The sequence below is a fragment of the Gastrolobium bilobum genome, unplaced genomic scaffold (assembly GCF_033153095.1).
Source record: "Gastrolobium bilobum isolate Gb01-03AN ecotype WA unplaced genomic scaffold, APGP_CSIRO_Gbil_v1 utg33563, whole genome shotgun sequence".
In the NCBI taxonomy this organism is placed as follows: Eukaryota; Viridiplantae; Streptophyta; class Magnoliopsida; order Fabales; family Fabaceae; genus Gastrolobium; species Gastrolobium bilobum.
Window position 1 is genome coordinate 85,806 of NW_026896599.1, and position 72,089 is coordinate 157,894.

The window sequence follows — 72,089 nt, forward strand, 5'->3', positions numbered from 1 at the left end:
AAAAAAGATAAAACGAAAACTCATTCTTATTCTTATTCTCATGGTTCAAGCAAAGGATAACGCAACCCTTCCTTGTTGTAAATTCATCTGATCGACCTTTGGATTCCGATTTCGATGGCAACCCAAGAAGGAACTGTGATTGATCCGAAGCAGAAGAAGGAGTGGTATTCGGTGTGGGCGATTCCACCTGAAGACGAGCGTGCCAGATTCACCAAATTGATGAGCGCCCTCCGATCGGAGTTCGATGGGCCCCAGTTCGAACCCCACATCACCGTCGTCGGAGCGATCAGCTTGACCGCCGATGAAGCCCTCACCAAACTCCGATCGTCCTGTGAAGGCCTCAAGGCTTATAATGTAACCGTTGATGGCGTCGCTACTGGCACTTTCTTTTTTCAGTGTGTTTATCTCCTCCTTAATCCTACCCCTCAGGTTTTCTTTTTTTCTTTCTCTAAATTTTTCTGTTATTTATTTATTTATTAATTAATTAATTAATTATTATTTGTGATTATTAATAGATTTATTTGTGATGTGAAACTTATTGCCAGGTAGTGGAAACCAGTACACACTGCTGCAGCCATTTTGGTTATAAGAATTCGACTCGTAAGTTACACATCTTGTTTCTAGCAAAAAAAAATTATTTTTTTTTCCGTTTGTTGGTGAAAAGTGGTTTATATAAAATGATAGAGCTTTTTGGGACATTATTGGATTTTATTACGGGGGGAATGATCTATTTACAAATTTTTTTGACAAATTTTTATAAATTACACTATCATCTCTCTAGAGAAAAACATAGTGAAACCTAGCCGAAGACAGTGTAGTTTATAAGAGTTTGTAGATAAAAAAATTTGTAAATATAACCAGCCATTTTTACTATTGATACATAAAATGCTAGTAAATCAGTTAGTTTGCTTTATAAGCAAAAATCATATTACTGCTTTGGTAAATCAATCAGAAAATTTTCACTGAAATAAAGTATTTACTATGAGTAGTTACATATCAGTTTAAAAAAAATAAAAATGTGTTAGAGAAATATATTATTAAACCATTAATGGATACTCACCTAATTTAGTTGAATTGATTCCTTTACAAATTGAGTTAAAACTTTGTACTCTGATGAGGAACATATACCGTCAAGGGTGAAAGCTATTTTGAAGAGAGAAGATGTATTGTATCCATTGTCTACCCAGAAGTGACATTCACCTCTTGCAAGTGTTTGAAAATTAGAGAGCCTCTTTAGTTTACAAGTTATAGTGATTTGAGTAGCAGTAGCATAGTGTAAAAGATAAGTAGGTGTAAGTGTGGGTGGTGGATTCATAAATATGGTTTTTGCCTCTTCTTCTTTACCAGTGGATATCTTGTTTAATTGTGCAGCTTACATGCCACACTTAAGCCTTCTGTATGGAGATTTGACTGATGAAGAGAAGCAAAAGGCTCGAGAGAGAGCTAATATACTTGATGATAGTCTCAGTGGCTTGAGCTTTCAGATAAGTCGGCTTGCATTATACAAAACAGACACTGAAGACAAAACACTGAAATCTTGGGAGAAAATTGGTGAATGTACTCTTAGTCCAAATTAGCTTGTCACCTTCAATACTAATTTCAAGCTGTTGTGTACAGCAATAAAAGAACTTTGTTGACCTCTAATATTATCTTTATAAACTGTTTGTTTTGTACCTTTGCATTTTATTTTTTAATACTCTAGCTGTTCGCTTGGTCTTTCTACTGTGTGACAATGAGGAAGAAGACACTAATACCTTTATTTGTCTCTCTGCTGCTCATATGGAGCTATGGACAAATTTAAAATAAGATAACAAAGCTGTCTGCAACCTATATATGTGGTAAATTTTCTACTTTTTGGCCACTTATCCGATGGTAAGAATTTGCGAAGACATTTATCTGCATCAATTTTGCAAATTGACTAATATGTTCGAGTGGAGCAGGACCACAAGGGAAACAAAACTCTCCCTATCAAGTTTTTAACACAACTATGTATCCACTATCCAGGTGATCCAAATGCTTAGTGGTACAATAAGAGTTGTGTTAGTTACACATGTATAATAAGTTTTGCTGTAATAATATACACGCAAAGTGCAGTTATTTGTAGTTTTGCTGTAATAATAAAATCAGAGGTGCATCTTATAGGATAAAGTGCTTAATTATAATCATTGATTGAAAGATTTGTAGTTGAGATTGTGATAAAATACATGCACATCTGGAATAAATTATGAAGTTGTTAAAATCAAAACGGTTATAACTTCACAATATATTACTAATGTGCACCCTTCACTGTAGAGTTGCCAAATCTAACTAAGAAATGTGCACTAATCCTTGTGCATGAACCAAAGCAGAGTAACGCTGATAAGATCTCAGTGCACATACTAGCACTACTCATGTTTTAGTGAAACGTATGGCCAGTCATGCTTTTCATAGCATATTAGCATTCAGAAGTCTTTTATTCTAGGAGATGAGAATTTTGAATGAATCTGTCAAATTATTGGCTGCAGCCGCATGGCAGAGTTATTGCTAGCTGCCATAATACAGCAGTTAAACATCTCACGGTATTGGGAGATTATTGGGTTTCTACGTTTAAGCATAGTAAGAGGATCTTGCATTAGAGAATTAACGCATGCACCTTACAGATTTGGACTTACTTGGGCAAATCTGTCTTCTAGAAAGCCCATCATAAGATTGACTTAGCCATTGAGTTTTATATGGATAGAAGTGGCTTTTGAGTAGTTAGACATTCTTTGGGGCCATGTAACTTTCTGTCTTAAACCACCATGCTTGGTATCAAAGGGAAACGGAGAGAAACTGTGAGCATTGGAAATATCATTTATTATGATCCCTCGGGTGACATACAAATGTGCCAGGACAAGCATAATGGTTTATGTAAGCAAAACAATACTTGTTAAACATTTCCAATCTGTTCCCAGGTTAATGTTTCAACATCAACATGGGATTTCTTTCGGGGGTGGGGTCCCCGTTCCAGCTACAGATGACTCTATTAGCAAAATGGTAGATTTTCTGCATTCCAAATCCAAAAGAGAAATCAGTATTACATAAGCATCAGTCTTCTACTCTTCTTTGTTTTATTATTTCTTTCTTCTTCTTTTTTGAATGTCTGTTTCCATCTATAATTAAGGTGATAAAATCATTGATCCTCAGATGCCCTTTTATACAACTGAATTAAACTACTTCTGTTAATTCTCTGAACCACTAGTGAAACCTTACACTACAGAAAAACATCATAGGTAAATATCACATTACAAATACGGGCATAAACTTTCTATCATAAGATAAAGAAGCACTCAATTTTTTCCAGTTCTGTGATCCAACAAAGGAGTGGTCACAGAGGACCCTCAGTTTATCGTCCACATCCTTTTGGGTCAATGAATTTGGACCCATCAAAAGCAAAAGGCGAAAGGTAACAAAGAAATATGACGTAGACAATGGACAGCAGAATTGTACTTCAAATGGGAATTAAAAGCGTCTACCAGTTACCATTGTGGTTTTCTTTAGAAAAAGGATGGGTAGGGACAGAACATGAATCACCCTAGAGTAGAGTGGGATAAGGACATAAAGATGTTACCTAGTATAGCTGGAGTTCTTTATGTTGATCTTCAATATTATCAGGCTTTACTTGGAAAAAAATAAATAAAAAAAAGGACTAGTGACTTTTGAGGATAAAATGTCTCACAAGCTGCATAATTTTTTTGGTTACAAGGAGGGCATGGAGGTTTTTTTTAATTTATGGCCACCTCCAAACTATCTAAGTGTATAGGCTCAACATTGTATGCTTATTTGACTATGGTGTTTGGAGGATTTTAGTGATATCTTAAAATGTATTCAATAAGTTATCAAGTCCGAGAATTAGTTCTGATAGAGAGTGCTTAAACAAGAGCAAGTTTCTTGCAGTCTTCCCATTCCTTGAATTCAATTCAGTTCCCATTTGAGCTAAACTTTATATTTAAGCATGTGGGAATGAAAGCTACCACTTGAATCTGTTGAAATCATACAATTGCTTGACGACAAAAAAAGGTGAGATTGTAATTTGTAACAACCTATATACAATGCATTTATGAGATTAGGTCTTGCATTGAAGAACTGCAACAAGTAGCATCATATGAAAGCCCATTAGAGAAAAATGTAATTGTTTTGTGGTCCCCTTCTGCAGAGAATATATTATCGTCCACAATGATCAAAGTCTAGTTGTGGAGGAAGGGACGGGGCAATTAGGTAATAGTACTATTAACAAAGTGCAATTTCTCATATCCTTTCAAAACAAAAACTGAAATTGCAAGGTTTCAATAAGTCATATTTATTTGACTACCGTTACGTCTATCTCGAAACTTTATTGGATCTGATCATCAAACACACATGAGAAAACTCTTGAGACTTTGCTTTATTCCTCAAGATAGCATGGTGTGCACTTTATATACGCATTGTAAACAACAATGATCAAATAAAACATATAATATGCACTAAATATTCAAAATAATTCACCAAAAACTATCAGACTCCGCCACTCGTCTTGAGGTGGGAGTGGGCATCTCCCCCGTACTAGAGAGTCACTTCTTCCCGACAGACCGGTCAACTAACCCATTTCACAACCCGACGCATACATTTGCATTTTGGCACCAGTATCAATAATCACATATACGAATTTGACCATAATATTGAGTAATCTGGACACTTCTAATGCGAGATTGAGGCTCAATATTCCAAGTAAGGCCCAAAATCATTGCTTAACCTAGAAACAAACGCGTTGCATACAATTGAACATCTCCAACGAGCACTGAGCAGATGACCTGGAACATAGCGTGATCAGCTGCTCAAAGCAAATAGGCCATCGCGTGATTCAATAATCACACGTCAGCACCTACTTGCCACAAACATATTCGAAGACGTAACCTAATATACTAGGCTACCCCTCTCCACTAGAGGTGGCAAAACAGACTCGATTCAACGGGCCAACCCGTCCCACCTGTCTAATGGGGCGGGGCGGGCTGAATTTTCAACCCATTTCAAATGCGGGGACGTGACGGAGCAGGCTCATTTTTTGGCGGGTTGATGATGGATATAGGCGGATTGAGGCTGGCAGGCCAACCCGCCCAACCACCAAAACGGACGGGACAAACTGATTCATTTTTTGACGAATTAATGGCAGAGTGGAGCGGGCCGCCCACTTTGCCACCTCTACTCTCCACCAATGAGGTTGGTCACCATGACACAAAGGCAACATAAAAGGAGGTACCCTTCTACTATAAATACCGCAATATTCAGCCTTAGCATGATCATCTCTGTTTGACTAGAGAAGCTAGTAAAGACACTGAATCATAGCGAACCTCTGATCCCTTGAATCTCTCCTCCTCCAATCTAGAATCGTCTAAATAATCTCCAAATCATCTCGCGTAAACTCTCCTGATCTCGCCAAAACTCTCTTCATTACGATAGACACCTTTTTCCACCTCTCTCCGTCAACTTTGCCGCACTCAACTGTGTGTAATACAACCCAATAGTTATTGAATAGATCACTAAGAAATTTTGAGTTCTATAATCAGTTAATCACATATACTAACGTATACGTATAATTTCTCAATTTAAGTTCCAAAAAAAAAAAAAAATCCCAATGCGATTACTGCCCAATAGTTTGAAAAACAAGTATATATTTTAAGGGGAAAATGTGTATTATTTTAAAGGATGTAAAGTTGTGTCATGTTAAAAGAAAGAAAAAGATAGATAAAGGAGGAGAGAGTTGACAAAAAAATAAAGGTATGGGTCTCATCTCTTTATGAGAGTGAAAAGATATAAGTTGTGACATTTAAAATGATAAACTTTTTCCCCAAATTTCTATGAAATAATTGTTGAAATTAAAATAATAAATCATGCACATGATTATAAAATACCAAATAACAATAAATTAGAGTTATAATTATGTGTACCTTGTTGGGCCATCACAAAGTGGGAGAAGAACCGTAGGAAATGAGGGAACAAGATGCTAGAATCTTTCTCTCTATTGCCTATTCAGAGATTAGCATCCTTCAGCGATGGGATCATGGGGCTTAATCCCAATATAAATAGGTTAGAGAGAGGACCTAGTCAATAATCCAGAAAAGAGTCTGGGTCCACCCATCATAGAAAACCAGGGTCACACTAAAGCCTACACTGCTGCCCAACTAGGCTCAATAACAACATATGCTAGAAGCTCAATTCAATATGATCACTATGGGCTAGTTACAATAATAATATTAAAATATTTATTAACCTGATTAATTTTAAAATACAAAACTAATTAATTAATATGACCTACAAATAAATAAAATTTCTAACAATAATAACCTCAGTTATCAGTTATGACATGAATACAAAGTCTACATGCATGCCATTTATGACAAAATTCATATACATAATTCAGTTCTAAATCATTTATGTATTTAAGCGCAGGTACCAAATATTTGAATATTTTCATTAATATATTTTATTGGGATAGGAGTGACACCCAAGTTATGTTACACCCCATGTGACATCCAGTCAATCTCACCGTTAGATCGCTTATGTTGATCCAACGGTTATATTTATTTCCATCTTTGTATGGTCATGATTTCCCAAATTTAATATTTTATATTTATTTCTACCTTTGTATGGTTATGATTTCCCATATTTAATGCTTTCACTTTAAATTTGGGAAATCATGACCATACAAAGATGGAAATAAATATAACCGTTGGATCAACATAAGCGATCTAACGGTGAGATTGGCTGGGTGTCACATAGGTGTAACATAACTTGGGTGTCACAATATCCTATCCCTATTTTATTTCCTAAAGTTTTTAAACATGATATTAAATTATTTATCCATAACCGGTTGAATCAATGATACATTGAATGAACCAATAATTTATTGACCCAGTACTCTAACCAAGTCAATAACCTATCTGGTTCAATAATATTGATATTCCTAACCCAATAACCTAGGCTTGATGAAGGTTATAATTTGAAAAAAAATTGTTTCATGTATTCATTCAGTACTTTTGCATAATTGAAAATCATGCATAAGGAATGATTTAGAAGAAATTATTAGATATCTCAACCATGCACGCCACTATAATCTTGCACTCTAACTACGTACATTGATATTGCTATGTGAGGTGGTATACACTCAGTAATAGAGAGTAAGAGAAAGTAGATATACAAAAAAAAAAAAAAAGAGTAAGAGAAAGTTTTATTGTGGGAGCACATAAAAAATTCTGATAATTGACAGCTCCATATATGTTGTATATATGATGATGACACATTTCTTAACTTTAGCATTTGGATGGCTGAAGCAGGAGGCATGTGATACCACTTACCCTCAACTTGTGGTCCTCAGTGATAGATGTGGATAGAATTGAAGCTATGAGTATAAGGTGGTGAGTTGGAAGCTTCAGAGAATGGCTAAGCACTTCGTTACTTAAAAGATATATAATATAAAATTATTTGCAAATTTGAGCTGTTCGCTGAAATGATTATTTATCTTAATATCAGAGTCTCCGTGACCATAGGTTTACAAGTTTGATCTTCACAGCCTCACAGCAAAGTAGAATCAGAAAAATTGATTTGTATAATATTCACACTTCAAACTCAAAAGGTCATTATATAAAAGGATATATTAGAGAAATATTATATAAAAGGAAAACATTTATGCAGTTATTGCAGATAAGTTATCTGCATTTATTTTCAAAACGACGTCGTATTAGTATTAAAATCTTAAAAAAATTATAAATATAAAGACTATTATAAATCTGAAATAAATTAAAATTACAAAAACCCCATAATTTCCATTCCAAAACGACTTCGTATTAGACTTACTGCAAATAACTTATTTGGAGTAACTGCAGAAAAAATGAACCCTATATAAAATCATTAAATACTCATCACTTACAAGCTTGAACTTTTAGATGAAAATCACCTGTCCTGAGCTATACTATAATTTTGTTGGGACAGAAATGTTTACAAGGATTTGCCGTTAGAAGGGTACCTTCGAATTTCCAAAGCAATTAATGGAACTTTCATGAGCTATATTGGTGCACATTTTAAGTCTTATGTTCTAATTAAGGCATCAATACGAGAAGATAAGGTAACATTAGAGCACGTAATTAAACTCTGTAAATATTTAGTTTTTCAGCTCGCACATTATGCGAAGATTTGCATATTTATCTTCTAGCTAACAATTTATAAATTTTAATGTAATAATAGACTTAAGTAACAAAATAAAATATTAATAAATTAAAATTTTAATTTTTAAATTAAAATTTTAAAGTTTATATATATATATATATATATATATATATATATATATATATATTCACATTATTTTTTATCAATATTTCATAATTTGAATTGATATATATATATATATATATATATATATATATATATGATATTTTTTTATTACAATTATATATCGTAAGACACTATATATGTCAATGTTTTATACAGGAATTTGTTTAAATATTGGTAACGAAAAAATCAAAAAAGAGTTTGCGTAAATACCAGTGTTAATTATTTTGTATCATTGTGTAGCATATTAAAATTGTTAATTATTTTGATCAAGGCACAAAAATCTGTGAAATTCAAATGCTTAATCAATATACATAGATTCAACTAGTAAATTGATTTGAAGCTTAAGAATTTTTCAAAACAATTACTTAGAAGAAGGCTCTCATCCCATAAGTCAACCTTAGAGTTGCTACAATTTTGCAATTAATGCTATATATTTAGCAAAGTTACATACTTTTTTTTTAGTACATGCAAAGTTACATACTTACATTTGTACGCATGATTTCATTTAATTTAACTTTATTTTAAATTTATATAAAACAAATTTCTCATACGTTACATCAAGAACGTAAGCCTCGTGGTCATTAAAATATATGAAAATTAAAACTATCATTTTGTATTTATCTTTTGGCACCCAACTGCCATTTTCTTTTGGAGCCAAGGTAAAAAATCTTAACCTTTTGGAAATCGTCAGCAGAACTTAGCATTGGTGATTGAAATGAATAAGAAAATAGTGTATAAATTCTTGGTTTAGTATCAAGATTTTCCAAATTAACGTGAAGAATATTTTCACGTGTCCAAAAATTTTACCCCGCTAATTTTATGGGCTAATGTCAATATTTTTACGTGTTCAAAGTCTATGTAAGGTGCTCTTTATTTCTTTTTTCCTGTGCACGTTGATCATATTACTATGTTGTCTTTTCGTAGGTAATCTTTGACACATCTAGCAATATATACTTATTTTTCCTTTCTCCATTTTCGGGAGCTGCTCTTAGATGTATTATTTTATTTTTTCCTAAATTTTTTAGTACAATAACGGTACTGAAATTTAAGCATGTTACTTCGTACAGACTTCTCAAGTTCTTCACCATTAATTCAATCCTGATAGCATCTAGAATGTGTTACCTTATTATATCGAATATGTTGTGAGAATCATGGGTTTTTCCATGGGTGATTGATGAGACAAAATTAAGTGGGTCAGTTATTCAGTTATTCTAGAATATTTTGTGAGTAGGATAAAAGGTAGGCAACGTGTGTAGTGTGGAGAGACATGTATTCAGTATTGGTTTAGTGGAGAAATTGGGAGAACTATTGGAGCCTAGGTATGCTGGCTTTGAGAGGGAGTTGAGATTTTGTAAGTTTATTTTCTGCCATTTATGTTGTAAGGAGCTTGTCTCCATTTATGTTTTCTTCAATTACATATCAATAAAAGTAGATTCCATCAATTTGGTATCAAAGCACTCTAATCCTGGGAGTGCTTCTGGTCCAAATCTTAAAAAAAAATATGGAATACATATTTACAATGGTTCCAAAATTATGGAGACAGAAGAGATAATGAAGCTTGGGGATGGCTAATCTATTTGAAACAATTTTTTCAAATAAAAGGAATCAATGAAGATCAGAAGTTGATGGAAGCTGTGAGAGGGCTTAGAGGGAGTGTGTTCAACTGGTATCAAGGTTGGAGATGGTTCAATTGTAACGCAAGTTGGAGGAATTTTTAGAAGGAGTTCATAGAGAAATATTTATCTGAAATTTACTTGGTAGATGATGTAGAATCAGAGACAACAGACGCCTTGGAAGAAGAAGAAGAAGCAAACAAAGAAACAACAACATCAGCCAAAGAAAAAAAAAAGAAATCGAAGAAGAGGCTGAAATCGCAACGTACAAGGTCAACAATGACGACAGAAAAGAAACAAAGGAAAAAGAAGAAGAAGAAAAAAGAGATCACAGGAGAAGCAGGAGATAGTGAAGATCCAGAAGAAGGTGCAGAGGGAGAAGAAACAAAAGAAGAGAAAAAAAAAAAGAAATGAAGAAGAGAAAGAACAAGAAGGAATCGAACAAGATAAAGAAGACGAAGATACAGAGGAAGGTGCTAATGTAGTGGCAGACGAAAATGAGAAAAAAAAATTCAAAAAAGGAAAAGAAAAAAGAAGAAAAAGACAAAGAATGTTTGAGAAACAACAAGAAATGTTTGAGGAAGAGATGAAGGAGGAAATTCTAGCATAAGTGAGGTTACATCCTGTGGCAACCATTGAAGAGATGTTTTCATTAGCGCAGAGGGTAGAAAAACATGAGACGATGCTAGGAAGGGGGAGCATAAATTTGGGTCAAAATAGTAATGGCTTGTTAATAGAAGTGGGTTTATGGGAAGGCCCACACTAACTAACAGAAACAACAGGGTTAATGGATCAAATGGGATGGGATTAGGTACAGTTGGGCCTGCTACTACGGTGGGAAAACCTACAAATTATTCGTTGAAAATCGGGGAAAGGTTGGAGGACATAAGGTGATTGTGTTGGTTGATACTTATAATGACCCTAACTGGTAAATCTTAGTTAGAGATTTAATTTAAGGATTTAAATGCCATAATTAGATTCAGTGAGCGATTTCGAGTATTTTGACTGTAATCATGACTATGTTATGAACAGTGCGTTCTGCCGGAGAATTTACAGTTTTGTGAATTAACCGGTAGAGCTTAAAATGAGCAAAATAATTTTAGGAACATAATTTGAAAATTCTGATGACAAATATGAGTTCAGAACGAAAAATTGTATAGTCTGGCACTTTCCGTGAAAATCTCGTGAATAGTGTTTCTACCGGGTATTTTGTACTGCTGTTTAAGCAATCGGTAGAGTCCAGAAATAAAAAATTGATGAAATAAGAATAAGAAAGTCCAATATATGCCAAACAAGTCAATATAGGCCCAAGAAAATGATAAGTTTATAAGTTTTAAGTTTCGTAAGTAAATGAAGTACAATTAGTGATGCAAAGTGCATTTCGTCAAAAACGGTGCAAAAACCATACTGTGAATTATGAATATTGTTCCTTAGGAAATAAAAATTAATGTAAATGATTTTAGGAAATAAAAATATGTTTGTAGCTTTGAGTTAGTTCCGGGTCAATTTAAGTTAAAATACGCGATAGAAAAACATCTGTTAAAAAAGGCCACATGTGCTAGCCTTATAAGTGACTTAGTCTCATTATCCCAAATCAGTTTCTCTCTCCTCTCACCCTCTCAAAACCGAGCTGCACCATTGGAGAAGGGGGGTAGGGTTTTGAATTTCTTCTCCTTGATTCTCCATCATTTCTACTCCAAATTCAAAGACCCACCACATGAAATTGCTTGTAAAACACCCAATGAACCCATTCCAACCATCAATTTGAGGTTTTGTTGAGTGTGTGAAGAGTTATTCCTCCTCTCATTTTCGAGTTACTATTCATTGGAGGAGAAAAGGTGAGTTTTTGGATGGAGCTTGGCTTGGAGATTGCTCTCTAGGCTTTGTACAAGTGTTTAGAGGTAAGAAACCTCTATTTCCATGATATTATTTTGATGATTTAAGTTATGAAATTGATGAGCATATTTTGTTGGGAAATAATTGATGTTAGAATGTGAAATTTATGATGGATTATTGTTGTTTAGGAAGTTATAGTGTTGAGTAAGCATCCACATGTGATATAAAAATTTAAAAGTCCTATTGCATCTTCCTCCTAGGTTTCGGCCATCATGGAGTGAGTAGGAGTTATTGTGGAAAAAATTATATTATGTATTGTGAAGGTATAGTGTGTTGGAAATGAGTGAAAATGGATGAGTTAGTAAGAATGCCTAAGTAAAAAGGACTTGGTGTCTAAACTCAAAATAGGAATTTAGTGGAAGCATTCCTAGGTGTTTGCAAGTTGTAATGAAGTAACGAAAATGCATTGTAAAGAGAAGAATCTTTGGAAATTCCCCTTGTAGGATTCGACCTATAGGGTATTTAGGGATATATTTTGTACATTTCATTTTAAATAAAATGTGTTGTAATAAATTGTATAAAGGTGATGAGTTTTGAAGAAAAATAGCATGATTTATGTTGAAAATTCCTAAGGGAATGGTTGATTAAATTAAAGAACACCAACGGTTATAAAGAGGTCTAGACTTGTGTATTGGCATAGGATTGGCAAAAATGCAAAGAAAGGAAAATAAGCGATAAAATGTATGCTTATGAAATAATTATGGTATTGCATCATTTTACTGATGCATTGTAAATTATTCTCTAGGATTGCCTAGGGATTGAGAAGGATCGGAAATCTCTTGAAGCGATAAAAGTAACTTGTTCCACAAGTAAGCGTATTGGTAAAGCTTCAAGAGGTAAGCTCTATGTTTAAGGAGTCTTTTCCTGCTTGAGTGCTCCACCATGGTTAGTGAACTATGGTTGGACTGTATGACTGTGATCTAGATGCTTTGTATAGATGCATTCATATAGAGTTATTTGATAACATGATATGTTTTGCTCTGATATGACTTCTGTAATATGATTTCTGTAACAATCTCTGGCCATTGATTGTATAGTACCCGGATGTCCGCTTTGGGGTCCTCCCTCGGGACTGATGGTGTACGCCTTTGATATGTCTGGTTCCGCTTTGGGGTCCTCCCTCGGGAACACGTGCGTTGATTTCCGCTTGGGGTCCTCCCTTGGGAATGACGGCGCACATCTCTGATATGATATGGATATATGCTCTGTTCTGTTATGATATCTGTTATATGTTGTATTTGTATACTCTGTATCTGACTTTCATGCAGGAGTGAGCCAGGGGTATGGAGAATTCTCTATAAACCTGGAGCTTATTGAGATTTGTAATCTCACCCCTCTTTGGGGACATATTTTCAGGTGCCCAGATTCCCGGTGAGTCCTCACTAGGCAGGGACACGACACGTGGCTGAGGCAGTTGACAGATTGGATTTTGAGTGGCTGTAGGCTACTACCTTTTTGGAGTGTTTGATGTATTTTAGTATTTTCGCATTTGATGGATCATGATATTGATCCTTTATTGTGTATATGGCCTGTATATGTTTTGTACATGTCTGTCGCTTTGATGCATGTACATTTGGGTATTCAGGCACGTTATATGATGAGGTAGTATTCAGATATGTTTACGTGTTGGATTGCATGCTGTTAGATATAGTGGCACTGAGCCAAGTTATGCATGCGCCCATGGATGGGCATTTGATTATATTTGTATAAACTGTTTATCAGGAAATGCTTCTGTGAGGGATTGGAAAATCCCCAGTTGTCCGATTTATAGAGGAAACTCTGCCCGATTTTCGTTTACGACGAATGAGAATTTAAAAAGGAAAAAGAAAAAGTTAGCTCGTATTTTCAGAAGTTAAGTCTTCCGCTGTTTCTGTTTATATCATGTGTATGTTAATTGAACCGGCTCGAGACGGGGATGTTACAATACTAGAGCCTCCCACAACTTCCTGGCCATGCGAATAGTAGATGCGTTGAAGTTACCTGTAGAATCAACGAAGAAGTTTTCCATAGTGGGAAATGGCCATCGTGTGCAAGGAACTGGTGTGTGCAAGATGGGTCATCTTAGCGTTGCATACTTTGTCAGTGGTACAAGAGGTTGACGTGATCCTCGATTATGAATGGCTACAGGGGTTGGGTGAGTTTCATGAAAACGAAATGGAATTAAAACTTCCAAAGTGGTCTACGTGCTTTAAGCAATGGGATCCGGGTGGAAGTTATAATGACCTTCACATTTATTATGGATTTAATATTGAAGGATAATTAAAAGGAAAAAGAAATAAATTCACATTTGGTGAAAAAGGAGTTAAAATGACAGTTAAGGGGTAAAAATGAGAGTAAGCAAAGTTACCCGAAAAGTGAAAGTAAAGTTAGTAATATGACTAGAAAAATATTCTTGCCTAGTGGATAAAGTTTGGTAATGAATGGAGGTGTATAGATAGATAAGTTTATACCCGCTAGTATAGTGAACTCACTTAAGTAACTCAAGTGAGTTACTATTCATCATTCATTTCTTCAATTCCCGCGGATGAACGAAAGAGAAGGAGAGAAGAGAAAGAGACTTTGAAGTCAAATCTTTCAAGGCTCATAACTTGAGTTAGAGACCTCCAAATCACTTCATTCCAAATCCAAACTTGTGAGAAATTTTGAGAGGAATCCATTGGTACCAGTATTTCTGGATGGGCTTCACTATAGAGAGATCTTCTTCCTCTAAAATTCGGATTTCTTTGAAAGGGGGGATTTTGATGGAGCTTGAAGCCATGGGAGCTTGAAGTAAGCTTTCCCATTCGTTTTAAGTAAGTTTATGTTGAGAAATCCTAATTTTCTTTGAGTTTTGAGGAAGATTTGATTTAGTTTTCCATTTTGAAAGTTTGATCTGATTGAGCATGTTAGAGCTTGATTGAGGCTTGACTCATGTTGAGAAAAGTGTTCAGATGAAGATTTTAACGGTGAAAATGTATTTGGAAAATTTGAGATACCGTATTTTTGAATAGTGACGTATATGAATAGTACCATATACGTAAATAGTGACATATACATGAATAGTACTGTAGAGATGAACAATACCGTATGTATGAATAGTTAAGAAATATTTGATAAGTAAAAGATGAAATCAATAAATAGTGTGTCTGGTTAACTACTTGGCTTTGAACCATTTTATTGATATTTGTATTGATTCCCTATTCTAGGTGCGCCTAAGAGTCTTGTTGAGGATCCTACATTAGAGGAGGCTTGGTAACTCGGTTGTTGGGTAGGTCATCTATACAGCTTTGAGAGGTAAGCTCTATGTTTATGGGATTCGTTCTTACTTTGTGTTCCGCCATAGTGTACGGACTGTGGTCAGGTTTTATGATATGTATGAGATATATGATATAGATGCATTCATATAGAACTTTATGATGATGTGATGTTATATGTTTTGATGTGTTTAATTTGATATGTTTTGGTGTGTTTACTTTGATATGTTTTGATGTGTTTAATTTGATATGTTTTGATGTATTTACTTTGATATGTTTTGATGTGATTTCTGTAATGATCTCTGGCTGTTGATTCTATATGCACTGATGTCCGCTTGGGGTGTGTATATATCTGTTATATGTTGAGTTCCGCTTGGGGTCCTCCCTTAGGAACATGTGCACTAATTTTCGCTTGGGGTCCTCCCTTGGGATTGACTGTGTACACCTCTGTTATGTGATGATCTCTGGCCATTGATCCTATGTGCACTGATGTCTGCTTGGGGTCATCCCTCGGGACTGATGGTGTACACCTCTAATATGTTCTGGTTCCGCTTGGGGTCCTCCCTTGGGAACACGTACGTTGATTTCCGCTTGGGGTCATCCCTTGGGAATGACTGCCTACGTCTCTGATAAGATATGTTTTGTTATGATGTGATTATTGTGATGATTTTGTATATGATATTTGTTACGTACGTTGATTTTCGCTTGGGGTCATCCCTTGAGAATGACTACATACGTCTCTGATATGATATGTTTTGTCTGAAGTGATTATTGTAATGCTTTAGTTATGATATTTGTTACGTGCGTTGATTTTTGCTTGGGGTCTTTCCTTGGGAAATACTACGTGAATCTCTGATAAGATATGTATTTATGCTCAGTTTAGTTATGATATTTGTTACGTGCGTTGATTTTCGCTTTGGGTCCTCCTTTGGGAAATACTGTGTGCATCTTTGATAAGATATGTGTATATGTTTGTTCAGTTATGATAATTGCTTATATGATGTTTTGTATATTAGTATCTGACTGTCATGCAGGAAGTGAGCCCAGGGTATGGAGAGTTTTCCATAAACCTGGAGTTTACTAGAGATTTGTCTCTAACCCCGTTTCGGGATATGATTATAGGAACACAATTAATTGAAGAGCCCTTACGGGACAAGGACACTACCCGTGACTAGAGTACTAGTATGAGGATATGGAGTTCTGGGTGGCCGGAGGCTACTATTTATTTTAGATGTATTTTTGGAGAATATGTATTGTTGTATAGTGTTCTATTCATTTTGTGATCATGATGTTTGATCCATTATACAGTATATGGTCCGTATATGTTTTGTACATGTTTTCATATTTGATGCATGTACATTTGTGTATTCAAATATATGCATGTTCTGAAATATGTATGTTGTTAGACATAGTGGCACAGAGCCAGTTATGCATGCACACATAGGTGTGTATTAGATCTGTTGTTGGACCATATATGATTATATGATATGTTTAAGATGATATGTCTATCAGGATACCTTGAGAGTTCGCAAATCCCCGTTGGTCCGATTTACAGACGTTACTCTGTCTGATTTTCGTCTCCGTCGAATAAAAATTAAACTAGAAGAAGTATGCAATACGATATATCATGTGAAAAAAGATTAAAGAAAAAGAAAAAGTTAGTTCGTATTTTCGTAAGTTAAGTCTTTCGCTGTTTCTGTTTGTATCATATGTATATTAATTAACCGGCTCGAGACAGGGATGTTACAGAAGTTCTATCACATCCCTTATCCTTTTTATTCACCTTAAAGACAAGGTGAGTTATAGAGGGGGAATATTGATTGGCCTAAAATTAGGTGGGTCAGTTAGTTAGTTATTCTAGAATATTCTGTGAGTAGGATAAATGGTAGGCAGTGTGTGTAGTGTGGAGAGACATGTATTCAATATTGGTTTAGTGGGGAAATTGGGGGATCTCTAGGAAACTCTTAGAGCCTAGGTATGTTGGCTTTGAGGGGGAGTTGAGGTTTTCTGAGTTTATTTTCTGTCATTTATGTTGTAAGGAACTTGTTTCCATTTATGTTTTCTTCAATTACAGATAAATAAAAGTAGGTTCCATTATGATGAATAAGAAGCTGCAAATGGAAGAAATGAAAGCAAGGAACAAAGTGGGATTTTCACACATAGAAAGGAGAGGGGGGAGCATAAGGCTTAGTCTCAGTCCCTTTGATTATCCCTTGGGGCATCTTATTTTTGTGAAATGGGAATGACGTAGGTGATGTGTAATTCACCACACATGTGTGCCACCATCCAGCATAGCCGCCACGAGAGAAATAATTTTTTATTTATAATTATTTTATTTTTATCCTAAATTACTCTTCCTTGTTTGAAAATCTCCACAATTATCCTCAACAATTTCCCTCAAATCGTCGCAAGTTTTTTATTTTTCTGCTAAAATTTTTTCTACACCATTCATACTGTTGATCATTTCCGAGCATTTGATTGTGTCTATTGGAGCTCCTAATCAGTAGTGTCACCATTCTTGAGATGATTATGTTTTGCCCTATAATATGATTATCCATTGTTCTTCGGCATCAGTGGAGAGGCAAATTTGCATTATGAGAACAATTTCGTTTGGGCTCAAAATTTCTATATATACGTATGCATCTACATTATTATTTGTTTCTCTGTTACAGATTCATATTTTTTGTTATTTCTATTTTTGAATTTTTCAATACAGGTTCTTAGTTTCTTCAAGTTTCATTTATTACTTTTCATACACTAGTACTAATATATGTTGGCAAAAAAATTAATATATTATTATTTTAATAAAAATTACGAAAACATAATCATTTGAAATCAAATTATGAATCTATAGGACTTTGTCGCGTCCCACGAGAACGCATCAAGTCGCGCCCCTGTGAGGCGCAACTGGTGCAAAGATTGGATCTATTCCTATATTTTTATAATTTTCATATGTTTGGTATATATCTAATTTTAACATGACCATGTCATATACATGTGATGAATCTCATTCGTTCAAAAAAGTCAAATCAACGGTCATAACAAAACTAAAAGCTAGGAAAAAAAGGATAAATAAATAAAATTTACAATATGTGCTATAATTGAGGAACGTTGATGGTGCTTTCCGCATTCATGGCTAATATCTAACATGAACTTGCTATGTAACGGCCTGTCAAAGCTATGCTTAACATGTTTTGTCAACGTAGGCATGGATATATAGGTGACATGTCCTATGCCATAATAGGTCATGAGGCACAATCCAATAGTATATAAACCAAAATGTACGCACTGGACAATTTTCCTTGCTATGTCCAATCAAATGAAATAAGTGGGAGTAACGTAGCTGGGATATGGATGGTAATAAACTGAGGGTGGATAACTAATAAGCACACAAAAAGGAAGTGAATCTAGTAGCCTAAGATCAAATCAACATTTGTTAGACGAAAAATTATCGCTAACTAGTTTACCGAATGATAATAAATGATATAATAGAAGTGAAATCGCATGTATCGTCTCCTAAAATTTTAAATCAAACACATGAATTTACAATTTGGAAATGAAGGGAGTTCTATAAACTACTACTTTGTAACTAATAACAAATTAAGCTTATTTAGGTTTTTCGGTTAGTTTGCAAATTCATGAAAAAGTAAATGAGAATTAACATGTTAGGTATTGAGTTATTCAAGTGTGATGAGTCTCATATGGTAATGGGCGTGGATATAAGTGGAAGGACCCATAAATCCAATGCTTTAAGGTTTTGGGTTGTGATAATGTGTAAGAGACGGATTGAATACTTTGTCCTAGGGTACTCGGAGAGAAAGGAACCATAGCAATGATGGGTTTGATTTCACGTAACTTTTCCTTCATGCAACCAAATATTCATTAAGTTCTACTTCTTGAATTAAAGACTAAATTCTGTTAGAATAACTAAAACTCAATTCCGTTAGACTTTAACATTTTTCTTGATATTGAAGATCCAATTCCTTAGATCTTCTATAAACTGAGAATATCTATTGGGAATTGAAATTTTAATGGTGAAATTCTATATTGGTTACAAATGGACTAAAAAAGAATCATATAAGTGAAAATATCCATAAACTCAAAATTTTGGGCCAAGATATGTTATTGGGTGCACTTATCTTGGCTTGATTTTTAGCCTATTGTTGAAGGTCTGGCTCCCGTGTGCTTGGGGTCATATTGAGTTGATTAATGTTGGGATTATGTGGCAAATTGGAGTCCATGATAGCTATTTATGTTGAACGATGCATAAACATTGAGATGATCAAGATCATTAGATTTGAAAATACACATTAAGCCACTAGAATTGGTCTAGTGGTGAGAAATTTGACTAGTTTGCATGAGCTCATAAATTCAAACCTCGGTGGCCATTGTATCCAAAAAAAGACACATTAACTATTTGCCCATCAAGCCACCCAAGAGTAATATTTTAAGCATGATGATAAACCTCAATGGATTGCGAGTTACAGTCCATAACCAAACACTCGCAATCCATCTAATTTCACATTGATAACTCTCTCTCACCTCTACATTCAATTCATTAGAGGGTAAAAGGAGGTGTTGGTTCCCTCTAAGGATGAAGTATATCAATGTAATAATGATCGAGTGAAGAAATAGTATGAACTAGAGCACAAATGAAAGATTTGTCATTCTGGGTCTCAAATGAAGGTTGAGAATCACGAGGGGAGATGTAATGGGCACAATTTGACTATGTATAGTTGAATTCCAATAGAGTAACAAGAATGGTGAAGGTGTGGTCAAGAAGATGACTCCTTAATGAAGGAGTGAGGTGTATCTAGCTTGACAAGATTCCCCTAGCATATGGAAAAGGCAAGTCAAAATCGTTTTGCTCAATAAATCCCACAATAATGTGAGGGAACATGACTCTTCATGTATGCAAGGGAGTAAAGAAACACTAGGTGTAAACATGTTTATTTATTCTCTTGCTGAGTGTGTGAGACTATGTCTGTCGGGCGGCCCAATATACTAGTCCATAACATATCCAATATTGTACTTGTTGTCAAAATTAGATTTATTTTAAATCTAATTTTGACCATCTAAAATTAACTAAATTTATTATTATTTTTAAACTATAGATATCCTCCTCGGGCGACAATCTTGTTCGAGCTGGGAACATCCACATATAACAGTGATGCTAAATCTCCCAAAGATGATTTTTTGCATTCTTCAAGTCCTTGTTTAAGCAAAATCAAGCATATTTAATTACTTGATAAGCTCATTTATATATACAAGTTATTACATAAATAAGTATGGAATAAAATTAGCATTATAAGAACCAAAAGTGACCTACCTTGCATGTTAGTATGGCCTTCAACTTATTATGGTTCATGCCTAGAGGTACAATTATATGCTGTCAATGATGCAAAAAGTCCCATAGTAATACAACTCCAAGATTAAACACAAAAGAATAGATGAACGGTTTAATGGTCTTCTTTGTAAATACGAGAAGTTAGAACCTTAAAATACTGAATAAAAAGAACAAAACTACATTGTTTATTATTGTCAGTTTGTTAGGAAAGTTAATAGAATACTTGGAAGAATGGGATTTGTTTGACGCATTTGCAGCATACCCAAAGTGGAAAATTAAGAACATGATGAATTAAATATGAATTGAAGCTAAAGGAAAATTCTTCTTTCACTACTTTTTCTTTGTCAAATATGGGTTTCTTTCTATTAAATATGAATTGTAGCTTAATTATTTATGTTACTTTTTTTAAAGAAATATAGGGAAATGTTATAATTACTATTTTTTTTTACTACCTCTTACTACCAAATCTTAACCGTTGATTTCCGTCAATCTAATGGTTATAATTTATTGAAAATTAATAATTAATTAATAAGTGTGATCCAATAAATTATAACCGTTAGATTGACGAAAATCAACGGTTAAAATTTGATAGTAAGAAGTTGTAAGAAAAAAGATGTAGTAACTATAACCTCTCCCTATATATATATATGTGTGTGTGTGTGTGATCCAATAAATTATAACCGTTAGATTGACGGAAATCAACGATTAAGATTTGATAGTAAGAGATAGTAAGAAAAAGAGGTAGTAAGTATAACATCTATAACATCTCTCTCTCATATATATATATATATATATATATATATATATATATATATATATATATATATATATATTTGAATGTCAGATTCAAGTTTTTTAAATTTAATTATATATTCTTGTAATGTATCATCTTAAATTTATATTTTTAAAGTTAAACTAAGTTAAAAAAAGAGGAATGTAGTACTCATGATACTCACTAGTTATGATTATTAGCTAGTTCTAGAAAGAAATATGCTCATCTACACAGGAGAAAAAGAGGTTCCTCTGAATTATATTGTGGAATACAACCTGCACTATGTTTGCAATTCCGCTCAATGTCCTTTTCACCCCATTAATAATCGTTTTCAGATCTCTCTCTCTCTCTCTCATGCCCTACTTCATTTGCTTATAATGAATTTTAGAAAAAATGTTTAAGGAAGGTTAATTCTATAGGTTATTCCAGCTTTATCCTTCTCTTTTAACACATATCACTCAATCAATGAGGGTAGAGGGGAAAGAAAAAAAAATGACAAAGGAAAGTAAACAAAATATATAGAGATGCAGATGAGAGTATAGTTTCAGATGCATAGACCATCATGGATGAAAGTTCGTTTTCCACTTTATAAATTACCCATCTTTGGCCACTTTGCTTTCATTTTCTGATATCTCCTTCCTGTTCTGCTAAGTTGAAAATAAGAGGGGGAAAAAAATACGTATACACATATATATACATCAAGAGCTGAAACCTGTGCTCCTGTCCTTAATATTATTTCTCAATTTGTTATTCCTCACCAGGTTAGTGAGCAAAATATATTGAAACATCATTTGAAATCCTTTCTCAGTGCTTCACCTCTTTTGGGGGTCAATCAAACTTTTTCACTTGAAAACCTGTTTTGGCAACTCAGGTTCTACTAGATTGTAATCTATCACAAGCAAATTAAAATTTGACGCTAAATAGCTAATGATTTAAATTTTGGGTTGGGGTTTTGAGGGGTGAAGAGGCTGTTCCAAGTTTCCATTTCTTTTTCTTTCCTTTTCAGATTCTTCCTAACAGAAAAAGGCCATAATTTACTCATGGTTTTTGTAAAGATATGCTCTTTTTGTGTGAGGGAAAAGGAAATTTATGATCTTTTACTTGATTCAGGTTGCAATTACCATGGCTTTTCCAAACCAATCCATGTCAGATTCTGCCCAGAGGAAGATGGGAAGAGGGAAGATTGAGATCAAGCGGATTGAGAACACCACAAATCGCCAAGTTACCTTCTGCAAGCGCAGAAATGGCTTGCTCAAGAAGGCATATGAGTTATCTGTGCTTTGTGATGCAGAAGTTGCTCTAATAGTCTTCTCAAGCCGTGGACGCCTCTATGAATATGCTAATAACAGGTACTTGCTTTCTCCTCTTTCAAGCTTTCTGTGTTTTCCCCAATTTTTATATTCCTTTTTCTCTTTGTTTCACAGTTTTTGGTTAGTTAGAATGGAAATGTTTCTGCTGCTTCTTTTTGGGAAATTGGGTTTATATTTTTTTGCTCAAGCAATTAGATCTTTTGGAGAAGTTTAGCACAAAGAACTAAATCACTTTTTTGATGCACTTAAGATAGAGTTTTTTTTTTCCCCTTTTTCTCTGTCTGTTTTCTCTAACCAAAATTCATTCCTTCTATTTTTCCCCTTTTCCCTTCTATATAAGAATTTTGATGTTCATTCTCCTCCCCTTTTTCTTTTTCTGTTTATGACAATTTTCCTAGTTCTTGGTCTGGTGGGCACATAGATCTAGTGTAACAGATAGATATAGAAGCACTATGCTGTTGTTAGTAGCAATAGGTAAGGATTTGGGAAGTTATGCAAGCCTGTGAGATCATCCAACCCCTAATTCCCTTTACATTGTTCCTAAACTTTGTTTCCTTTTTTTTTTCTCCCCCCCCCCTCTCTCTCTCTCTCTCTATGTCTCTCTCTTTCCCATCTAAAAGACTAAGGTAAGAAGGCCTAAAGCAAAGTTGTCAGGATTCCATTAGCCAATTCCTCCCAACTCCTTGACAGTTTCTTAATAACACGTCAGTTAGACATAAAAACACACTACAGTTTCAAGTGTCAATAAGTTAAATTCAAATAAATAAAAAATCCAGAAAAAAGAAGAAGGGTTTTTTAGGGTTTGTAAAAGTCTAAAACTATGTTATGCAGAAAAATATCTATTTTCCTAACCCATCATAAAAAAATCTTCTCCATAACACATGACACCCAGATAAAGATTTTTCATGCCAAACTTGAACCAAGTTTTCCCCCAAATCTCACTTGATTCATGTCAAGATCACAGCCTGGGTCAAAAAGTAACCCTAGAAATTAGGGTTTTATCAGCATCTAATACATTAGTTAATCTGGGGCGGGGGGGGGAAACATTTTTTATATCTGTCAAACAAAACTTTTCAAAATAGTCAAAAGGGTACAAAAAGCTCATATATTCTCGTTTATTTTCCCCGTTTTAGGAAATGGGGTTTGGTAATTCTGGTTAGGGCTTTAAGGACTAGTTACACCAGGATTTGTTTGTCTTGGTTGAAAGAATCTTTGTCACGTCACACATGAATTTTCAGTTCATGACTATTGTTTTGACAAGAGAATTTATGTCACGATTCCCATACTTGGATATCTTTTTTTTTTAATTCTTGCATCTAAACCCTAAAGTTAATCTTCTATATCTCTTATACCCCTAAACTTTTTTCTTTGTTTTGCCCTTGTTTCCCTTCTCTCCCTCTTTATCATAGAGTAAAAATTCTTTTACATATAGCTTAAAATGAGCAAAAGACAGCGAAAGACAGTGTGATGAAACAATGAGAGTGTCCAAACTGGCTTATCATGATTTCACTGTTGTTGGTATCCCACACTGGTATTTGCATTTGCTCAAGATCTTTCACATACTTATTTATGAAAGTTGTAGACTGAGAAAGAAAAAGAAAAGGGTTTTCTAGGCTCAATGGAAGAGAGAGAGAGAGTGAGGTAAATGGGGACAGAGACAACGTACGACAATTCGAGAGAGCCAATGAGAGAGTTCTGATTCTGAGCATTTTGGCTTCTTCCATGCAACGGGAAGTGTACAACTATTACTACTGCAACAACTGCAGTAGTTGAAATGGACGCCTCTTATATATTACATAATATTTTAAAGTATGTTTGTATTTGTACTACCATTAAGATTTACAAAAAAATATTTTTATTTATTTTAAAATACAAATTTACTTTTGAGAAATTCTGATAGAAAAGACAGAAAAGAAAATGAAATTGAAAGAATCATATTATATTCAGTAAATCACTTAAGATTTTAGAAAGCTGGCACCAAATGGATTTTTTGGGTAAATCGAGGTGGACAATGAAGTGTGGTTGAGAGCATTATCCACCGTGAAATGGGTTTCCTCCAAGTGGCAGATACAAAAAATAGCCCTAAAAATGGTTGAACCAATCATATTGTGGGAACCTGGTGCCAGCGTGGCAGGAGCAGCCAATCAGTGGCTCGAGGAAATTAAGGTATCAGTAGATTACAAATGGCGCATAGGTTTCTTATTCTTAAAAAGCAAAATGAGTTTGCTATTTTAACATTTTATTTTTATCACATCCCATCATACTTTGACGTCGAGTTTTTCTTTTGAAGAGTTGCGTTTAAGGTTCAGTTTGATGATTTGACCATCAACCATAGGCCAGCTCTACGATGGTTAATCCCAAATTAATTGAACACCATCATACCTTCATCCTTCTCATTGTGTTTCTTTCTATTTAGGGACAAAACAAGAAACCAAGTTAGGAATTAAAAGATTTGGATAAAGAGGTTCAAAAGAGTGTAGGGAATTTTTTTGAAACTAGTGGTTTGCATTTTTACAGAATACAATCATATTGATAAAGGGAAAAAATATCTAATGTTACTTTAGATAACTTTGTCTAATGTTCATTGAAACTACGTCATTTTGAGGTTAAAAAATTAAAAAATTAAAATAATAAAGACTATTATAACCATGAAATAAATTAAAATTACAAAAACACTATAATTTATATCCCAAAACGACGTCATTTTGGTGAACATTAGATAAAGTTATCTAAAGTAACTTTTAGAAAAGAAAAAAAAAACACATTAATAAAACATGAATTGTTTAGAATTTAGTTTTCAAATTTTTATTATTAATTAATTATCATTTATTATTCTATAAATACACCATTTACTTAATTACTTTAAAGGATGTAAATCAATAAATTAAGATAGCAGCTTCATGACTAGACAAAGAATGAAAGTCAATAAAAAAAATGAAAAAACAATATCTATTTATTGGTAATTTTTTTTGCCTATAATGTATAATTTCATTAATAATATTATCTTAGCAATTATATATATATATATACTCAATCCATGGTAGTTTTCGTAAGCACTATTTAATTAAAGAAGTTAAATACGTTGGCTCTATTCTGGTGTATACTGTTTGATTTAGCAATCATATAAATTATTTTCTAATAAATTAAGATCGATGCAATGGTTAAAAATCACTACAAGCCCTTTATTATATGCCATTGCCAAATCACTTAGCTTACCAGTAGTACACAACAAACATGAATTGTAAATGGTACTATTACTATTTCAGCGTCAAAGCATCTATTGAGAGGTACAAGAAAGCATGTTCAGATTCGTCTAGTGGCGGATCCGCTTCAGAGACTAATGCTCAGGTATTCATTATTGCCTCTCTATGTTTCTTCATGTGACATAATTAAATTGAGTCCATCAATTTGGAACTAATTAAACAATGGTATAGCAAAAAACGAAATTGCTGAATGTAACTTTGATAAATCAACTAACCCTTTTAACCATATCATTACATAATCTCAGTTTTACCAGCAAGAAGCTGCCAAACTGCGTGTTCAAATCAGTAATCTGCAGAATCACAACAGGCAAGTTGAATTAGTCTTTTTTGTATTAGAACAAGAAGAGTTTTCGCAATGAAGAAAGAAGAATTGAAAAACAAAAAAATTACATGAAGGGATCTCAAGCTTTTTAAATGTTTGTAATTAGTATTATTAATTCAGCATCCTTGGTTCAAATATTTTGAATTGCAGGCAAATGATGGGTGAGGCTTTGAGCTCTATGAATTCCAAGGATCTCAGAAACCTTGAGACTAAATTGGAAAAAGGGATTAGCAAAATTCGTTCCAAGAAGGTATTTCTTGTAATATAAAGATTCTCACTATAATTTTTGAAATAATAGATGACTTTATCTATTGAGAAGGTTATATTTATAAATTTTCTTGTTTACAAACTCTTACAAACTACACTATGTCTGACCGGTCATACTTCAATCAAGAGTGTATGACCGGTCAGACTTAATGTAATTTGTAAAAAAAAATTGTAGACGGATTATTCTCCTTATTTAGCTATTAGCTTATAAATACTGCTTTTTTCTGAATTTTTTTTTTCTTTCCCTTTCTTCCTTTTTTGTGCTACTTCCCAATCACCTACATCAGAACGAGCTGCTATTTTCAGAAATCGAATACATGCAGAAAAGGGTAAATGTTTCCCTTGTATCCATCTTTTAATTTTTCAACATAGATTTTTGCATTTGTTTGTCTTTGTCAGCACTCTGGAACTTAATTCATTGATTTTGAAAGGTGAATAATATATCATTTAGCTTGTGATTGTGTTCTAAGTGGCTATAAATTACAATTTAACTGAGTGTCTGATTATTTATAGGTTTAGCCCAATGGCCTCTGTTAGGGTTTCATAAAGCATTGGGCTTCTTCGATTGTTTTTCGTTCTATTTTTTTATCTGTTTCCTTTTGGTTGGTCATGTTTGGAGGTTTCCAAACTAGGTATTTTTGTGATCTTTATTTCAGAAAATAATTTTACTTCTCACCGATAGAAATTTGATCAGCACTTTACACAATGTATTTTACAAATATTCATGAAAGAAATACTTTGTACTGCTTAAATTGACCCTTTATATTATTTATATATGTAAAAGATACTGAATAATATTAATTTGATTATATCATTTTAGCAAAGAAGTTCAAATATTTAATCGGTAATCTCTGACTGACTATTGTTAATTTTATGCATATGATTTATATCCTTTGGGAGTGATGACCTCCAAGCGTAACTACTAGTTCATGGGAGATTAAATTTCATGTGCGTGAAATGCAGAGTCTTAGTTTCATTACTTTAACTAGTTGAGTCAAACACAATAGCAAGGAGAAATTTATTCTACATCATATATAGTATGGGACAAGATCAATTTATAACGGTATAAGAATTATAAGTCTTATACTCAATCTTAGCCATTGATTTTTATGCATCAAACAATTGTAATTTATTATGTTATACTCATTAATTATTAATTTTTAATAAATTATCTTCGTCAAATGTAGAGAATCCATTTTTAGGATTTAATGTCAGATTTATTATTCTTATATTAATGTAAGAATATTTTGCCACATGTAATAATATTTATATAAATATATATATAATTAGGGGCAGGATATATTTACAAACTTTTTTGTTTACAAATTCTTACAAACTACACTATCTTCTCCCTGAAATTTTTACAATACTTTGTAAAAATTTGTAAACGGATCATTCCCCGTCTAATTATATTCATATATCCTGCACTCTTTCTTGGTCGCTTTTTGGGTATGAACATATCTCTATAGTCTTTCACCACTTAGCTTTAATTTGTTCTAATTACTAGTAATCATGTGTATGATTTGCTTAATTTGCTTGCAAAACTATCTAAATATAGTGAGCAGTGAAAAGACTTATACTACACGGTACATATACCAGTTGCAATTTTGCCAAGTAGTGGAAGCATTATGTTTTCTGCCGTATGGGGAGGGTAGAAGAGATTAAGATAATTAACATCTTTACAAAAACATGTTTTCAGTCCTTATCCTATATGATGGGCTTAAAGTAAAGGAAAGGGGGAAAAAGTTGAATTACCTTTACTTTGTTTAAATATTCAAAATAAAAAGCAGGGAAAGAAAAAGGATAATTAAAATGAAAGAAAAATGTTTAAATATATTCCTAAACTACATAAGCAAAATTGCATTGAGATATAATAAATAACATTATTAATCATTATATGAAATACAAAATTGCATTATGAGAAATAATTAATAGGAAAATAGTTATATCATGTTGTAGGAAATTGAATGTGTCATGTTATAGAGCCAACCAATGTGAACCCCACCACTTTTAAAATGGCGGGGTTCACATTGGTTGGCTCTATAACATTACACAATCAATTTCCTACAAATACAATTATTTTCCTAATTAATAACATTATAATCTAGATTTATTATAAAAATTAAAAACCAAAATGGAGAAAATATAATATATATTATATGACTCTACTTAAAATTAAAGAGAATTGTTATCAAAATACAGTTAAAAGTTAAAAGAAAAAAGCCAAAGATAAGAGTGAAAATGTATATAGGTTTTTCATGTTATAAAAAAAATATTTAACATGTATTTAGACCCACCTTACATGCATGATTCAAACATATGATTTTCGAGTCACATGAGTACAATACCAACCATTTTAACAAGGCTCCTTTCAAGAGAACTGATAAAATGGGACAAAGATTTTTGGTGCCTACATTAATTTTTTGGTATGTTTACAAGGCTAGTTCTTCTACAATGGCTTTTAAAGTATGATAACTAAAATGTACATTACAGGAGATAGACTTGCATAATAATAACCAGCTTCTTAGAGCAAAGGTCTGTCACTGTCTCTCCGTCCTTTTTTACATGCTTTCTATATGCGTGAGTTTTGTAGTTTCATTACTAATTATGGCTTTTTTTTCTTTATGGGGTTGCAGATAGCCGAAAGTGAGACAAGCCACCATAACGTTAACATGTTGCCTGGAGGCACAAACTATGATTCTATGCAATCTCAGGCGCAGCAGTTTGACTCTCGCAGCTACTTCCAAGTGTCTGGATTACAACCCAGTAATCAGTATGCAAGGCAAGACCATATGTCCCTTCAATTTGTGTAAGCTTCTCCCTTGCTTGCTAGGCTTCATATTCATTCTATATAACTTTATAATAATTGTTTTTAGTTCCCTAATGTGTTTAAATCAATAGCTATTATACCAATTAACAAATCTCATATCGCTTATATTCATACGTCCATGTAAAAGGCAGATATAGAATGAAGCCATTAACGTTAGGTTAATCTTTAATTTAAATAAAGAAAATAGAAATACGGAGGGTTTTGGTGTGTCCCTAGTCATATGTTAGTGGACATTTAATATGTTTAGATTTCCTATGTTAGTCATTATTATTCTTAAACATTTGTTGTTGCTTATAAAAAGCATATTGTAACTCTTGAATAGTGGTTTGATAGAATCAGTAATACAATAGAAGTATATTTAGAGAATTGTGTGTGTATCTTGTGTGTGAGAAAAACACGATTAGATCACCTGTGAAATATCAATTAATTGGTTTTATACATAGATACTAACTTGTCCCAATTCACAGTTTCATTAAGAAAAAGAAAAGAAAAAAAGACCACATTGTAACAAAGAAGTCTTTCAAGATACAAAAGAGCATGTTCTTGACATAATTGTTCTACATATACAAGTGAGTCAATTACAATTATGATTTCATTACTTCCCCAAATTTTCATAACATTTAAATTAAAATAGGTAACAATGGGAGATTTCACCCTTTAGTAAAGATGGTACAAAAAAAAAAAAAAAAAGAACAATAATATGACTAATTTTGGATTGCAAAAATAGTGCTTTAATATTCAAGTCATTTACGTTGACGTTCTTGAGGTTTACGAGTTGACATGTGCATCTATATATTCCGTCTACAGGATAAAATCTATTGACACTTGACTCACTGTATATTCGGAATAAACAGACATGAAATCTAATTAGTGTTGTACTTGTTGTGCAGTTGATGAGTTTGCGCTTGAGAAGGGTAAAGACTTCGATTTTCAGCTATGTGTATTTTGGCATCTAGTGTGTTAGCAGATGAATGCTAAAAAGCCAAAAGGAAATATAAGCAGAACTATGCTGAGAGCATTCATTTAAGTTTTCCTCTCAGTACTATATATGTTGTGGCTTTGCAGACTTCCATAAGCTACCCTGTATCTATAACGAAAGGTTCTATAGTCTGTTTAATATGTGTACGTACCTAAGACTCTGATTACGGAGATTACATAGACATGTTTGTCAACCTTTGTTTACTTTTTATATTTTTCCTGTAAGATAGGCTTCTATATATATATGTCTATTTCACATACTAAGGAATCCACGGTCTCACTTATACGTGCAACCGTTCCTGTTTGTTTGCTTAGAACTATGAGAAAGATGGAATCTTACTTCCATGCCGTCGTAAATATTTCAAAGCTTACATATTGGATTTCAATCAAAGAAAACACTGTAGGGCAAGTTGAGAAGCAATACAACAGTCATAAACTGTTTTCTTTTACTTCTTGTGCAGTATATCCCTGCTCAGTATATATATATATATATATATATATATTTTGTAATCCAATCTTGACCCTGAATATAGTGAGAGCTTTACAGCAACAATATGATTGATAGCAGAACCCTTCTCAATTATGCAAACTAAAATAAAGAAGTTATTGCCTATTAGCAGCAGCAATATGTGCAATTGTACATTGCAAATGAAATTGTATAGTAATAGACTGCATTCTCGGTGGCTCACTAGAGAAATTTGAAACTTGTGTTTGAGTTTCCATTTTGTTTACAACTTAACAAGATGACTGATATCCATGGGATATGCGAAGGATGGAATGGGAGCATTATAAGCACTTATTGCAGTGACTCGGTTGACCATCTCAGTGGGATGAAATGCATCAAAAAATGCAAATAGGTTCCTGTCCTTGCATGGTTCCTTATCACGGATGCACTGCCCATTCGACCCCACTTCACAGCAACTAGCATCTGAAATCCATATACAATGCCACCAACCAAATTTAGCAATATCTCTATTTACTTTCCAACCTACTTACATTATCATATATATTATATACGGGGTTTACATTTGTCATGTAACATGACACAACAAACTTTCCTACACACACAACATTTTATAGGGCCCACACTTCTTGAAAAAAGAAAAAAAAAATTATGGCACGCAAAACGAATCTCTATAACATTACACAGTCATTTCTCCTACAACATAACTCTTATAAAACCCATTATATATTATATATATTAAAAGATACGATCTGCTGGCTAGGAGATGTCAAATATGTTAAAACCATATTAGATGAATTAAATTGTTTGAATATGGTAACACAGGAAATTATATAAAGCCCATATAACTGTAATTTGGCAATATATAAGAAGAAAAAATTGTTTACCTGGTAATTGAGGGTTATCGTATTTGATCACAGCACTGTTAACTAAGATAAAAGTGGCACCAGATAACTCTTTATTGTAACGATCAACTACAGCTTTAAGCTTGTCATTAAAAATGAGTGCTGTATTACTCTCCTCATCAACACACATTGACCCATTTTTTCCATGAACAGAAATTTCATGTGGAACGCAGCCTAGACGGCTCAAGCCAATCAAAGCAAACTTTCTTGCTCCCAGTTTGTGCAAATCCTGCACACACCAAAACATACCAATTGGGTAATGAAAGACAAACTTTCTTGCTCCCAGTTTCTTATATATTATAAGAAACTTCCTAGCTAGAAATTAAGGTAAATACCTTTAATTGCTTTGAATATTCTTTGGCAAGAACCCTAGCATACTTGTCAGGAGTATACTTTCGGCTTGATGGGTAATGATCTGGCAAGAAGTAATTGTTTAAGTAATCATTGCTCCCTACATTCACATAATACAAACACTTATTTAGGTATTTCTGTGCTTTGTCTTCATTTCCAAGTTTCTTAGCTATCTGGGAAACTATGTCTTTGTGATTTTGTAGCTGCAATCCCAAACTGATATCCTCACCCTGCAGTGGCAGAGTAACTAAATTTGTCATGTGATTTTACAAAGGCACGTACGTATGCATGAATGAAACAAATGACACATAAGCAAAATACTATTTTTTTACTTAAAAGTGTTTTTTAAATATTACATCCTAATGCGAAAAATAATTTTGGATTTTGAAAAAGCAAAATATGTTATAGTACACTTGTTATCTTATATCATAGACATAAAACATATTTGGCCTACTCTTTTAAAATAAATAAATAAATATTGACACAACTTTTGATGTGTGAATAGGAGAGATATGTTATCTCAAGTACCTGAGAAAAACATACCCCTTTGAAAAAAAGTCATATATAATTTTTTTTTTTCAAAAATATTTTTAAACAATTAAATTTCCAAACATAAAAGTAAAAAGAGTTTGACTAGTACCAAATGTGTGCCGGTCTCATTGCGAATCCCTGCTGAACCGGATGCATAATTCACACCTAGAAGTATGTCTGAACCCTTGGTATTTGCATACGGTGGGATAAATTTGTCTATTCCCAAAAGTTGAGCTGCAATCACATACATTTAGGTTGGAAAAAAAATTAAAAAAATAAAAACCCTGAAAAATGACACATCAAAAACAAAACAGAAGCAAAAAGGAAAAATCATATGAATCTATAGAGTTTATTCTTTTCAAGTTATCAAAATTTTAGGTGACATATCTCATGACCATGTGATAGAGAGAAAGGTATTGAAATTAATTGTGGCAAACTATTACTGATTATGTCAACTGAAGTTCGGCCATTGGTAAATCTTCCAGTTGGGCCATCTGGAAAGTCAATCCCATAAGGCAAATAATTAACTTTTGCATCTGTTGATAATTTGTTGTTGTTTCCACTATCAGATAAAGAGTCTCCAAAAATGAAAAGACAAGGAACTTGAGGCTCTCCAACAACACAATGTTGCATGTATGTTGCAGTACTGAAGAAAAAAAGCACCACCGACCATAACCTAGTTTCACAAACCATATCGAAAAAATGTGTAAGAGGCAAAAGTTGGTTCTAATCCAAAATATTTGTAGTCCAAACACAACATGGGAAGGGTTACAAGTTTACACTGAATATATAGAGAGAGAGAGAGAGGAGAGAGAGAATAAAGGAAAGTATGACCAAGTTTTGTGGTGAAATTAAATTTGTTGAAACAAATTATCTTTGTGAGACATTGGAAGACCATATGTTGATTCTAGTGAGTGAATTTCATCCATATACTATCAGATAAATGATTGGAACCTACAAAAGAGAATATATTTTAACTAGAAGTTCTACTTGGCCATGAGAGTGTAAGTACCTAAAAATTCTCTTCAAAAACCAACAGTTGAAGGACAAATGTGTTCATTCTTTCTCTCACACTCTTCTTCTGAGCATTTTTGCTTATTATAGATACTGACTTGGCATTATGATTGAGACCATATTGAAAAGGAAAATAGTCAGCCACAAAAGACTTTCATGTATTCATTGAAATTAGCATGAATCAAGCCTCGTGTAAGAATCCTATCCAAGCAAGTACTGCATTGAAGGAAAGACCAAATCAGACTTCAAGACATTTTGCACTATGTAAGGAAGTCCCATAAGGCCTAATTGCCAATTCAAGAATTGGATATTAATTCTTTTTCTGCTAAAATTACTATTCTGCCCATGGTAGATTTATTATTTTGATTCTAATAATTTCTTTTCTTACAATCTCTTGTTTACATATATAAACATTTCTTTATTTTTACTTTTTTTTCTCAAGTGGAATGAGATTATATTTTTGTTTGTTTGTTTTGATCTATTGGACTGTTCTTTTTTTTCTTTTTTTAGTAAAGTTCATTTTGGGTCCCTAACAAAAAAACATAATTCTTACTTTAGTTTCTTACAAAAAAAATTAGTCCCTACGAAATTAAAAGCGGACCCATTTATTTGAAATCGTGGTTCCTCATAAATTCATAAAAGACCCATATTAGTCCCTCAAAAGGACTAAAATGAATCTACTTTGAATTTCATAAGAACCGAAAGACTAATATTTTTATAAGAGATTAAAGTGAGGATCATATTTTGTTGTTAGGGAACCAAAATAACTTTACTTTTTTTTTGTATGTCTTGCAAATCACCTTGCTCCTTATCATGTGCAGTGGTTGCGTGAGATTATACCCTTAGGGGGTGTTTGTTTCAAGTTTTTGAAGAGGATTACCGGTAATCCTTCTTTGGTAAATGTAATTATCACGTTTGGTAGAAGGAATAAATTACGATTCCCGGATATCCAAGGATTACCGGTAATTTGATTTATAAAGAAAAGTCACTATTCAGATTACCAAAAATAATATGGTAATTCGGAATACCAATCAGAATACCAAGTAAAGGGAAAGCACAACAATAAATTTTAAGACAAAAATACCCCAATACACATAAAAATCTAGACCCAATCTATCAATTACAAAAGTAAAAATAGTTTGGGGTTATTTTTGTAAAATAACCTCATATTCCAAGTCATATTTCGTTCTAAACCAAATATGGAATCAGTAATTTTTACCCAATATTCCCGGTAATATTTTGGCGAACCAAACACCTCTTTCGTAAGATTCCAAGTAAACTCAATTTCTATTGTATCCCATTAATCATGATTCCCGGTCACCAAAACATTTCTCTTGTACCAAACACACCCTTAATATCCGAAATATGATGAATCTCGATTTTATCCGGGAATATTATGGGATGTGACATTGGACATGAATGATGCAAATTATGATTATATAATTGACTGGTTCCAGAGAAATCTGAACTTAGACACATTCTCCTTGTGCTAAATTGAGACCGTACTTTTGATTTTTGATTTATTGCTGCCTTTAATTTTCAGCAATTTTTAGTCTTATCATTTCATCGATCTTATGCTTTTGTCAATGATTTAATCATGTTGAATTCATACTCTTGCTGGTTAGGGACACTTATGGACAAGTTTTGTATTGTCTGATCGCTTCAAGAATTAACGACTATCCTCACTCATTAACACACAAGACTTTTCAAGTATTTTATCCTCATTCACACATTTTTTGAGAAAACTTCTCACGAAGTCACCCATCGCATAATTGCTCCAAATCAAGCACGCTTAACAATGGAGTTCTTCTATTCTGGGTTGTCGAAAAGTAGATGCATCTTGTTAGTATGTACCAAGTAATTCTTGTGAGCTATCCCCAACTATGAAATCTCATACCTACACAGTCTTTGGAATTTCTCTCTTTCGGATATCAATTCGATTCATTCATGCATGTACCTCGCTGGAAGCCTGTTAGAAGTCGCTCATTGTTTGTGCCTCTCGCACCGACAATCACTTCCCGCCCTCGTTAACGCCCGAAATGTTACAAGTTTTAAATTACCTAAAACACACCAAAGGATTTTCTCGTAGTATATTAAAATATTTATTTTCAAATTAATTTTACATTCTCTTAAATTAATCATGCATATCTTAAACATTTTTTCTTTTAAATTTTACGTGAAATTTGAATTAAAGTAAAATCTTTTTATTAAAAGATGTATCTTTGTCATCAAATATTTGTATTTGATATATATCTTCTTTTCAGAAATTTGATAGGAAAAAGTTTATTGTAAATGTTCTCAAACTAATTTCGGATAAAACTTTCATAAGGAGCATCAATCAACCCACAGCGTATCATTCATAATCAATATATATATATATATATATATATGCAGTCTTCCAAATTACACTTGTACTTGAGAACCCATGAACATGTAGCACATTAAAAGTAACAAAAACAAACAAAATTAAAAACTCTTATGTCTTTAAAGAAATAACACATTCCAAGAACATTAAATGTGGTTGTCACATAGTTTCTTATAGCCACTAGCTAGATCATGTTCAGATCTGAGCTAAGCGACGGATATCAATAGGGTAAGCATCAGATGCAGATTGAGCATTGTAAGCTCTCTGAGCAACAACCACATTACCAGCTTCAGTGGGATGAAAAGCATCCCAAAACAGATACTCCCTCCTGTTTTGGCATGGAGTTTGCATTGGCAGACATGTGATTTGACCATTGTTCCTTCCTACCCCACAGCACCCAGTATTTGTAACACTGAAACCTGAAAAAAAATTAATGTCCAATGAGTTATTTGATTCCAAAGAAAGTGACACAAATCATAACACTAATAACTAGAAAATTCTTTAGGTAGAAAATAATTACCATATGCTGAAGGGTTGCTTATAATATCTTGAAATATACCATAAGAGTTTATGTAAATGACTTTTGCATCAGGAAGCTGATTGTTGAATTGATCAACAACAGATTTCAATTTGGTGTTGAACAATTGGTTTGCAGTATTGATTTTTTCCACACATGTTTTACCATCTGGGCTGTTTTGGGCCAATTCATTAGGGCTGCAACCTATTTGACCAATCCCAAACAGCACCATTTTCCTTGCTCCATAGTTATATAGAGTCTGAAATATGACAAACACAAAAACAGTCAAACTTCAAACCATAATCATTTAATTTTTCTTTTTAATTACTTTAAAATATTTTTTTATACCTGACTTTATAATTGAAAATGGCTAGTTAAAACTTTGGATATTAAAATAAACTGATTGAAGATGATAATATAAAAGGAAGTGGTAAAAGACAAATAAAGAGAGCTATAGAGAGACTAACTCTAAGTTGTTCAGTGTATGCTTCTATAAGAGCATCAGCATACTCCTCTGTTGTGTACTGCCTGCTGCTGGAATAGAATTGAGGCATAAAATAGTTGTTTAGGTAATCATTGCTACCCAATCCAATTGAATAAATGCACTTGCTCAAGTAAGTTGCAGCTGAATCCTCATTTCCCAGTATATTCACAACCTGGGACACTGTGTTTTGGTAATTTTGCACTTGCCCACTAAAACTAATGCGCCCTCCCTACAAACAGAAGAACAATTTTATAACATAACCCAATGGTTAATAAATGAAGATTAAAAAAGTCATATAAAAAATCATTTCAACCCAAAAGTTATATTATAACTTTTTTCACAGAAGATCATGTTAATAATTTTATATTATATTTTTTTAATAAGTGAATGGACTATGAAGCAAAATATAGAAACTATTGGTACCAGTTGCTGTCCAGTTTCCTCTCTAATTCCAGCAGCTGCAGATGCATAATTGACTCCTTTGAGTACGTCTTCGCCACTGGCTGATACATAGGGAGGTATGTAATCATCGAATCCCAAAAGTTCAGCTGTGAAATTTCAATAGAAAGTTAGACAATAGAAAGGTTTTCTATGTACTTAAAAGTATAAGAATCACTTTTTTCCCTCATTATTGTTTATTTTTACTAAATCAGTCCTTCTGGTAAATAAGGATCTAGCAGTAAATTTTTCCTGATATATATGTTGCACTTTCTATCTTTACTTGTATTTCCACCTCTTTGTCAAAGAACTAACCCCAGACTCTGTTAAATTTCACATTGAATGCCGCCAAACAGACCCCATGTGCTTGGAATTGAAGGGGCCAGTCACACACCTCATGAGAGGAGTAGAGTAACTCAGAGTAGTGCCAAAAGCAGTTTTCTAGATCTTTTTTATTCACTGACATCTGCATGTGTTATTTATTTTTCACCGGTAAAAAGACTCGTACTTCTTAAAGTCTTTCCTTCTAGGTAAAATAACTGGTGGGAATTTATTGTCTGAATTTATCATAATAACTGTCTTTCAATAAAACTTTAAAGGTCACATCTTTGGTGTACAACACAGTTGAAATTTGAAAATGAATGCATGCATATTTTTAGATGCATTTAATAACAATTACCTATCCTAATCAACAAAACAAGGAACAACAAAACATACAAAAATATTTGTATAACGTATGTCAAGTTATCAAAAGTTAAACCTTTAGATAAAGACTCAGGAATAGATTTTATGACTATGATTTTGACAATGAGGAGTTGCATGCATGTGAAACTAGCTAATTTAAGACCATAGAAGTATATATATAGCTATTGTAATGTGGGTTTATTAACAGCATGACGATTTTCCATGCAATTTTTATAAAGCTAGTAAGTTAAGAAAGCGGGTGAGAGGGAAGCTCACCAATTGCATCAACAGTAGTTTTTCCATTGCAAAACCTTCCAGAAGGTCCACCAGGGAAATCAATCCCATAAGGCAAGTAATTAGCTCTGGCCAAAGATTGGAGCTCATTGTTGTTCCCATTATCCACCAAAGAATCTCCAAAGATGAAGTAGCATGGTACTTGTGGTGCAGCTCCAACCCCACTACTACTCCACAAGCCAAGAACCACAACAAGTGCCACAACTATGTTCATGTTAAACAACTTGCTTAGAAGATTCACAGATACCATTGAAGCAAGAAAGGGTGGCTCTTGTGTAGCTATAGGTTGGAGTGTGTGTGAGTGAATGAATGAGGAAGGTGTGACATTAGTACGAGTATATATATATATATAGTAGAAAGATAAAGATAAAGAACAAGGCCTATATGCTTTTACAGTTGGGAGTGTTAGGTGCATTAAATTGACGCGGATATAATGTGAGATTGAATGAAATGGCCCCCATTACCACTACCTCCCCCACCTCATTCATATCATCTGACCAAAATTTAATGAGGAATTGCATTTTGCACTGATGGAAATTTGCCCATTACAGTGAGTTGCTTCAGTTAACTTGGTTTTCTTAGAGTTTGTTTTTAAACGTTTGTTCATTATTAATGCTTATAATAAATGTAGAAATTAATTAAATTTTAATTAATAATTATTAAATAATTAAAATACTAGATTTTAAAAAAAATAAAAGAATTGTTTTAATGAACTTGAATTCATAATGAATTTATATAAAGTAATACATATATCATTAAATTATATAATTATGTATTATAATAAACATGTAAATAATTTTAGATTGTCTTTTAAATGGTTTATATATACTTACATATAGGGTTGGTTCATCATAAACACTAGTCCGTGGTAATCCAACTCTTAAACAAAATTTAAATACCGAAATGATCTTAAAAAGAAGGTCCTATCATAAATATAGATTCTTGTTAAAAGTTTTTTTATAAGGTGATATTAACAAGGCAATTGTGAAGTTTAATTTCTATGGAAAAAAATATTAAACTGTTATTTATACGTACAAAAGTTAAAATATCTGTATAAATAATTTAAATTTTCAATAAAAATGGTATTGTAATAAAAATATTATAAAATAATTTGAAGTTAATTATTTTAATAATATAAAAATAATTTTCTGATATTAATGATAGTTGGCATTATCTAATGGATATCCTATACTAATTTGAAAATAATCATATAATCACATTTCCTACTGAAAAACAAGAAAGTTAGCAATTGAATTATTCTCCACCCAATAAATTAACAATTTGACACAGAATAATGCCTTCAGTGTACTGCACATGATCGCCAACATATCCCATTAATTGGTCATGCATTAACAAGGGCGTTATTAATGATATATATATATATATATATATATATATATATATATATATATATATATATATATATATATATGAGGTAGGATCTTTTGACACCGGTGTCAAATTTGAAATTTGACACCTCATCTGAGAGCCGTTAGATCATAAAAGATCAATGGTGTCACATGCTTACAAATCAGAATCGTTGATCTTTTTTGATCTAACGGCTCTCAGATGAGGTGTCAAATTTCAAATTTGACACCGGTGTCAAAAGATCCTACCTCATATATATATATATATATATATATATATATATATATATATGGGGCAAGATATTCTTACACTGGTGTAAGAGTTAGAAGTCTTATACTCAATCTTGACCATTGATCGACTTGTATTCAATGGCTCAGTTTACTAAAAAAATTAGAGCCCTTAGATATAAGTGAGATAAACGGACAAGATTGAGAGTGTAACTTACACTTGTGTAAAATGATCCTGACCCTATATATATATATATATATATATATATATATATATATATATATATATATATATATATATATATATTTGAATTTGGTGATTATCAAGAAAGAGAAAGATGTGTTTACTTAAACATAATTTGTGCATATATTTTGTCAAAACTTGATAAAATGATAGTTATCTCAATTTGGATGCCACAACAGACGAACTGAAAACTAACAAATGAGGTTACGCGTACAGGGAAAGAGAGGGAATAAAATCATTTTTGTACCACTCTTATCGATTTCCCCAACAAAATTGACCAAAACTGTGCATTTTTATGACAAAATCATGTGTAAATTCAGGCTCATAAATTTAAATCGAGAATGTACCAATTCTGTTAAAGTTTACATAAATTTTTACTAGTTTGATAAAATATATATCCACATTGTTTAAGGAAATATCACATTCACATCATAACCATTATTGCAGAGTTTGTCTTACACAAGAAATTAAAAGTTTCCTAAAAAAATTATAAATGAAAGATCTACGAACAATTGTATAAGACAACGGTATGGCTTATTTACCAAAACAAAAAAGACAAGGGTATGGCTCGTGGTCGAAGTCGAAGCTTCAAACTATATATATAGATGAAACCTTGTTTAATTTCTAGTCGTTTCGTGCGTTCACTTTCTCCTCCAAAGTTAGTGCTGATCATAAAATTGAAAACGGTGGTAAGAATGGGGAATCCAAACTTTTGATTTGATAAGAAAATAAAATGATTCGAGGGTTGGAGCAGTGGACAAGTACACTTTTGAGACAGTTGCTCGATACTTAATTTGGTCTTTGGAAGCCATGCAATACCAACTATGTCATAAATGTTAGTGGGTAGAAGAATTTAATGAATTTGGCTAAGTCAAATATCGAGTAACGTGCTTTTGTTTTGAGTACTCCATTTTTAATTTATTATGCATTTAAAGCATAAAGTCCACACTCCTCAGTCTTCATGATGGTTATGCAACATAGCTGCATTTTGCAAGTTGTCATCGACATTCGCGCTTTGCATTGGAACTAATTCTGGAACCCGTAATTCAGGTCAAACATCAAATGGAAAAAAGTATGCAAAATAAAATGTTACTTGATTTACAATTTTCAACTAATTAATATTATTGTTTGTTTAAGAAATAAATTTGTTATATTTTGAAAGGGGAAATCAAATTTACTGTTATTGCTGAGTACTATCTGCAGCTGCTTGCTGACACAAAATTAGAAGAGTCCTACCTTAATTTCTTTTTTCTTTTTTCTTTTTTTGGGACCAGCATCATTTCTCTATCAGTAGCTGTAGATAATAATCTACAGTAAATGCAGATTTGATTTTTCCTTTTTAAAATTGTAACCACGATTGATAATTTTTCTTGTACCAATTGTAACTTAGTTCTGCTGGATTTTGCCTAAAAAATAGCTAGGTGAAGTCTGTTTTGCTGCAGCTAGTGAAGATTGTGGGGACGTTTAAACTTTTTAGTTTTTTTTTTATTCGATACATAAACTTTTTTTGGAAATAATACATAAACTTTTTAGTTGAAAATGTAATAATCATTTATTAATCAATATAATAGATAAACTTTCCACGCAACTTATTTCATATTTTTCAAATGTAGCCTAATTAAAAAGATAAGAGAAATTTTGAATTTCATTTTAGTCTCATGTCCTTACTTCCTATTTTTATATAACTTTTTTTTAAAAGTTATCTTGCATTTAATTTGATTTAAAAATCCAGAGAAATTTCTTGTACTTATTTATTGAAATAAAATTTGTATACTAACATATACTTGATTTTTTTTTTTGTATCCTGAATGGGGTAAAAGCACCCTAGAAACAGGCTAGAAAGGACAAATATAACGAGTTTTACCAAAATCACCTAAATCAGCTAAGTACAAAAAGAAAATACCAGGAAGGAGAGATGGGAAAATACAAAAGTCCTCTTGATCCAGATTCACCAAAGGAAAGTTTGGCAGCCAATTCGCACAACAGTTTCCTTCTCTATACATGTGTTTTATTATCACTGACCACTCTCTGTCCATCCATGCTCGTATACGAGTAACAAGATGAGACTCACAGGCTGGCTCACCCCTTGCAATAAGCCATGTGACTGTTGTTAAAGAGTCACTTTCTATTACTAACTTTCTCCAACTATTTTCTCAAACCATTTGAATTCCTTTTAAAATGCCTCATAATTCCGCCATAATAGAACTACAATGGCCAACTCGATAAGAGAAACCAATTAGCCATTGGCATCTACTATGTCTTAAAACTCCTTTACATGCAGCCAGCCGTGGGTTACCTTTAACAGCTCCATCAGTATTAAGTTTTACCAAGCCTACCTCCGGATATTGCCATGTAATTAAAACATATGCTTGATTTAAAGGATAAATAGTTTCGTCTTTAACTAAAAATTTCAAGTTCCATCCTAGAAAAAAAAAATATCATGCAAAACTCCCCCCAACATGGATCTGAATTTTTTTGAGCCTGTCTAATTGGATAATTGTTTAACATTTTAAGGGGGGGAGGGGAGGGGGAATCCTATTTTTTATTTGCATTAATTACTTTTTTTTTTAACTAGAGCAGAAAATATATATTTTATCTGTGCATGACAGCATTTATCATGTAATCAGCTTTGAATGCCCTTAATGTCTTATCAGCTGAGTGTATTTAATTTCACTCTAAGTTTATCAATTAACCATACATCATCATATTATATTTCGTAAAAAAAGGTTCTCACATAGCTTAGCTTAGACAATGCTTATATCACTTTAGATAGGATTTGAGCCTAAACACATAAATATTCTTGCTGAGATGTCACTTTACATTGGAGTTCTTTACCTAGTTTAAGTCCTAGACGACTAGTATGCATATTTCCATAGGATAAGGGCATTTGTTTGTGATTAAAAAAGCCTAGAGCTAAATAGCTTACCTTGTGTTTGAATTTGTATTTTGTTTATGGGCATGGTTGTTTAATTGTGATTTGGTTCATATACTATGATTTGTTGCAATTTTATTATTTCATTTAGATAAGTATTGTTGCTATCAGAAGATATGTAGTCTTCTTGTTTGCTAGGGATTTAAACCTTCACTGTTGTATGCTTCGTGGTTGATATTTTGGGTTTATAAAATGGAACTCAGGGATTAATGTGCTGTTAAATTGCTGAATTTTTTCTTTTCGCTGAGGTTTAGTAATCTAAGCTCAAAATATTTTCTTTTGCTGGTTGTACTGTATCACGATTGGGTCAATTTCTTGGTATTGTGGGTTGTTATTTTTACTAACAATTGACCTCATTTCTCTGTTATGTTGTTGTTCTATTTTAGTACTAATATGGCACCACAGACACGACAGCATATTAAATTCGCTACCCAGAAAGGAAAAGTAGTGGAGACAAGCTCCACTAGATCTCCACCTCGTTCCTTATCACCTGATTCCATGCGTGCTAAAGCTAGGAAGAATTAGCTGATTAAGAATAATATGTTGATATCCTACGAGCGTGGGTTTAGATTAGACAACCCTGATCCGTTGACAAAGCTATCTATGGAAAGATACATTATGTCCAAGGAGTAGAAGTTCTTTGCTGAGCAGCTTCGCATCAAGGTACCAGTAGCTCTGTTTAAAGAATTTTTGGCAAATTTTCCTGATTCTGAAAAGCCCATTGTAGTTAAAGTCAGGGGAGTTGAGGTCCTCATTTCTCCTTCAGCTATTAAAGAAGTTTTCAACTTTTCATATGAGGGAGATTACGATCATTACAACACAACATATGCTAATAAGCATATTGAGAGAACTAGAAATTTGGTTGCGGAGATGATGTTTAATGAAGTGTGAAAGTAGTGGACTGATGACAAGATTCACCACAAAGACACATGCAAAGAGGCACAAATGTGGGGTACCTTTGTTCGAGCATGTTTGCTTTTAGTTGGTCATAGACATATATTGACTTGGAAGTATGTAGTTGCTATTTACTGCATCTTAGCATATTTCGCTTTCCACCCAGAGGAGTTATTATATGAAAGTTTATGCACCCGCTTTAAAGCAACAAGAGGAATTTTCCCATTTCCCTGCTGGTTAAACTTCTCTATGATATGGCTGGAGTTCCAGCTTCTGGTGAGGACTCTATGAAGGTCATTTTCCCTTCCCTCTTTGATGAGAAATGTTTGAACCAGATAGCTACCACAATTCCAAGATTGAAGAAGAGAGATTTTCACACTTATACACACACTGAAGGCTCATCATCATCGCTAGAAGAAGAGCTCTCCTTCCTTAAAACAACTGTCAAAAAATAACAGGAACAGATCCGCAAAAGCAAGCACATATTTTCAAGCTCTACCACTTTAATAGAGAGCTTATGCAATACCTCTTGGAAGCAAAGAGGCGTGATGGAACAACTTTTGAAATGTTGTGTTTATAAGAAGTTTATCCTGAAATACCGGATACCCTCCTTTGAGACCCATTAATTAGACTATCCATTGCCCGGGCAAGAGTTGGACAACACATAGATGTTGATATGGAGGTTCCTTCAGCCAAACAATCAGCTTCACATTCATAAGCGGACCATTTTCATGGTCTCACAGGTTTTAATTTCACCCTTCTTTATACATTGCTATAACATATGATCAATTGATGTCTATTCTACTTCTATACTTTGAATCTTTCATTCTGCTGTGAAACATGTTATCAGATGAAAGATTCAAAGTATAGCAGTAGCATAGACATCAATTAATCATATGTTATAGCAATGTATAAAGGAGTGTAAAATTAAACCTTGTGACTATGAAAATGGTTTGCTTAGGATTGTGAAGCTGATTGTTCGACTAAAGAACCCTCCATATCAACATCCATGTATTGTCCAGTGTAAGAACCTTCACCGTTAATTAAGGAATTTAATTAATAAATTATGAGAAATAGGAAATGATTCCATAATTAACCCTAATAATTATTAAGAGGCTTTAATAAATATAGTAAGTGATTAAGAATGCTGAAAGTCATTTTTCAGAAGAAAAGTGCAGATACCGGTTCTGCTAGTCGATATAAATGTGTACCAAAAAAGTATCCCGGAAAATTATAATAAGCGCATGATAATTACTAGAATAATGTGTAGGACTTGTAAAACGAGTTTCAAGTCCAAATAATGAGAACTGGTGCTAGAAACCAGTACTGGCTTTGAAAAGCGCGTACCAGAAAGGTGCTCCGAAAATTATAAGAAAAATATGATAATTCTTGGAAAAATGTGTAGTTTCAGATTTCAAAGTTTGGGATTAAAATGCTAATCGTAGCAATTAAAGCTAATATTGTGTGTTTAAGTGTGTTTGGGCTATAAATACTCTCTTTAAGGGCACTCAACCCTAAAAAACAGACTTTTGAGCTTGAGTGTTGGCTGATCAGGTTGTTGAGCACTGTTCCATTGCCTTGGTGCCTCCTTGTGTGAGCTTGAAGCCTTTTCTTCCACTTTTCTTCATCAAAATGCCTTACTTGAGTAAGAGTGACCCTTGAGGTTGAGTGTGAGGGTTTGTTTCTGAGTGGTGTCCACTGTGTTGGTGGTTTTTGGGAGCTGTGTTCTGAGTAGGGGTGAAGGGGTTCATTTTCTTGGTGCTTGATGCTCCAAGAAGCTACCTTGTGAAGGAAAGATCCCACCTTGTTGCTCCATTTTCGCATCCTGTCCTGGTCAGAACCTTGGAGTAGTCTTGTGAGCTCCAAGAGCACCCTTTGTTGGCTGGTTGTGCTTGGGTGAGTGGTTCAACCCTTGATCTTGAATTTTTACGCTTAAAAGTAGAACCTTGATGCATCTAAAGGTTAAAAGATGATAACTTAATGTTGGGTAATGTCAAACACACCTAGAAATGCATGTTTAGGTGTTTAAAATCGGTAAAAACCCAACCTTGGAAGGATATCTTCACGAAATGCAGTTTCTGCATTCTGTCGTAAAATATCCGAATATCTGCCCGAGAAATATCCGGATATGTGATATCCGGATATGGGATTTGGATATCCGGATATTGGATATCCGAATATGGGAATCTGGATATCCGGATATTGTATATCCGGATATGTATAGTGAAATATCCGGATATTGCATATCCGGATATGGTCCCGAGGAATATCTGGATATTCTGAGATTTCATAGAACAATAGCTATGTTGTGTGTACAGTAGGCTATTGGGGGTTTGTGGACCCTAGATTGATGAAGTTGAACTTCTGTAATTAATAAACTAAGTCAGAATCGTATGATTAAGGGCTTATGGCTTGGTGAGAAGCCTTAAGACGTAAAACGTAATGGAAAGGTGTTGTCTTAATATTGGATGCTTGTAGTGCATTATTATTGATATAGTATTGGTCCATAACAGATTGTGAATCTGCTGTGTTGGACTTTGAGCTGTGGACTCTTGGCTTTGAGTGTTAGCTTGCAAGGTAAGCTTTCGTGTCCTCGGTTTAGCCATGTTGTGGTTCCACCATGTCCCATGGGGGTATAGTTATATGCATGTTGTGTTACATGCTTTGAATATTTGAAATGTTATTGAGCTTTATGTGTAATTGCTTTTAATATGCATGTGTTGTTTCATCTTGACGGTAAGCCTGAGTATGTGGCGTCATACGACAAGGTGATCCGGGGTGAATGCAAGTAGCGTCTTGCACTATGTGTGGGTATTTGGCGTATATAAATCCTGCATTTCTCTGGTCAGTAGAATAGAATTGACACACATGACATGATTATCTGCTCCATTGCACTGTTTTAGAAATGATATTGATAAACCGCTTTTGAACTTATATTGCACATGTAAGTGAGCTTGGGGTGGAAGATCCTTGAGGACCCCTTGTCTTACTGAGATTTCTTGTTTAGAGATCTCACCCAACGTTTGGGGAATGCTTATTTCAGGTTCAGGTAGTATGGTGACTGATGCCTCTGGCGGCAGGAGGCCAGAGCTTAGCTGATATTGATATTATGTTGTATTGCTGCCATGACTGGATTTGGATGTTGTTTATGTTTTCCGCTATTTATGATTATGTTGTTATTGAGACTGATGTTGGGTGTGTTGCCTTAATTGAGTGAGCATGTGGATTGTCCATGACACTTTATGTTAGTACTTTTATATTGGAGTTGTATAACCTGCTAGTTGGTCCGGACTACTTGTGGTAGTTCCGTGATTTCTAGAGACACACTTTTATTATCTATGTTATGAGGTATTTCAGTTAGCTGTTTTATTGCAATTACATACAGGCGATGTTTTATTAATTGATTAATAAGCAAGTTGGTAATGATAATGACATCATAATTGAAAAGAAAAAGATATTCTGCATTTTTAATTAAGCGCTGCTTAATACGATAGTATGATAACATTACCGGATATATACGAGGTGTTACATTTATGGTATCAGAGCAATGGTTCAAGGGAAAAGCCTGTATGTATTGCAATAGTTAGGATGTTTGGTTGTGTCTGTCTTGTGTGTTTACTCCGTCGAATTTTATTATGATAATGCATATGTAATCGCATTGCGTGGGCCTGATCAACTCATAATTTGTGTAACTTGTGCAGAGTCATGGTAAGGTCCGGGAGAACACGAGAGACTTCTGAGGATCAACCCAATCCTATCCTGACTGCATTGGCTTGAGATGCAGGTGGCTAGGTTATCCGATCAAGAGGCCACTAGATTGGCCAACGCGGCAATGATGGATGTTGTTCGCGAGGCGAACCGGATAGCCGCAGAAGGACCACTGAGGATGTCCTCGAGGCGAACAGGATGGCGAACATGACGATGATGAGAGTCATGTTGGAGGAGATGAGGGCTAGTCCTGCTGTAGGCCAGGCACCACCGCCACCGCCGCCGCCGCCTCCACCTAGTGTTCAGGATGAGAGCCTGAGTCACATTGGCAGTGCTGCTCATGTCGCTGAGACGAGGGAGACTCTTGTAGAGCCTGCTGAGGATCATGATGTGATAGATCGCCGGCTGAATGCTTTCAGGAAGCATAAGCCTCCTGTGTTTGAGGGGTCTTTGGATCCTATTGCTGCTGCGAGATGGCTGGAGTCGCTGGACAAGATATTTTGGGTCATGCAGTGTACAGACCCGCAGAAGCTGATGTTCTCGACTTACATGCTGGAGGGCGATGCCCATGAGTAGTGGACGAACACCTCTCGTGCTTATGAGATGCAGGGTCGTGTTTTGACATAGCCATTCTTCGAGGAGTGTTTCTTGGGCAGATACTTTCCCTATGATGCGCAGGAGAGGAAGCAGGGGGAGTTTGATAGATTGGTTCAGGGCTCGATGACTGTTGACGAGTACCTGGCCAAGTTCAATGAGCTGGTGAAGTTTGCGCACTTCTGGATGGTTCCTCCTACTCCGATGTTTCTGGCTACTAAGTTCCGCAGAGGACTTAGGGAGGTGATTGCTGAGCATATTGCTGGAGCTGCTTCGAGGGACTTTGGTACACTGGTTCAGCAGTGTAAGGACATTGAGGATGTCTGCATAGCGAGTAAGGCCAAGAGGGCCAAGGTCGACGAGACCAAGGGGACTGTTAGTTCCACTCCTGTTCCTACGTCCTGGAAGGACAAGAGGTTTGCTGGGAAGGGCAAAGGTAAACAGTTGGCGACTAGGCAGGCGCCTGGTCAGTTCAAGATGACTGCTTCACAGCAGGGGAGTTTTGCTAGGCCTCCTTCCACTCCAAGGTGTTCGGGATGTGGAAAGGAGCATGTGGGACGTTGTGCTTCGGGGCAGTTGGTTTGTTTCCAGTGTGGCAAGGAAGGCCACTTCTCTAGAGATTGTCCGTCGTCGACGGCGAGAGCTGCAGTTGTTCAGGCAGTTCCTTTGCAGATGGTTCTGATGGCTTCTACTTCGGCACCTGCAGTGCCACCTTCTGTTGGGCGTGTATACACCTTGGATAGGCAGCAGTCAGACCACGCTCCGAATCATGTTAGAGGTACTGTGTCTATTGGTGGTATTGTTGTCGATGCCTTGTTTGATTCCGGGGCTACGCATTCGTTTGTTGCTACCCCGATTGCTTTGGGGCTTGAGTTGCCCATGTCTGTGCTTTCTCCACCGTTGCGGGTGACTACCGCCACCGAAGAAATATATGTTTCTACCACTGTACATCGCGATGTAGTGTTCCAGTGGGATGGCCGTGAGTTCTCGGTGGATCTGATAGGATTGCCGATGGCCAACTTGGAGATTATTCTGGGCATGGATTGGTTGTCTAGAAACTGTGCACTGATTGATTGCTGTGCGAAGCGCGTGGTGATGTCTCCGTGTGATTCCACAGCTAGTTCCTTGCCATATATTTCATTGCTGCAGGCTAGGAAGACCTTGATAGCAGGGGCATTTGGTTATGTCATGTTGGGAGGTTTGGTGAGTGGGACACAGGAGGATATCACTGGCATTCCTGTGGTGGGGGAGTTCCTCGAGGTGTTTCCTGAGGAGATTCCTGAGTTTCCGCCACAGCGGGAGATAGAGTTCTCCATTGACTTGTTGCCTGGTGTGGGGCCGATTTCTTTAGCTCCATATCGGATGTCGCCACCGGAGTTGGCTGAGCTGAAAAAGCATATTGAGGATCTTTCAGCGAAAGATTTCATTAGACCGATCCAATCCAAACCGAAAAAAATTGGATTGGATCGGATCGGATTTGAAAAAAAATCTAAACCGAATGGATGATTACATGATAAAACCGAAGGGATTGGATCGAATGAATTTTGCTTCCAAAACTGATCCAATCCAGACCGCGAACACCCATGTGAGGAGGAGCATGCAGAGCATCTGAGGATTGTTCTGCAAGTGCTGAAGGAGAAAAAGCTTTATGCTAAGCCTTCTAAGTGTGAGTTTTGGCTCAAATCAGTCAGGTTTCTGGGGCATGTGATTTCAGCAGATGGAGATGTAGTGGATCCCAACAAGATTGAGGCTGTACTGGATTGGGACAGGCCCAAGACAGTTACGGAGGTAAGGAGCTTCTTAGGTTTGGCAGGTTACTATCGGAGGTTCATCAAGGGTTTCTCCACGATGGTTCTCCCTTTGACTCGCCTTACCCGAAAGGAGACTCTATTTGTGTGGACTCACGAGTATGAGGCGTGCTTTCAGGAGTTGAAGGAGAGATTGACTTCTTCACCTGTGTTGATCCTTCCTGATACTGAGGAGCAGTTTGATCTTTACTGTGATGCTTCTGGAAAGGGGCTGGGCTGTGTGTTGATGCAGTCTGGTAGAGCTGTTGCTTTTGCTTCGAGGCAGTTGAAGCCTCATAAGGAGAACTACCCGACTCATGATTTAGAGTTGGCTGCGATTGTGTTTGCTTTCAAGATTTGGAGGCATTACCTGTTTGGCATGCAGTTTGCGGTGTTCAGTGATCACAAGAGCTTGAAGTATTTGTTTTATCAGAAAGAGCTGAACATAAGGCAGAGGAGATGGATGGAGTTTCTGAAGGACTACGACTTTGAGTTGAAGTACCATCCTGGCAAGGCCAATGTGGTAGCTGATGCTCTGAGTCATAAATCCGTGAGTCTATCCAGTTTGACGATGGGTGACTTCGACCTCATAGAGAAGTTTCGAGATCTGAAGGTGACAACCTTGTTTGGGGGTTCACTTCTCGAGATGGAGACTGTGAGAGTCAGGAATGAGCTTATGGAGAAGATCCAAGAGGCGCAAGTGCAGAGAGAGTGTCTCGACTACGTGAAGAACCAAGACGATGTGTCTTCAAATGAGGATGGACTTCTGTTGTTTCAGAAGTGTATTGTGATTCCTCGAGGTCCCTTGACTAAAGAGGTTATGGCGGAGGCCCATAAGGGACAATTTACTGTTCATCCTGGTGCTACAAAGATGTACCAAGACTTGAAGAGAAATTTCTGGTGGCCAGGAATGAAGAAGGACATAGCTGTGTATGTGTTCAAGTGTTTGATCTGCCAGAAGGTGAAGATTGAACACCAGAAGCCGTCTGGTAAACTTCAACCTCTTAAGATTCCAGAGTGAAAGTGGGAGAGCATTTCCATGGACTTCGTTATGGGTTTACCGAAGACTCAGGTTGGCTGTGACTCGATATGGGTCATTGTGGACAGACTGACAAAGTCTGCCCATTTTCTTCCAGTGAAGGTGAGCTTCACTACAGAGCAGTTGGCCAAACTTTACGTTCGCGAGATTGTGAGTCTTCACGGGGTGCCCGAGAGTATCATTAGCGATAGGGACCCAAAGTTCACATATCGGTTCTGGGAGGCGCTGCAGGGAGCTTTTGGTACGCAGTTGAGACTGAGTATAGCCTATCACCCTCAGACTGATGGACAGACTGAGCGGACTATCCAGACCTTGAAGGACATGTTGCGGGTTTGCACGTTGGAGCAGGGCTCGGCATGGGATAGGTACCTTCCATTGATGGAGTTTTCGTATAACAACAGTTTTCATGCTAGCCTGGGCATGGCACCCTACGAGGCGCTCTACGGTAGGAGGTGTCGTACACCTACCTGCTGGTCTGAGGTTGGGAATCGTGAGTTGTTTGGCTTGGACTTTGTCCAAGATACCATCCTGCAGATCCAGATGATCAGGGAAAAGCTGAAGCAGGCGCAAAATCGTCAGAAGAGCTACTACGATGTCAAGCATCGTCCACTGGAGTTCAGTGAGGGTGAGCACGTGTTTGTGAGACTTTCACCTGTCACCGGTGTTGGACGGGCACTCAGAGTGAGGAAGCTGAGCCCGCGGTTTATTGGGCCATACCAGATTCTTGGTAGAGTAGGACCTGTTGCCTACCGGCTTGCCTTGCCTCCGAACTTGGCTAACATCCACGACGTGTTTCACGTGTCTCAGCTTCGGAAGTACATAGCATATCTGTTGCACGTGGTGCAACCGGATGATGTGGAGGTTCGGGAGAACTTAAAGACTCCCGTCGGACCACTAAAGATTCTCGATCGTGGCGAGAAGCAGCTGAGGAGCAATATCATTCCGATGGTCAAAGTGCAGTGGACCGGAAGAACTCCTGAGGAGTGTACTTGGGAGCGTGAGGACGAGCTTCTCCGGCACTACCCCGAGTTTCGACCAGGTATGTTTCTGATTTTGAGGTCAAAATCCTAAAAAGGTGGGGTGAATGTAAGAACTCGCATCGTTAATTAAGGAATTTAATTAATAAATTATGAGAAATAGGAAATGATTCCATAATTGACCCTAATAATTATTATGATGCTTTAATAATTATAGTAAGTGATTAAGAATGCTGAAAGTCGCTTTTCGAAAGAAAAATGCAGATACCGGTTCTGCTAGTCGGTATAAATGTGTACCGAAAAAGTATCCTGGAAAATTATAATAAGTGCATGATAATTACTAGAATAATGTATTTACAAAAAAAAAATTACTAGAATAATGTGTAGGACTTGTAAAACGAGTTTCAAGTCCAAATAATGAGAACTGGTGCTAGAAACCGGTACTGGCTTTGAAAAGCGCGTACCGAAAAGCTGCTTCGAAAATTATAAGAAAAATATGATAATTCTTGGAAAAATGTGTAGTTTCAGATTCCAAAGTTTGGGATTAAAATGCTAAGCGTAGTAATTAAAGCTAATACTGTGTGTTTAAGTGTGTTTGGGCTATAAATACTCTCTTTAAGGGCACTCAACCCTAGAAAACAGACTTTTGAGCGTGAGTGTTGGTTGATCAGGTTGTTGAGCACTGTTCCATTGCCTTGGTGCCTCCTTGTGTGAGCTTGAAGCCTTTTCTTCCACTTTTCTTCATCAAAATGCCTTACTTGAGTAAGAGTGACCCTTGAGGTTGAGTGTGAGGGTTTGTTTCTGAGTGGTGTCCACTGTGTTGGTGGTGTTTAGGAGCTGTGTTCTGATTTGGGGTGAAGGAGTTCATTTTCTTGGTGCTTGATGCTCCAAGAAGCTACCTTGTGAAGGAAAGATCCCACCTTGTTGCTCCATTTTCGCATCCTGTCCTGGTCAGAACCTTGGAGTAGTCTTGTGAGCTCCAAGAGCACCCTTTGTTGGCTGGTTGTGCTTGGGTGAGTGGTTCAACCCTTGATCTTGAGTTTTTACGCTTAAAAATAGAACCTTGATGCATCTAAAGGTTAAAAGATGATAACTTAACGTTGGGTAATGTCAAACACACCTAGAAATGCATGTTTAGGTGTTTAAAATCGGTAAAAACCCAACCTTGGAAGGATATCTTCACGAAATGCAGTTTCTGCATTCTGTCGTGAAATATCCGGATATCTGCCCAAGAAATATCCAGATATGTGATATCCGGATATGGGATGTGGATAACCGGATATTGGATATCCGGATATGGGAATCTGGATATCCGGACATTGTATATCCGGATATGTACAGTGAAATATTCGGATATTGCATATCCGGATATGGTCCCGAGGAATATCCGGATATTCTGAGATTTCATAGAACAGGAGTTGTGTTGTGTGTACATTAGGCTATTGGGGGTTTGTGGACCCTAGATTGATGAAGTTGAACTTCTGTAATTAATAAACTAAGTCAGAATCGTATGATTAAGGGCTTATGGCTTGGTGAGAAGCCTTAAGACGTAAAACGTAATGGAAAGACGTTGTCTTAATATTGGATGCTTGTGGTGCATTATTATTGATATAGTATTGGTCCATAACAGATCGTGAATCTGCTGTGTTTGGACTTTGAGCTGTGGACTCTTGGCTTTGGGTGTTAGCTTGCAAGGTAAGCTTTCGTGTCCTCGGTTTAGCCATGTTGTGGTTCCACCATGTCCCATGGGGGTATGGTTATATGCATGCTGTGTTACATGCTTTGAATATTTGAAATGCTGTTGAGCTTTATGTGTAATTGCTTTTAATATGCATGTGTTGTTTCATCTTGACGGTAAGCCTGAGTATGTGGCGTCATACGATAAGGTGATCCGGGGTGAATGCAAGTAGCGTTTTGCACTATGTGTGGGTATTTGGCGTATATAAATCATGCATTTCTCTGGCCAGTAGAATAGAATTGACACACATGACATGATTATCTGCTCCATTGCACTGTTTTAGAAATGATATTGATAAACCGCTTTTGAACTTATATTGCACATGTAAATGAGCTTGGGGTGGAAGATCCTTGAGGACCCCTTGTCTGACTGAGATTTCTTGTTTAGAGATCTCACCCAACGTTTGGGGAATGCTTATTTCAGGTTCAGGTACTATGGTGACTGATGCCTCTAGCGGCAGGAGGCCAGAGCTTAGCTGATATTGATATTATGTTGTATTGCTGCCATGACTGGATTTGGATGCTGTTTATGTTTTCCGCTATTTATGATTATGTTGTTGTTGAGACTGATGTTGAGCGTGTTGCCTTAATTGAGTGAGAATGGGGATTGTCCATGACACTTTATGTTAGTACTTTTAGATTGGAGTTGTATAACCTGCTAATTGGTCCGGACTACTTGTGTTAGTTCCGTGATTTCTAGAGACACACTTTTATTATCTATGTTATGAGGTATTTCAGTTAGCTGTTTTATTCCAATTACATACCGGCGATGTTTTATTAATTGATTGATAAGCAAGTTGGTAATGATAATGACATCATAATTGAAAAGAAAAAGATATTCCACATTTTTTATTAAGCGCTGCTTAATACGATAGTATGATAACATTACCGGATATATACGGGGTGTTACATCCGGCTCTTGCTCGAGCAGTGGATGGTTCAGTAAATGGGTCTCAAAAGAGGGTATTTGGTTTTTCATGATAAACTTCTTCCAGACACACTATTTCAAAAGCTGCTCCATCACGCCTCTTTGCTTCCAGGAGGTATTTCATAAGCTCTCAATTAAAGTGGTAGAGCTTGAAAATATACACTTGCTGTTTGCGGATCTGTTCCTCCTGTTCTTGGACAATTGTTTTGAGGAAGGACAACTCTTCTTCCAGTGATGATGGTGGGCCTTCAGTGTGTGTATAAGTGTGAAATCTCTCTTCTTCAGTCTAGGAATTGTGGTAGCTCTCCAGTTTAAACATTTCTCATCAAAAGGGGAAGGGAAGGGGACCTTCATAGAGTCCTCACTAGAAGCCGAAACTCCAACCTTATCACAGAGAAATTTAACTAGGCAGGGAAATAGGAAAGTTCCTCTTCTTGCTTTAAAGCGGGTGCATAAACTTTCATACAACAGCTCCTTTGGGTGGAAAGGGAAATATGCTAAGATGCAGTAAATAGAAACTGCATTCTTCCAAGTCACTATATGTTCATTAATGATCGTAGTCTCTCTCATATGAAAAGTTGAAATCTTCTTTAATAGCTGAAGGGGAAATGAGGACCTCAACTCCCTTGACTTTAACTACAGTAGGCCTTTCAGAATCAAAAAAATTTGCCATAAATTCTTTAACCAGAGCTACTAGTACCTTGATGCGAAGCTTCACAACAAAGAACCTCCACTCCTTGGACAGAATGTATCTTTCCGCATATAGCTTTGTCAATGAATCAGTGTTGTCTAATCTGAACCCACACTCGTAGGATATCAACAGATTATTCTGAATCATCTGCTTCTTCCTAGATTCAACATGCATAGAATCAGGTGATAAGGAACGAGGTGGAGATCTAGTGGAGCTTGTCTCCACTCTTTTTCGTTTCAAGGCAGCGGATTTAATCTATTATGGTGCCATATTAGTACTGAAATAGAACAGAAACATAAGAGAGGAACGAGGTTAAGCGTTAGTAAAAATAACAACCCATAATGCGAAGAAATTGACCAGTTGTGATTCAGTATAGCCAGCAAAAGAAAATATTTTGAGCTTGCAGTACTAAACCTCGGTGAAACAAAAAAATTCAGCAATTTTTTTTTTTTTTTTTTGATAACAAAATTCAGCAATTTAACGTCACATTAATTTGAGTCATTTCAAAACTGGGTTTGAGAAAATTCAGTTAATCTCTACAACAATCAATTTTCATCAAATTAGTTGTTATATCAGTTAAAATGCAGGAATGCACAAATTTAAGGAAAAGTCAGATTCAGAATTCTATAGCTTAAATCTTGATTTTAATTTTTTTAACATGATTTGAGTATTCTTGATTTAGTTTACCAATATAAAGATTGCAATTTTAATAGAAAAGTCAATTACATTTAATTTCAAGAAACTGAAAAAAAAATAGATAAAAGAGAAATTTCCTATTCCCAGTAAACGATGCTTGAATTTTTTATTCCTACAGTACCAACAAATTTTACATTTTACATCGCTAGACCCGCTGCTAAAGTAAAGAGAGAAGAAAAAATTATGAACATTAATTAGAACTTGAAATAAAGTTAAATCATAAAAAAAAGAATGAATATTTATAATAATGAGTTCTCATCGAAACTATAGGCATGTTTGGTATATAGTATTGGATAAGAACTGATAATATAAGACCTGATTAAATTTTAATACTATTCAATGTTTGGTATGGTATTGTATAAAATAATATCCTCAAATATTTTAAAATTTAATATATTAAAAAAATTATTTTAATATATTAATATTGAAATGATATATTAGTTCTTGATAATTGTACTTGTAAGCAATATTAATGCATCAATCTCTTATCATGTCTAATCTCACCCTCTTAGGCTTGATTAAGTTATACATTATTTTGATGTATTAAGGGGTTATGCTGTATAAACTTATACTATACGATAGTCACACCAAATAACTAAAAATGTCATAATATATAGTATATGTTTATACTATCAAGTCTTATATATCACACCAAACAAACTTAGTGGGAGTTAAGGTAAGGACAGATGTTATGGAAAGTGGGTAATAATGTGTCCCCAGATTTTTTCTTTTCTTTTTTTCTTTTTCTACTATCACACTACTAGTTTACTGAGGGTAAACGGTCACTTTATGCTAAAAATTAGGATAAAATATGTGTCATTTTAAAAGATATATATAAAATTAGGATAAAATAAAATGTCATTTCAAAACTGGCGCACGTGGCTCGGTACCTGGCGCACGGGCGCCTTATCGACGATTTGATTTTGTTTCGGCCGCGCACGGAGCGCGGGAGGTGGCGCACGACGCTCCAACATGGCGCCCAGCGCGCGGGAGTTGGCGCACGGCGCGCGGTACTGGCGCACGGCACTCCAGAGTTGGCGCCCGGGGCGCCGTTTACAGATTCAGCTTCTGTTTCTCCCAAGTTTGGGGCGCCAGGCTTGGCGCCCCGTGCGCGGGCGATATATTTTCAAGTGCGAATCAGCTAAATAAGGCCCAATTGGAGTGCAAAGAAAAGGAGGTTTTCCCAAAACCTAATAAAAGGATCAGAAACAGAGGGAGAAGGGACTTTTTTTGGAGAATCAAGGAGAGAAAAACAACAAATAGAGCGGAGATTCCTTGGAGCTTCTCGGAGATTCAAGGGTTCGATCGATCAAGACGGAAGATCTTCATCTTCCCTTTCTCTTCTAGGTTTTAAATGCTACTCTCTTTTATTGTTATTTTGTCAGACATGAACATGTCTGGCTAGTTTTATCATTGTGGTAAGGGTCACAACCATTGATGTGAACCCCTTGTACCTTGGTTGAAATTTATGTTTATCTATTTTAATTGCATTTATCTTTTCTTGTTCTTCATTCTATAATTCTATTGGAACTGATCAATCTAGTAGGGTTGCGAGGGTTAGGGTTTACAACAGGGATGTTGGAATTCTAATTCCTGACAAAGAATAAGATAACTGTTCATGTACGCACTAGGGATAGGCTACATGAACAGCGAACGTTAAAGGTTCATTGATTCTAAGGGTTAACTCGAAAAGGGATTTCTAAGGGATTAGGATTCTAATAGAGTTAACAAGGTTAAAGTCACTAAGGAATTAGGGCTTAACTACTCATATAAAAGATGATGAATTGTTCGATCAATTGAATAGGTAAATGTAAACGTAATCCAAGTTGCAAGGTGGGGATCAGAAAGGTGTTTGTTTCTCTTTACCGCAATATTTTCTCAAATATTTTCCCAATCCTTAATCTTTTGTTCTTGCATTCTGAAAACACTTATGGAATCATTTACATTTTTACTTTAATTATTTTAGTTTGTTTCATGAACTACAATCATTCTCAACCTATTTTGATTAATCCAACAAGAGAGGACTAGTTATAACAACTTAGGTGCCTCAATCCTCGTGGAGACGATACTCTACTCACTCTTTATTACTTGGTACGATCGGTTCACTTGCCGATCTAACATATACACTTGCTGTTTGCGGATCTGTTCCTCCTGTTCTTGGATAATTGTTTTGAGGAAGGACAACTCTTCTTCCAGTGATGATGGTGGGCCTTCAGTGTGTGTATAAGTGTGAAATCTCTCTTCTTCAGTCTAGGAATTGTGGTAGCTCTCCAGTTTAAACATTTCTCATCAAAAGGGGAAGGGAAGGGGACCTTCATAGAGTCCTCACTAGAAGCCGAAACTCCAACCTTATCACAGAGAAATTTAACTAGGCAGGAAATAGGAAAGTTCCTCTTCTTGCTTTAAAGCGGGTGCATAAACTTTCATACAACAGCTCCTTTGGGTGGAAAGGGAAATATGCTAAGATGCAGTAAATAGAAACTGCATTCTTCCAAGTCACTATATGTTCATTACCAACTAGAAGCAAGCATACTCGAATAGAGGTACCACAGGTTTATGCCTTTTTGCATTTGTCTTTATGGTGAATCTGGTCATCAGTTCACTGCTTTCCCATTTCATTAAACATCACCTCTGCAACCAAATTTCTAGTTCTCTCAATATGCTTATTAGCATATGTTGTTCGGTAATGATCGTAGTCTCTCTCATATGAAAAGTTGAAAACTTCTTTAATAGCTGAAGGGGAAATGAGGACCTCAACTCCCCTGACTTTAACTGCAGTAGGCCTTTCAGAATCAAAAAAATTTGCCATAAATTCTTTAACCAGAGCTACTAGTACCTTGATGCGAAGCTTCACAACAAAGAACCTCCACTCCTTGGACAAAATGTATCTTTCCACGTATAACTTTGTCAATGAATCAGTGTTGTCTAATCTGAACCCACACTCGTAGGATATCAACATATTATTCTGAATCATCTGCTCCTTCCTAGCTTCAACATGCATAGAATCAAGTGATAAGGAACGAGGTGGAGATCTAGTGGAGCTTGTCTCCACTCCTTTTCGTTTCAAGGCAGCGGATTTAATCTATTATGGTGCCATATTAGTACTGAAATAGAACAGAAACATAAGAGAGGAACGAGGTTAAGCGTTAGTAAAAATAACAACCCATAATGCCAAGAAATTGACCAGTTGTGATTCAATACAGCCAGCAAAAGAAAATATTTTGAGCTTGCAGTACTAAACCTCGGTGAAACAAAAAAATTCAGCAATTTAACGTCACATTAATTTGAGTCATTTCAGAACTGGGTCTGAGAAAATTCAGTTAATCTCTACAACAATCAATTTTCATCAAATTAGTTTTTATAGCAATTAAAATGCAGGAATGCACAAATTTAAGGAAAAGTTAGATTCAGAATTCTATAGCTTAAATCTTGATTTTAATTTTTTTAACATGATTTGAGTATTCTTGATTTAGTTTACCAATATAAAAATTGTAATTTTAATAGAAAAGTCAATTACATTTAATTTCAAGAAACTGAAAAAAAAATAGATAAAAGAGAAATTTCCTATTCCCAGTAAACGATGCTTGAATTTTTTATTCCTACAGTACCAACAAATTTTACATTTTACATCGCTAGACCCGCTGCTAAAGTAAAGAGAGAAGAAAAAATTATGAACATTAATTAGAACTTGAAATAAAGTTAAATCATAAAAAAAAAATGAATGAATATTTATAATAATGAGTTCTCATCGAAACTATAGGATAAGACCTGATAATATAAGATCTGAATAAATTTTAATACTATCCAATGTTTGGTATGGTATTGTATAAAATAATATCCTCAAATATTTTAAAATTTAATATATTAAAAAAATTATTTTAATATATTAATATTGAAATAATATATTAGTTCTTGATAATTGTACTTGTAAGCAATATTAATGCATCAATCTCTTATCATGTCTAATCTCACCCTCTTAGGCTTGATTAAGTTATACATTATTTTGATGTATTAAGGGGTTATGCTGTATAAACTTATACTATACGATAGTCACACCAAATAACTAAAAATGTCATAATATATAGTATATGTTTATACTATCAAGTCTTATATATCACACCAAACAAACTTAGTGGGAGTTAAGGTAAGGACAGATGTTATGGAAAGTGGGTAATAATGTGTCCCCAGATTTTTTCTTTTCTTTTTTTCTTTTTCTACTATCACACTCCTAGTTTACTGAGGGTAAACGGTCACTTTATGCTAAAAATTAGGATAAAATATGTGTCATTTTAAAATATATATAAAATTGTGTCATTTTATCTGAGAAAAATAGAGAGATCATAGGAGAGAAAGAGTGGAAAAAAAAAATAAAAGTGTGAGTCTCTTTTCTTTGTGAGAGTAAAATAACATAAATTATATCGTTTAAAAAGATAAACATTTTTTCCAAAAATTAATCTTCGAAGTTTGGATCACTCATGCACATGCACAGCACATTAATTTTTAGCATCACTTGTGGACCATTTGACTACGTAGACAGCATAATTAATATGAAACAGTAACGTGGCAATAGAGGAGCACACGTGGCAAGAGAATCACCAGGATAGTGCCAGGTATGCTTGTGAACACCATTATTTGAATCATTTAATACCCTAGATGCAGGGAGCACATGCTTTTCCCCTCTCATCTAGTGTGTTAGATATTGCTATTATTACTTTTGGAGTTTTGGTGCTGATCATTCTTGCGGTGATGCACTACCGATGTAGTTCATGCTTGTGAATTGTGACGAGGACAGAGACCAAAGATTGAACTATATGCTGGCTGTATCAAAGACACAGCAAGAATTTTTCATAAAAGTGGAAAATAATTGTTATATTTCCCCCAATAAGTAGTTTCTTATATTGAATTTAGGGATATTCGCGGTCTGGATTGAATCGATTTTGAAAATAAAAATCATCCGATCCAATTTTTTTGGTTTGATCATGTAATCATCCATTCGCTTTGAATTTTTTTTCAAATCCGAACCAATCCAATTTTTTTCGGTTTAGATTGGATCGGTTTTTAATTTTTTGAAAATCCTAAAATTAGTTTAATGATTATTGTGTAAATAACATCTTTTGTATATATTGATTTTGTAATTTATTTATTTTTTTGAAATACAAAAGCACCAGTAAATAATACTATAGTTTTTTTTTTGCAATAAGATATGAAGCTTTACACAAATAAAACTTTGTTGATAAGATGTAACTAAATGTTTTCTTGGGTTTAGTTGATGGGTTAATAAGTCTTGGATTTAGAAATTTTTGGACTATAATTGAGGAAAGATCCTAGTAGGTAAAGGAGAATTAATATATTGGATTAAATTGGTTTTCATCAACCTATCCAAAAATCGATCCAATTCAATTAAAATTTACGGTTTTTTTTATTTTCGATTTTCGGTTTATTCGGTTATCGGTTTTTCGGTTCGATCACCGCGATTTGAATCGGTTTGGATCGATTGATGAACACCCCTACTTGAATTTCTTCTCTCTTATCCAATTTTGTAAGTGTTAGTGCACTTGATTATGATATTTTTTTTTTTTTTATAACAGATTATGATATTTTTTATGTCACGGTATTTTATCAAATCCATAAGCTGAATTTTGAAAAAATTGAAGTGGTTTTATTCCTTGGTAATTTTTCAAGAGTTTGTACGTTTAGCTAAGTGTGCATGCCATTTGGTTTTATTTAATGGATTTTGTTTGATATGTTTTCTTATACATATATTATTGACAACTAAGCTTACAAGTGTCATATCCACTGCAACTAAAGGTAGGAAAACAAAAGTAATGATATTTTGACTAAACATTGTGTTGTCATGCAGGTCTTATTCTCTACTTTTTTGTGATAAACGATGTGAGATTTGTAAGTTTGTGTTTCTATTTCGAAGACAGCGATTACGGCCCTAGAACTATAAAAATACTCGAAATATATTTATGTTGGTATATATCAGCATGTAGCTATTGCATAGTTGTCCACCTGGTATAATAAGTGATCTCAATGATTGTATTTTTTAGTAATAAATAAAGGGGACGGTTATACTTATCACCAAGTAAGTTTACCACCTTTACAATCAAGGTCATCACCGTCAGATTAGAAATAAATCCAACGATTCATAATTATCCTTTATAATCTTAATTTTTTCTCTCTCATCCTCTCTCTGTCTCTCTCTAAGTTTGGGATCTGCATATCTCTTTCTCTCTAAGTTTGAAAATCAACTTTCTCTCTTTATTGTTACAGTTTTTATCTTCAATTTCAATAAAAATATCACATCAAAATAAATAATCGGACACTTTGAAATCGTAATTCTTTTGAAACTAATTCATTATATATGGACGCTGAGTTTGGAAATCGTAATTCTCTAAGTTTGGAAATCGTAATTCTTTTGAAATGGTAAGCCACCATTGCGAACATAGACGTCTTGAGAAATCTGATCTGCATCTTTTACATTGAAGAAAATACGACATCACCACAACTCAAATACTCATTAATCAGTAATACGAAAGCATACATAATTTTTCGTCTTGCGATTTCAGAAATCTATTCAATGGTAATGGAAAGAATTAAATCTCAGATTATTCGTTTTGGTTAGATATTTTTGCTAGGATTGATGATCAAAGCACTCTGACAATAAAGAGGATGAGAAAGTTGATTTCCAAATCTAGAGGGAGAAAGAGATGTGTAGATCTCAAACCTAGAGAAATAGACAGAGAGGAGATGAGAGAAAACAAAATAAGATTATAAAGGATAATTATGAACTGTTGGATTTAATTCTAATTTGACGGTGATGACTGGTTGTAAGGGTGGTAAACTTACCTGATGGTAAGTATAATAAAAACACAATTATAAATTCACCAAATTTTATAGCATTGTTCAAGTCATATCCCCAAATTCTAAATTATTAACTTCGTCACTACTCGAAATTTTAAGGGGTGCTTGGAAATTTTAAAAAACTGCATATTCATGGGTAATGAGACCTTTTTAAAAATATAAAATATTTAGTTGTTACCAAAATTTTAAAACTTTTTTAATGAAAAGGGACAGTTTGATCACTCTCAAAACAGGGTTTAGAGCTGTTTAACATAAAATTATTCATATAAATTCACATTATTTGTAATTAGTTTTAATTAGTTAAAATTTATTTTAAACTAGTTATTATCTAATATATTTTTAAATTTATTTAAATTTAAAAACCTTAAAAACTAATGAATGATCCTTATAATTGTATATTATCCAACAACCATCATTATAAGAATTAAATTAGCTGCATATAATTAAGAATTTTGCTACAGGTCAGCTTCACCTAAAAATTATTTAATTTGTCTCAGAGGAGGGACCCAAATAGCTGTCATTGTTAAAAAGGAGAAGCATGATAATGAGAAGCCCTCATTTAGCATGTGATTAGAGATTTACAGGCTGACTAATAATCGATTCATCAATAATGTATATGTATTTATGTGACCACTATTTTATGATTGAGACCATTCGTAGAGGACAAGTTCTTTGTATTTTATGTAAAATAGACTTGTTTAAATATATGATTTCATTTTATTTTATTTATTGGCAATACTATTTAAACGTAAATTTTAATTTTATTTATAATCTAAATAAATAATCATTATATTTAATTTAACATTTTTTGTAGTTATTTTAACATGTTAATTAAACTCTTTTAGGACATTCAATTTTTTTTATAAATTTTACTCTTTATTATTTTTATTTTTTAAAGTATTTTTTTAACTATTGTTATACGTACATTGATAGCTTATTTTTAAAAACAGCATATATTAACCAAAATCTCTATTTATTATGGTGTGTTATATAATATTTATATAAATTTTAATATTATAATAATAGTGATAATAATAACAATAAGCTCTTATGAATTAATTTTTCCAATTTCATCACCCACCACATGGTGGTAATTATGAGCCATTGTCCAAGGGAAACATGCTGAAACCTCTTATTCAACAATGCTAGGCTGTTACCTGCGCATTTGAGTTGTTACTATTTAGGGCCAAATGGCTTAGGTCATGTATATTTAGTTGCCCCGGTCATTAAATTTATGGCTGCGGTTGATCGTATTAATAAAGAGACTGAACAACCCAACAAGTATAGTTTAATTGGCAATACAGACCAGGTAACTGAGAAGAAAATCTGGGAATCTAATTTTAATTTTTGTCAAATATATCTTTGAGAAGTGGGTAAAAAGTTTAATTGTGATTAAATTCCGACTAATTTAGAATTAATCTCATAAACATTTTAAAAAGTAAAAAATTATGAGAATACCCAGATAGCCAACTCACATTAAAGAAATAGTTAGAGTCGATATACCAAAAAAAAATTCAGAGTCTCTCCAGTCTCTATACATTCCCCACGCATTGAGATTATTGTAATATATATTTTAGACAAAATATATTAAGTGTCACGTTGAGATCTTATTATTTTTCCCACATATAGAGTTCAAGTGCATATGCGCTTTTTTTATTTTTTTAGTACATATATACGCTTATTTTCGTTACCAAGGAAAAGTCAATTGTATTCATTCTATTTAATAAATAAATGTGTTGAATGTAAATACTAATATAGTTCATACATAAGAATTGTGTTCAATATGCATAATAAATTAATCTAAAGTGCTAATGGATTCTCGTATAAAATAATTCAGCTTAATATCTTTTATCCTTTTAAAAAAAAAAAAAAAAAGATGAGTACATGTGCAGTGTAAATAATAATATAAAATATTATAATTATTATTGTAAATAGTAAAAAAAATAGTCCTTAAACTTTTTATCAAAATATAATTTGTATGTTCACTTGATATTATTTTATTCACTATTTGTGGAATAGAATAATGAATTTACATTATGGAAAAATTTAAATATAGTTTGATTATAGAAATAAATCATTAAATCAAATTTAGATTTATTTTATTCTATTTTTGAGAGTCGTAATTCCTCGAGAATATAGAAATGTTCAAACCCGAGCCCGTGCTAAAAAGATATAAATATCTCAATTGGTGTTCAAACCCTATGCTTCCTTAAGCTTTCCTAAGAATATGATCAGTCCTACGACTGCCATAATCATGAGCAACACCACCACGCCAACAAACACATCATCGGCTAGCCAATATCACGATCACCACCAACCACTGCCACCATTGCTTATGACCTACCAAGACATGCATGCCTAAAAAATATGCATTAACTTCAACCAAACAACAAATCTCTTGATTAGCGTCACTTCCACTCAAAACCTTAAGGCATTTGATAAGAATTAATTAATTATTTTGTATATCTCAAACACACCCCCTCATGCCAGAGCTTTTTGGGCTTGCAGGATGGATATGACAAAGGCCCATTTCTTGGTTTACCTTGTACTGCACAGAGCCATTTTTTGATTTACCTTGTGTTTTTCTTAATCTCAACTGAAAGTGGGGAACGGTGAAGATCGAACTCATAGTCTCCTGATCACTCCAACTTTGATACCATGATAAGCGTCACTTCTTAAGTTCGATCATCGTTGTCCCCACTTTCAAGTGGAATTAAGAGCATATTTGGATCTTCTTTTTTTAAGCTAAAAACTACTTTTAATCTAAAGCAAAAAATAAGAGCTTTAAAAATAAAGCTATAAATTATTTGATGATTATATAAAAAATTTAAATTAAAAGTTGTTCATTTAAAAAAAAATACACATTTCAAAAACAGCTGATACAACTTAAAAAAAGCTCCTCCCAGGAGCTTTTGACTTTTTTCTTCATCATAAAAAACTCTTTCTTATAAGAGCTTTTATAAAAAATTATTTGACCTAACTTCTGCTTATAAGGAGAAGAGAAGCTAAAATAAAAGAATCTAAACAAGGACTAAGAAAAACACAAGGTAAATAAAAAAATACGCCTGTGCAGTACAAGGTAAACCAAAAAATGGAATTGTGTCATATCCACGCTTTAAGCCTAAAAAGCTCCATCTTGCATGAGAAATGTGTTAGAGAAATGCAAAAGATACAAAATAATTAATTAAGTCTCACCCCCGTTGCCTTATAATTTTGAGTTAAAGTGACACTTAACATCTCTAACTTTATTCAAATATTGTGTTTTTTTTTTGTTAATGTTATTCAAATTATTTTGATGGTGTTTCATATATAAAAGTTGATAATTAATTTAAAAATCATTTTTAATTTTTTTGGCAAAGATATAAATATTTATTTTTAAAATATTTATAAATTATTTTATATATTTTAATATACTTTATTTAAATTATGAATTTTAGAAAAAAAATTAAAATTTAAAATAGGAACTAATCAAAAAAAATAAGCAAAAATTATAATTTTTGTCTGTTTATATTATATCTCGACCGTAAACACTAATATTTGTCCTTTTTTTTAATTTTTAATTTTATTTATCACATACATTTCTCATTCTAGATTTGATGTTTGTCATTTTAAGTGATATAAATTATGTCATTTTAGAAAAGAGATAGACACAAGAAATGAAAATTACGGGGAAGAAAATATGTGGTTTTTTTTAATTTAAATTTTAAATAAAAATATTATTTTATATTTATTTTTCTCTTAAAATATCATAACTTTATGTCATTTAAAATGATAAACAATTTCTCATTCTTTTTATTCAAAAGAACCGTGCATTGGGCAAGCAACATCACAGAGAGCAAAGGAGGACAGGCTGTTATGTCAACATCATATTCTCTTTGCCACAGTTGCATTTGCTTCTAATTTTAGTGTTCCTGGTGATGATGATGATAATGGGGTGGCAGTGATGGTAGGCACATTAGCTTTTGATATCTTCTTTATCTCCAATGCTATTGCGCTTTTTACATCATTGGCTGTTGTGGTGGTTCAAATCACACTTGTAAGAGGGAGAACAAAGTCTGAGATGAGAGTTACCAAGGTAATCAATAAGATGATGTGGTTAGCATCTATTTGCACCACCATTGCATTCACATCAGCATTTTATATAGTAGTTGGTCCGCATCACAAGTGGGCTGCAACATTTGTCACCATTTTATAAGGGGGTGTTATGATGGTAAGTGTTCTTGGTACTATATATGACATATTATGTGCTTAAGAGTAAACGTTAACAAAGAGCCAGGAAGAAAGAGAATAACTTAATGAGTGGATTAGCTCAGGGTCAGAAACTGAAATAGAAGTAAGCCCAATTTATGCCATTTGATGATACATTAATGAGGTTTATAAGTCATGAAGTTTGATGCCTCCACGCTTGCTTTTTGGAGATTGACAAGCTGGACAACTCAACATTTTGGGCCCAAAGAAAGTTTATATGAACACTCAAAAATGCAGCCAAATTGGTTAGTGTTTATTAATCATTCTTAATTAGTTTGATGAAATCACATGATTTATTATATAGATTACTATTGCAGTCCTTATTTAATAATTAATTACTAAATTGATCTTGATTATAAATTATTTTAAAAATTTAACCTCTTCAGAAAACATAACACCAATCTGTCCATATTTGACCATTGACTATCAAGCCTACCCAGATAGCTCCCTTCCTATCGGGTATTTTTTGAAATTTTTTTCCTACTCGGATAGTCAAGAGAATATCTGAATATATTTCAAAATTCTAAAAAAAAATATTTGAATTATTTATTCGGGTAGATACTCGTAACAAAGGCAACAACTTAGCAAGCAATTAGGCCTTGGTCCAAGGCAAGTCAAGTTTTGGTTCCAAAATCGTCGAACCCAAATCAAGGTAATTTAATCTTATTCACTTACTTCGAATCCAGGTATTCAACTCAATTTCAATTATTTTATTTTTTTCATAAATTTTCTAAACTGTTTTTCTTCTGTGACTTAAACAATGATATGCAGTACATATTGCCGTTTGCCTTCATGTTCTGCTGGCCATGACCAAGAGAATAGAAGCTCTTTGGATTTTTTTACACTGGAATTTTCGATCTTGATAAGTCAAGGATAATGGATATAGTAAACCAAGCAATGGATGAGCTCATAAAGATGGCTACAGTAGGGGAACCATTATGGCTTCGTAGCTCTGAGATTGGTCGAGAAATTCTTAACTATGATGAATACATGAAGGAGTTCCTCCCAGTTGAAAATTCAAACAATGGAAGGCCAAAGAGATCCATCGAATATTATATTTCCTTTTGATGTAAAAAGATCTTTGTTATTATGCATCTTGCAGAATCAATGGAAGGAGATGTTTCCATGTTTAATAACTAAGGCGGCAACTGTTGATATTATATGCAATGGTGAAGGTTCTAACATGAATGGCGTAGTGCAACTGGTAAGGGGATTTAAAATAAAGCTATGATTATTTACCCGGGTAGCCCCCTTCCCGGGCAAATAATTTAAACATTTTTTCAGAATAGAGAGAGACGATTCGGGTAGGAAAAAAATTTCAAAAAATATTCGGATAGAGAGAGACTACCCGGATAGACTTGATGGTCAACGGTCAAACAGGGACAAATTGATATTATGTTTTATAGAGAAGTTAAATTTTTAAAATAATTTATAATTAAGGTCAATTTGATAATTAATTATTAAATAAGGACTACAATGGTCAAAAAGCTGCATATTTTCCCTTGCATTCCCTTTAAGACTTTATTATTATTTATGACTTGGCAATACCTATTCAAGAACACACACTCTTTTCTGAATATAGTTTTATGCATTCTTTCAGGGACTCAATTTTCCAACTTGAATTAGAGAACAGTTGTTCTAGATGAAAATTTATTTAATGGGCGGATTTCTGGTTACAGCATTTCTTGTACAAACTGGGTGCTTGTTTATATATACAGATAACCGTACCGGTTGGTTATAATGGTTAGTCATATCTATAGTCATGAATGTATTGCAAATTGATAAAATCTGTCTTGCATGTGATGGAGGTATAGATTAGGATCTGTATAGCGTTAGTGTTTTACCACCTTTATTATTTTCCATCACATTGGGAACAGGTTTTTTTTTTTTTTTTTTGCCTCTTATTTCCTTTCCATCCAAGGATAATAATAATGAGTATATTATTTAAAAAAAAAAGTGAATCTCTATAATAGTACATTATGATGTTTTAGGAGCTAGGATATTGTTACTACCTATTTTTTTTACTACCACCTCACTACCACTTTAATCACCATTGGATTAGAGAAAAAGTTGAATGAAGAGAGAGAAAAAAAAATAACTTTTGAATCCAATAATAATTAAAGTGGTAGTGAAGTGGTAGTAAAAAAAAATGGTAGTAAGAATATCCTACCTCGATGTTTTAGTAGGAATATATTGTTGGGGGGAAACAAAGTGATATATGAAGACCAATTGATCATATACACATTGTTGATTTTGCAGGAATGAGGCTTAAAGATGGAGGCTTGGTTGAAATTCCCACATTGAAAGAAGGCTGATTTAGAAAGCAATTGTTGTGTTAGGGATCTAATTAACAAACCAAGAGAATGCAGTTATGTCTTCTAATTAACTCTTGGTATTCTTATCCCTTGTAATTGATACGTATAGGTGTTAGCAGTAGATCAGGTTTTCCTGTCATGACCGTACTTGGAGGACCATATCTATATGATGGAATTGTGAGAGAAATTGAAATTAATGGTCATAAATCGTCACCAACTTTTATATAGTTGGTAAAATGTTTCACAAATCTCCTTAGATGATTTAAGGGGAATTTATTTTTCATGTTTTATAAGATAATTTTGTCTAATATAACATATAAAACATCCCTTCTCATTGATTTTTAATGTGTGCATTAAACAAAATTATTTCATGGAACATGAGATAAAATTATCTCATATAATATGAGAGACATATTTCTCATAATTTAAAAGAAAAATTGTTTCAAATACTAAAAATAGATACAAACTTTTTCTTGATTTTGAGACTAATATTTTTATTTTTATTTTTATTTTTGATTCAAAAATTATCTTGATGATGACGCATTTTTTTATTGTAAAGACTTACACATAAAGTACTAGTAGTGCTGTAAAGAGGGTATTACTTTTCCTTATTAAGTAAACTAAAGTTAAAAACTTCATATTTATCATAATATGATGCAAATCTACATTATAGCGCGAAATTTTTAAAATTTTTCTAACATTTATCAAATATAAAACATTTACATATATTTTTTGAAGGAATTATACTCTGAAGAAAAATGAAAGAAGAAACTTAAAATGCTAGCATAGGAGGACGTAACTCATCATAGAAAAACTTACTGAAAAAATATCAAACCACAAATTAAAAAAGAGAACGTCAGAAAAAAGGAAGAGAGAATCGAAGACAGGTTAGTTACAAGATCTTGCAAATGATACTAAATACTTTGTTTGTAACAATGATACTAAAACTTTGTAATAAAAAAACATAACACATCTACTAAAAAAATCTGATACATCATTGAATTGAAAACAGTAGTAGACAATGTCTCATTGCAGCATATTATTGAAACATTGGATGAGCATTTTGCAAGAAATCTATTTTGGTTTAATGCCTCACTCCATTAATCACGATATTTCTTATATTTATTTGTTCTACATAATTATTCTGGCATGGTGGGTGAGCTTGGAGTCCAACGAGCTTTGTTAAGATAGCCATAATATATAAAGCTTTTACAAGCTAGTTCAATTTGTTACCTCACTTATTCCAATGAACATAATTTTATTTTTCATGAAGATGATGTTTCATAGGTGCAAAAAGTGAAAGTGTGTCAAAGTAGGAGGAAGATAAGAGGCTCACTAGATTGTGACGTGCCAAGAAAAAATTAATCTTTTTGTCATAAATTTTTATAATCTTTGTGTTCTTGTTAAAAGATTTGTTGGAGAATTTTTATAATTTAAACCCATGCTGGAGATATTGTTTAATGATTGAGACATTTTATTTTATTTTATTTTTTATTTTAGTTTAATTTGCAATATGGTTAAAAGGCTTGATACTTGATAGGCAATGTAAGCTCTTTATTTTTTAATAATAGGTCAGGTTTTGTATTTAAATCAAATCTTTAATAGGCTAATAAGTTAAATAAACTCAATATTTTTTTGTATAAGCTTTGGCCATAAAGATCAAAGTCTGGCCTAATTATACCCCTACTAGACATACACATCACTTTTTATTTTTTATATAATTATTTTAATTTTACCATATAAGCAAATGTGAAAGATTTGAATGTATGAGTTTTGTGTAATTAGCATTTTTTAAATTATAAATCTATCAACATATGTCCGTGTAAAGTACATAATAGAACACAAATTTGTCTACAATATGATGAATCAAAGTGATGATGTGGATACAACATATACTTGATGATTCCACGACAACATGGTTTTGATGATAACAAAGAGGAATGATTCAAAGACGAAGCAATATCCAAAAAGCAAATGTGAAAGTATGCACCAAGTCTCAAGCATCAATCCAAGTCCAGAATCTCAAATGGTATATTCATTTAGGACTTAGGATAAATATGTAAAGATGTATAGAAACAAAGCATTGCATAAGCTCAAGGTCATTCATCAATCATATATTTCAAAAGCATGCATCCTTAAAAAGAAAAGTCAAGACAAATGGTTTCATATGTACAATTTTGGTTTGGAAGAAGTACCTCTGCGATACAAACTTTTCTAGATAATTTCCATAACCAATAACATGCATTACACGTCATAAAAACCATTTGGAAAGAGTAGAAACTCAGAACTCATACAAAAAGGCTGCTGCTATGAAATATCCGGATATTCCACTTTGAATATCCGGATATCAGATATCCGGATATGTAACAAAGAATATCCGGATATACAATATCCGGATATGAGCCCGATGAATATCCGGATATGTACGGATTACAACGGCTATAAACGACTAGAAACGGCTAGTTTTCATAGGAGGTGTCATTATAAATACCCACATCAGTTGGGATGAACAGTACACGACCCTATAGCATTTATTGAAGCTTTATTACTCTTGCTAGCCTTTTATTACTCATTAATTACTCATTTTGATCATTGCATACACTTGAGCTCATCTTTCCTTTGAAGTTATACATCTCTT

At 34.1% G+C, this 72,089-nt stretch overlaps 4 protein-coding genes across 5 annotated transcripts in view; 2 read left to right on the forward strand and 2 right to left on the reverse strand.

The window, feature by feature from the left end:
• The window catches only part of LOC133300828 (cyclic phosphodiesterase-like), a 3,128-nt gene extending 1,455 nt beyond the window's left edge, over positions 1-1,673 (forward strand). The window contains exons 2-4 of one of the 2 annotated variants that reach the window (XM_061500416.1): positions 157-429; positions 546-600; positions 1,372-1,673. In XM_061500416.1, coding sequence (XP_061356400.1) covers positions 157-429; positions 546-600; positions 1,372-1,577 — 534 coding nt within the window. In that variant the 3' untranslated portion in view covers positions 1,578-1,673. Of the gene's footprint in view, positions 1-30; positions 430-545; positions 601-1,371 lie in introns of those variants that run through there. The other variant, XM_061500415.1, reaches the window with a different exon arrangement.
• Positions 1,674-22,302: 20,629 nt separating this feature from the next.
• On the forward strand, positions 22,303-30,217 carry LOC133300820 (floral homeotic protein AGAMOUS-like). Its single transcript, XM_061500405.1, has 8 exons — positions 22,303-22,532; positions 25,760-25,841; positions 26,002-26,063; positions 26,229-26,328; positions 26,633-26,674; positions 28,839-28,880; positions 28,982-29,154; positions 30,066-30,217. Exons 1-8 carry the CDS (start codon positions 22,306-22,308, stop codon positions 30,067-30,069), a joined length of 732 nt encoding a protein of 243 aa, XP_061356389.1. The 5' UTR covers positions 22,303-22,305; the 3' UTR covers positions 30,070-30,217.
• Positions 30,218-30,881: 664 nt separating this feature from the next.
• On the reverse strand, positions 30,882-33,096 carry LOC133300819 (GDSL esterase/lipase At1g29670-like). The gene is made up of 5 exons (XM_061500404.1): positions 32,847-33,096; positions 32,513-32,637; positions 31,857-32,102; positions 31,504-31,750; positions 30,882-31,081 (listed from the first exon to the last, which is right to left on the reverse strand). Exons 1-5 carry the CDS (start codon positions 33,094-33,096, stop codon positions 30,882-30,884), a joined length of 1,068 nt encoding a protein of 355 aa, XP_061356388.1.
• A 2,814-nt stretch (positions 33,097-35,910) lies between these two features.
• LOC133300827 (GDSL esterase/lipase At5g45670-like) lies at positions 35,911-38,452 on the reverse strand. Its single transcript, XM_061500414.1, has 5 exons — positions 38,182-38,452; positions 37,207-37,331; positions 36,767-37,012; positions 36,303-36,558; positions 35,911-36,201 (listed from the first exon to the last, which is right to left on the reverse strand). The coding sequence occupies exons 1-5, from the start codon at positions 38,447-38,449 to the stop codon at positions 35,978-35,980; spliced, it is 1,119 nt and encodes a 372-aa protein (XP_061356398.1). The 5' UTR covers positions 38,450-38,452; the 3' UTR covers positions 35,911-35,977.
• Between the last annotated feature and the right edge of the window lie 33,637 nt (positions 38,453-72,089).

Excerpts from the sequence above, each read along its gene's own strand:
- LOC133300820 (XM_061500405.1), top strand. The coding sequence starts at position 22,306 with ATGGCTTTTCCAAACCAATCCATGTCAGATTCTGCCCAGAGGAAGATG. Across the intron at positions 26,064-26,228 it reads AATCTGCAGAATCACAACAG|GCAAATGATGGGTGAGGCTT; the intron begins GCAAGTTGAATT and ends TTTGAATTGCAG. Across the intron at positions 28,881-28,981 it reads ACCAGCTTCTTAGAGCAAAG|ATAGCCGAAAGTGAGACAAG; the intron begins GTCTGTCACTGT and ends ATGGGGTTGCAG.
- LOC133300819 (XM_061500404.1), bottom strand. The coding sequence starts at position 33,096 with ATGGTTTGTGAAACTAGGTTATGGTCGGTGGTGCTTTTTTTCTTCAGT. Across the intron at positions 32,638-32,846 it reads AACTTCAGTTGACATAATCA|CTCAACTTTTGGGAATAGAC; the intron begins GTAATAGTTTGC and ends ATGTGATTGCAG. Across the intron at positions 32,103-32,512 it reads ATGAGACCGGCACACATTTG|GGTGAGGATATCAGTTTGGG; the intron begins GTACTAGTCAAA and ends CTGCCACTGCAG.
- LOC133300827 (XM_061500414.1), bottom strand. The coding sequence starts at position 38,449 with ATGGTATCTGTGAATCTTCTAAGCAAGTTGTTTAACATGAACATAGTT. Across the intron at positions 37,332-38,181 it reads AACTACTGTTGATGCAATTG|CTGAACTTTTGGGATTCGAT; the intron begins GTGAGCTTCCCT and ends GAAATTTCACAG. Across the intron at positions 36,202-36,302 it reads AAGCAACCCTTCAGCATATG|GTTTCAGTGTTACAAATACT; the intron begins GTAATTATTTTC and ends ATTTTTTTTCAG.